General features: G+C 46.1%; 1 protein-coding gene and 1 pseudogene across 1 annotated transcript; one reads left to right on the top strand and one right to left on the bottom strand.

Moving 5' to 3' along the window:
* The first annotated feature begins 28,078 nt into the window (after nt 1-28,078).
* Nucleotides 28,079-38,981, top strand: LOC148144808 (uncharacterized; annotated as a pseudogene).
* Nucleotides 38,982-59,766: 20,785 nt separating this feature from the next.
* Nucleotides 59,767-60,819, bottom strand: LOC148144807 (uncharacterized). Its single transcript, XM_087975442.1, has one exon. The coding sequence runs from the start codon at nt 60,817-60,819 to the stop codon at nt 59,767-59,769; it is 1,053 nt and encodes a 350-aa protein (XP_087831568.1).
* Between the last annotated feature and the right edge of the window lie 11,270 nt (nt 60,820-72,089).

Below are 72,089 nucleotides of genomic sequence, written 5' to 3'. Positions count from 1 at the left end.
TCAGGTGAATTGGCCATGCTAAATTGCCCGTAGTGTTAGGTAAGGGGTAAATGGGTGGGTTGTGCTTCGGCGGGTTGGTGTGGACTTGTGTAGCCTGTTTCCACACTATAATGTAATCTGTAATCTTTCCAATAGGAAGGAGACCAGAATTGCATGCAATATTCCAACAATGGCCTAACCAATGTCCTGAACAGCTGCAACATGACCTCCCAATTCCTGTACTCAATACTCTGACCAATAAAGGAAAGCATACCAAACGCCTTCTTCACTATCCTATCTCCCTTAAGTTTTCTCGAGGATATGACTTAAAATAAGTTCTAGGATTTGCATATTAATGAACTGAAACCTGCAACCCATTCTAAAAGATGAAAGACTTAACAGCAATCTTGGTTTGTTCAGTATATCATTTCAGTTGCATGATACTGATCTTTTGCTATAAATTCTGTGTCTTATGATCCTGCTCCACAGCTACCTGATGAAGGAGCAGCGCTCCGAAAGCTAGTGCTCCCAAGGACTATATCCTGGTGTTATGTGATTTTTAACGTTGTTTCTCATGAACACAGCCACAAAACGTCCTGCTGCTGCCAGTAAACATTACAATGCTGATGAAACGATGCAGTACCTGCAGAGATGAAAATCTTAACAGTTTCTAACCATACTTGCTACTGATTCACTGCTCCTTCTGATACACTTCTTTGGTAACGTAGTGCTGGAAGCTGAGTGAGCAGCTTTAAAACAGAAACCTGTTGGATTTTAAATCTTTCAATGTCTGAGTCCGAATTTAGGTAACCTTTATTGCGACCCAACTTTGTTACAGCTTCATGATCTCCCAGCAAAAAAATTACAAAAAGTAGCTTTCCTTTTCTTCAACAGCTGAAGCTCAAAGCACACACACACACCCCTGACCTCCCCTGACACCCCAGTTGCTTTATTATTGGTAAGCACTGAGGTGTCCCTTTGTAACTGAATCCTTGATACAGTCTTAACCCGGAGGAAGTAATGCCTCACTCAGCAATTTCAACCCATATACTGTATCCAAGTAAGTTTCTACCCACTCATTTTCCGGGGGCAGGGGTGGGGACAGGGGTTTAAAGTCGACCATATTGCTGAGAGTCTGGAGTCATGTGTAGGCCAGACCGGGTAAAGGATGCATCTGGGACGACTGAGTGAATCCTTTCCCACAACAGCAGTTTCCTTCCCTAAAAAAATCATGAGTGAATCAGATGAGGATGTTTTCCCCCTGAAAATGGTTTCATCATTAGATTCTGAACTCCAGATTTCTGGCCAAATTCCAATCTGCCATGGCGGGATTCAAACCCGGGAATTCCCCAAAGTTGAGGTAGTAATCCAGTTGATAATACCACTCGGCCATTGCTCCTTCGATCCCAGTGATGGCACATGAACTCACTAGTGCCTCCGGAAGTTGTCCACCCAACTAAATCCCTTCCTGCACTCAGGGCAGGAGAACAGCCTCTCCCAGTGTGGACCCACTGGTATGTCTGCAGGGTGGATGAACTCATGAACCTCTTCCTGCAGTGATAGTAGGTGAACGGCCTCTCCCCAGTGCGGACCCAAGGAGATTTCAGCAGGCCAGGAGAATTGACGAATGTATTCCTGGACTTGGAGCAAGTGAATGGCTCCTCCCCGGTGTGAACATGCCAGTGCATCAGCTGGTTGCACAGCCAACTGAATCCCTTCCCACACACAGAGCAGGAGAATGGTCTGTTCCCTGTGTGAATGCTTCTATGAGTCTCCAGCACTGACCGGGAGAAGGGAACCCTTTCCCACAGTCCCCTCATTTCCACAGTTTCCCCATGGGGAGAGCTTTCCTTGTGTCACTCTGGGTTTGAAATTACCAACAGAATGGGTACACAGTCTCTCTCCACCATGAGGGGTGAGACTTTGATTCCCCAAACTGAGTAACTAGTTTCAAGCACTTTTCACAGTCAGTGCACTGAATCTCCCTCACTTGGGTGTCTCCGTATTCTTCCTGCCAAAGTGTCCAAAATCTCTCAAGCAAACAAAAGCAAACATTTCTTCTCAATTGGAATGGTTGCTGATATTCAAGTCCCAATGAATCAAGTGGCTCTGTCAGAAGTTGATGTATCATTTGCTTTCAGATTTCTTTCTACATGTCTTCCTGCAAAAATAAATTCACAAAATACGTGATCACAGTCAATACTGTTAAATGAACATAACATAGGTGACAATTCCTGTAGTTTGCCAGATGCCTGATCACATATTATCCAGGACACAGAAACCTGAAAACCCTCATGCAGCCAGATAGCCTTAAGTGTGTATGGAGGAAATCTTCATTTCAGTGACAATAACCTGGAACAAGCTGCCGACAAAGACACTGGAAATGGAGCTGAATCAAGGACAATGAAAATGAAATGTCAAGGCTTCTTGAGAAAAACAAACCAGTAAAGTTGCTGAATGACTTTCTGCTGTCCTATTCAATAAAAAAGATGACAAGAAATACAGAACATCACTTCAGTGCTAGATTAGAATGTGAAAAATAATAGCCACAAGGCTTTTATAATAGCAAATAATATCAGATATACACCATATGAAGCAACATATGTCTACATTTTATATCAACGTGCCAATCCCTTAGATTCTGCTCCATCCCATGAGTAACTACCCTTTTAATTCTGAAGCGATCTTTTTCCACAATGCAAATTGTATTTAAATAAACCTATCAAACTGAGGGGAAAAAAATTAATATACCGTAAAGAAGGACAGAGAGCATCTGACACCTTTGCTCCCTCCCTGGATTCACTTCAGTTGCTACAAGTGAATAGTGTTTCCTCCCTCTCTCTCTCCCTCCCAGGATGAGGAATGGAAAGGGCGAAGATATTGGCTCTCACGATTTCTCCATGATGTGGGAATCCTTGTCTCTCTCCAGCTTTGACAATTGGTTGAAAGACCACTCATGTATGGAACGTGTTCCATCTATTGCTGCTGCAAATGGGGTGTTGCTATTTCAGGCTGTGTACCCTCTTAAGGCTCTTCCCACAGTCAGTTCATTGGAACACTCTCACTCAGGTATGCATACCTCAGTCTCACTGATGTTTGAAACCTTGTGAAGCAGACAGGACAGGAGAGAAATAAAAAAATTCTACTAGATTCAAAGGCCGATGATATTCCCGTGCCAATGAATTGATTGTCTCTATCAGATCTTGTTTTGAGATTTCTGGCTGGAAATCCTCCCTTTCTCGTATCCTGTAAAAGGAGATTACAGAAGACATTGCTGTCTACACAGTATAGAAATTTAATACAGACAATTCTGGTTTCTGTGGAACATTCTTTCTTTTCTCCTTCCCTCAAAAATGTGAATCATAATGCTACAGTCTCCCTCCATTCTTACTCTACTGTGGCTATTATCACCCTCGTTCCCGTTCTCCTAAAAATGCTGAAAAATGTTGACTGACAGATCCTGTGGAACACTAGGTCTGAATATCATACATAAGCTGAAGCATTTTATCCATATCTCCCCTGTCAAGGTCCCACAGGATGCTTATAAGCCCTTCGGCCAAAATAATCCATTCACCCCATCGAATCTGCTCCACCATTTATTACCATAATGATTAATATTATAATCCAAAAATCCACATTCATGTCTTATTATTGATTCCCCTATTGATTAAAATTCTGCCCAACATCTGCCTTGACTATACTTAGTGATTGAACTTCAATAGCCCTGTCATTCATTACCCTCTGAGAGAAGATATCCACCTCATCTCCATCATAAATATGCAAACATTTAAGATTAGAAGCTATTCCTTCTGGTCTGAGACTCTCCCACAAATGAACACTACCTTTTTGGCAACTAATCTTTCAGGCCCACTAAAATTCTGATATTTATTCATTCAGATCTCCTCTCATTCTTCCAAACTCGAACGAATGCTCAGCTAAGCTACTCAACATTGCATCATTAGCAAACACGTCAATTCCCGGGATTAATTTTGTGAACGCTCTCTCACCAGCTTCCAATGTTTCTGTCATCTCCTCTACTTCGAGGGACCAGAGTGCAAAACACGCAAGTTACAGCATAATAAAAGAATGATAAATAATAGACATTTTTCTAGCAAAAATTCGAAAATGTGCAAAAATAGTCAGATGGAAAAGAGTCCAATCATGTAGTGGTAAGGAGCCTGATGGCTTGGGGGGGAAGAAACTGTTGCCTAGTCTGGTCGTGATAGATTGAATTGGGAGGTGGATGTGAGGATCTAAAGTTGGAATTTAGGCAACAAAATATGTACATTTTTATTTCAACAAAATGGCTTCTCGATTTAAAAGAATACTACAAAATGGCCTGTGAACCATACTGCTGAACATACTGCTGATTCGCAGAATTAACTTGCAGTTCAAAGATAAGAGGACAATAGAATTTTCATAAGATGAATACTGACACATTATTTGACCATTTGAACTAACCTTGAACTAATACATGGCATGACAATTTATGTAAATTAGATATCCTTCTTAAAGAAAATATCATTGGATTAACTTGCTGTCAATCATGTCACCTTATTATATGTGATTGGTCTTTCTCGTAATTAAGACTACTATTTTTTAAAAAAAACATATAAATCATGTGCAATTTTCAAATGTAATTGTGCAACTTCATCACGGAATACAGAAGCTTCAATCTCTGTGTTGCTGGATAGAATTGCGTTAAGATACCTTAATTCAATAAACTAATGAACCTTGCTTTTCGAATACACCGCATTTGTCGATTCCTTTGACCGATCTCGAACCAAGAGGCCCCTCTTGAGGAGACGCAGATCTTCATTTTGGTGCTCGGACACGTTTCGGCTCGGACAGATTGTGAACAGCAGTGTACGAGTTAAATGTCCTTCACTATTGAGTGTTGAGGAATCCGGCCTGCCAGACGTGATTATTTTTAGAACTTTTGGTTTTCCTGTCAGTCAAGTGGTGTCTGACGTGACCAGTCCAGCCCGAAAGGATCGGTCTTAGCAATGGTTGAGTCTGGAGGACTTGTTAAATGTTTAAAAAGGGGGGAAGAGATTAATTGGAGTTGAGGGTGCTTTGGTACTTACGGACAGTGGTCTTCGAAAATTGCTGAACTCTGAGGAGAGGATTGAAATCTGAATTCCCAAGCTTTATTAATTTTTGATTTTTTTTAAAAAAATTCTTTCTCCCGAGCTTCGTTGCTTTCAGAAATAAAACAAAATCAATCTCCAGAGGTTGGTTATTTTCTGGTGTTATCTTTTTAATAGAAAAAAATTCGATCGCTTAAAATTCATTTATTTTCGGTTCGGGTTGTGTTAACTTTGTTAGTTTTCGGTTTAAAAAAAAACTCCGGTTGCCTAAACTTCGTTTATTTTCGGGTTCGTTTCATTTGAACTTCGTTATTTTTCGGGTTGTAGCTTCGTTTATTTTGGGATCGCGTCATTTAAACTTCGTTACTTTTCGGTTTAAAGAAACTCCGATTGCCTTCGTTTATTTTCGGGTTCGCGTCGTTAAACTTCGTTACTTTTCGGGTTTTAAAAAAACTCCGATTGCCTTGATTTAGAGATGCCGCTGTTGGACTGCGGTGTACAAAGTTAAAACTCACACAACACCAGGTTATAGTCCAACAGGTTTAATTGGAAGCACACTAGCTTTCGGAGCAACGCTCCTTCATCAGGTGATAGTGGAGGGCTCGATCGTAACACAGAATTTATAGCAAAAATTTGCAGTGTGATGTAACTGAAATTATACATTGAAAAATTGATTGTCTGTTAAGCCTTTCATCTGTCAGAATACAGTGATAGTTTCACTTCTTTCATGTGTAAATCACAAAACCCTTTTTTTAAAAGTTGCATTCTCGGGTTAGCTGTTAAAAGTGGTGATAGCTAGACAATATTTTGAAGGAGTTAGCCCCCTGTGTTCTCTGTCTATGACCTGATGCTTAGATTGATTCTAATCTAAAAAGTGATATAACAGAGTTTCACATAAATTCATGCAGTTTTTGAGCTCAGAGTTCTACATGAATGTATGCAGTTTTTGAGCAAAGTGCAATGTAACTCTGCAAGTACAAATTCACCACACAAAATATATGTGTGCATGTGGGTCTTTGTCTGTCTGTGTGTGTGTGTCTGTCTGGGTTGGGAGTTGTGAGTTTGAGAATATGTGTGTATGTGTGTGTGTGCGTGTAATGAGTGCAGAGTGTCTTAAGTCTGTGAGGGGGTGCGTGTGGGAGTGTGTGTGTCTATAAGGGTGTGTGTGGGCGCCTGTGTGCACCTGTGTCCGTGTAGGAATATATGTGTGTGTGTGTGTGTAGTGCAATGGTGATCACCTGTAATGTGACATGAACCCAAGGTCCCGGTTGAGGCCCTCCCTTTGGGTACCGAACTTAGCTATCAGCCTCTGCTCGGCCACTTTCCTCTGCTGCCTGTCCCGAAGTCCACCTTGGAGGATGGTCACCCGAAGGTCCGAGGCTGAATGTCCTGGACCACTGAAGTGTTCCCCAACTGGGAGGGAACCCTCCTGTCTGTTGATCGTTGTGCGGTGCCCATTCATCCGTTGTCGTAGCCTTTGCTCGGTTTCCCCAATGTACCATGCCTCCGGGCATCCTTGCCTGCAACGTATCAGATAGACAACGTTTGCTGAGTCACATGAGTACCTGCCATGTACAAGGTGGGAGGTGTCCCCACACGTAATAGTGGTATCTATGTCCACAATCTGACACGTCTTGCAGATTCCACCGTGACAGGGTTGCATGGTGTTGTCCTGAGAGCCGGGCAGTTTGCTACAAACAATTATCTGTTTGAGGTTTAGCAGTTGTTTAAAGGCAAGCAGTGGAGGTGTGGGGAAGGTCTTGGTGAGGTGCTCATCCTCATTGATAATGTGTTGCAGGTCATGAAGAACATGGTGTAATTTTTCAGCCCCTGGGAAGTACAGAACAACGAAGGGTACCCTGTCAGTTGCAGCATGTGTCTGTCTCCTGAGGAGGTCATTATAGTTCCTTGCTGTGCCACAGACTCTCCGACCCTGGGAAAAGACTTTAAGTACTCACCCTATCCATGCCCCTCACAAACGTCTATAAGATCACCATGCAGCCTCCGATGCTCCAGGGTAAATATTGTCAGCCTATTCAGCCTCTCCATGAAGCTGAAACCCTCAAAATCTGGCAACAGCCTTGTCAATCTTTCGAAGTATCACACATATTTCCTACAGCAGGGAGACCAGAACTGAACACAGTATTCCACAACTTATCCTCCCAACTCCTGTACTCTCTGCTCTGACCAATAAAGGCCAGCATACCAAATGCCTTCTTCACTATCCTGCCTACCTGCGACTCCAATTTCAAGGAACTATGAACCTGCAGTCCAAGGTCTCTTTGCTCTACAACACTCGTCTTAACTGTCAGTCCTGGCTGGATTCACTTCTCCTTATCAACAGCTCAAGGCCAGGAGCCTGGAACATTTGAGGTCCTTTTCATGTATGGAGTTGTTTTTCTTATTCCTTGACTGTTGATATGGTAGTTTACTGGCCTTGTAAGTCTGCTGTTAGGTCGGTTTAACTTTACATTTTTTTTCTGCCTGTCTGCAAAGTCAGGCCCTTACTTCTTTGTTTCCCTGTGTTTTTATAGATTTCACAATAAATGTTAATTTTCCATTACATCAGCTGGGTACCTTGAAAATGCTGTAATTGTACCAGCCACCACCACTTCCTCTGGCAGCTCATTCCTTACATGCATCATCCTCTGAATATAGGAGTTGCCCCTTAGGTTAATTTTAAATCTCACCCTCACCCTGAAGCTATGACCCATCCAGGGAAAAGATCTTGTCTATTTACACTATCCATGTCCCTCCTGATTTTATAAAAGTTTGTAGGGTCACCCCTCAGCCTTTGGCGCTCGAGAGAAAACAGCCCCAGCCTGTTCAGCTCAAACCCTGACAACATCCCTGTCAATCTTTTCCGAACACTTTCAAGTTTCACAACATCCTTCCCCTAGCAGAGAGACCAGAACTGCATACAATATTCCAAAAGTGGCCTAACCAATGTCTGGTGCAGCTACAACATAAATTCAACTCCTATAATCAGAGGATTGGGAAAGTTTTCAAAACCCACAAAAGACAACTGGGAAAGAACGGAGGGGCAAACCGAACTTTTGCGGGTCAGCTTGGCCATCAGGGCGGGAAGATGGGAATAAGGGAAGGAAGCTGAATGTGCTGGAGCCAAGGCGCAGGAAAAACAGAGGATGCAAAACCGGCGTGAAGCTGCAATGAGGAATATTGCATGTGATGTACTTGCACCTGTTGCAGTTACTTGTGGGAATCAGCTGCATTTTAAAAATAAAAACAGAAAACCTAGCTACCCCTGACACAAAACTACGTGGAAGCCATTTTGTCACGAAGCAATGTTTGCAGTAAAATGTAGCCTGTTAACATAATGCTGTCTGAGCCCTGGCTAACGAATTCTGTTTTGATAGCCTGACCTTGCAGCTGCAGGCTGTCTCTGCCCCTCGGGCCATTAGACTGTGCTGCTTCATAGAATCATGGATTGGTTCTCTCTGTCCCTTATCCGTAATTCGAGCCGAGCTAAACCTGCAGGAGAAGATAACATTCAGTTTTGTAGACATTAAGAAACGTAGGTCTGGACAACGTATGTGAAACTTACGACTGCCCCTCAGTTGCATAATCAATGGAGATTGTGCTTGTGATTTACCATAAAACTTGTAACATTCTGTATTACATTAGAATACGTCAGACTTTGTTTGACTCCCCATGGCAACGAATAAAGCTAGTTAATTGCTCAAGGTCTCCTCTCCTGACTACTTTGCTTTAAATGATTTGACACACGAGTTACTTTGCCCCAACAATACTAATAGTTACATCTAGGGAGAGAGAATTCCTCAAGTAGGGCACTCTCAGAATCCTGGGACAGCCCTATTTCTGGTTTACTTCCTAATGAACAAACATTAAGCATTTATTTATTTCTGATTTTGTTTCATTTTTCTTGGTTGATTCCCTGCTCTGACTACACTCTGTGTCTGGATGGGTGACAGGCTGAGATTGTGGGTTGGCTTTCGATTGACTGAATGTTTTCTTGTTCTGGAAGCTGTAAAAGAGGGGTGAAAGCTTCAGCAGAAGTCCAGCAAAGCTGAGAACAGACCGGCATCTTACTCAGTGGGAACAGGGAGATCAGAGGACAGAGAAATCAGGCCCTGAAACCCGAGCTGACACCAGACTACTGTGTGCTCAGTGCTTTGGTGAGCAGTGCCAACCCTCTGCCTTTTCCTCGCTTCCCATCTGACTACACCTCAATATCCAGAACCCAATGCTTGCCATCCTGAAGCCATGTCTCTGTAAGGAGTCTCAGATCATAATTATTCACTTCCAATGTGTGCAGTTAATTCATTCACTTTTGTTACAATGCAGCACACATTCAGACTCACCATGTATCATTTCAATTTTTGTGACATTAGTATTCAGTTTCGATTGCTGATACATTTCCTCTCCTTGTCCCTTTCTATTGTTCTGATGTTCATTTTCCACATCACGACATTGCTCACCGGCCATGATTTGGATTGGCCATGCTAAATTGGCCAGTGTCCAGGGATGTGCAGGTTAGGTGGGTTAGCCATGGGAAATGCAGGGTTATAGTTTCGTAGTAATAGAAGCAGGAATAGGCCATTTGGCCCTTCCAGCCAGCTCTGCCATTCATTAAGATCATGGCTGATCTATCCATTGTCTGAGCTCCTCCTCCCTGCATTGTCCCAACTACCCTTAATTCCCAGACTCAACAGAGACACTCAGCCTTGCAGCTGTACTGCTACCTGATAAACAAATTCTTTCCTTCCATGGGAATATCCTTCTCTTTGCAAGGACCTATTGCACACTTATCAGCTACTGACCAACACCGTCCAGACACTACGTCGCTGGGCAATGTGACTTAGTTGCTCAATATCCTGCAATTAACAGTTTGCTAATTATTAAATGACTGTAACCTATATAATCACATAACTCTCTGTTTCTCGTCGGAGTGACTTGTGACTATTAGGTCGACTTGGCTCTCCCCGTGAGCTCCCGAATAAACAGTCAATAACTCAAGGCTTGTCTGTCATGATTACTTATCCAATAATTATTGGACTACTACGAGCAAGTCACCCACAGCATAATCCACTTCCATCCCCAACATGGATCAAGAGGCCATACTTTTTTGCCAGACAAGCTCAGGAAACAAAGCCTGTCAAACATTAACAGGCACAGATCTAAACCCACCTTTTCCAGAGTCTGTCCCTTCCCCTCGATTGACTTCCTTTTTCCCTCAGCTCCTACAAACCAACAGCTGAACCCAAGGATAAGAAAAGAAAGGGGAAAGGGGGCGAGAAAAGAGAGTGCGGTACTCCAGATGTTAAACAGAGAAAGGAAGATGCAGTATGTACTGAAACTCAATCTTCATTCAGCAAGAGAAGAGCTTCAGAAGCTCATGGTCAAACTTCCTCATTCAGACACTGGCGGGGGTTTTAATTGGCAGGAGGACCAGACTCCTTCCGATCCTCCTGGGATTCCCAAAGGTTGGTCGCACCGTCCATCAGAACGACGAGGGGCGGGGCCCCATTCCGATCTCACACATGCGCACCATGAACATTGTTCACAGCCGATAGAGCAGTATCTGGGTCGCATGGGATTGTGGGTAGGACATCAGCCATGAAAGACCTGAAATAAAGAGTCCCATATGCCTTCTTAACGGTCCTTTTTCATGTGTTCATGACGTACACGCCAGGAGCCAATCTTTAATCGATTTTCAATTGATCCACTGAGTGAAACACTACAGATGTTTAACTCGAAACTCTATTTCCAATTCAGTGTCAGTATATCGCTCTTTGTCCGTCCTCAAATAAGGACCAAATCATGCCTGCCTTGAAGAAATTTTCCTCCTCTCTCTACAAGAATCTCAGGGAGTCCCTCTCCCACTGCAACTCCCAGGTCTTTTCCTCTGCCCTGAAGCTCTTCAAACTTCCAGCTCAGCACTATCCCCATGACTTGTCCGGACGTGTCCGACCTGCCTAGCTCCTTTTCCACCTATCCACTCCACCCTCTCCTCCCTGAACTATCATCTTCGTCTCCTCCTCCACTCACACATTGTACTCTATGCTACTCTCCCCCACCCCCACCCTCCCCTAGCTTATCTCTTCACACTTCAGGCCCACTGCCTTTATTCCTGATGAAGGGCTTTTGCCCGAAACGTCGATTTCAAAGCTCCTTGGATGCTGCCTGAACTGCTGTGCTCTTCCAGCACCACTAATCCAGAATCTGGTTTCCAGCATCTGCAGTCATTGTTTTCAGCTAGTTGATTTTAACCCTACTGCGAATCCTCTTGCAAGGATGCCTGCCTTGAAGAAGTTTTCCTCCTCTCTCTACAAGAATCTCAGGGAGTCCCTCTCACACTGCAACTCCCAGGTCATTTCCTCTGCCCTGAAGCTCTTCAAACTTCCAGCTCAGCACTGTCCCCATGACTTGTCCGGACTTGTCCGACCTGCCTAGCTCCTTTTCCACCTATCCACTCCACTCTCTCCTCCCTGACCTATCACCTTCATCTCCTCCCCCACTCACCCATTGTACTTTATGCTACTCTCTCCCCACCCCCACCCTCCCCTCGCTTATCTCTTCACGCTTCAGGCTCACTGCCTTTATTCCTGATGAAGGGCTTTTGCCTGAAACGTCGATTTCAAAGCTCCTTGGATGCTGCCTGAACTGCTGTGCTCTTCCAGCACCACTGATCCAGAACCAAATCAAAGCCCAACGTCTATTCCACCTGAACATTGATTTTTTTTTTAGTTTGCAGATTCCAACCATTTATTAAAAGTTATTCATGGTACATGAGCATTGCTGGCTGGCCAGCATTTAGTTCCGCTTGAAAAGGTAATGGTGACCTGCCTTCTTCAACTGCTGTGGTCCACACGCTGTACGGTGACCCATAATGTCCTTACGGAGCGTATTCCAGGATTTAGACCAGCAACACTGAAGGAACAGCAATATATTTCCAAGTCAAGATGGTGAGTGGCTTGGAGGGGTACTTGCAAGAAGTTGTGTTCCTAAGTATCTGTTGCCTGATCCTTCTAGATGGAAGTGGTTGTTGGTTTGGAAGGCATTTTCTAAGGATCTTTGGTGAATTTCAGTGTTGTGTCTTGTAGATCATATGCACTCCTGCTTCTGAACAGTCGGGCAGAGGGATTGGATGTATGTGGAGATGGTGCCAATCAAGCAGGCGACTTTGTCCTGGATGGTATCAAGCTTATTGAATGTTGTTGAAGCTGCCCCCATCCAAGCTGCTGGGAGAGTAGTCCGTTATACTGTTGACTTCTGCCTTGTAGAAGATGGGCAGGATTTGGGGAGTTTCTTGCCACAATATTCCTGACCTGTTGCCTGCTCTTGTTGCCATTCTGTCTGTTGTTAGTCTAGTTGAGTTTCTGGTCAATGGTAAACCCCAAGGATGTTGATAGTGGGGTGTTTAGTGACAGTAACACTGTTAAATATCACGGGGCAGTGGTCAGATTATCTCTTTTGGGGATGAGTCATTGTTTGGCATTGGCGTGGCATAAATGTTACTTGTCACTCATCAGCCCATTGGATATTGTTAAGATCTTGTTGCATTTCAAACTGAACTGCTTCAGTTTGTGAGGAATTGTGAACATCGTGCAATTATTGGTGAATATCACCACCTCTGACCTTATGATGGAAGAAGGTCATTGATGAAGATGGTTGAGCCTAAGACACTACCCTATGAATTCCTGCAGAGACGGTCCTGGAACTGAGCTGACTGACCTCCAACAACCACAGCCATCTCTCTATGTGTCAGGTATACCTTAACAATTAAGATACACAACAATTATTTTAAAACAAATTGAAGGAATACATACGAGGCACCCCTCTTCTGGGAGACGCCAGTGCAAGTTTTTCTGTTCCAGAAACAATCTGATAAATGTTTACTGTCATCAACTTTTTTGATCTTGCCCAGCCACAGCTTCCCCTGTCCATTCCCCCCATCACCCACAGCTCCCACTGTCTATTCTCCCCCGCCATCCACAGCGCCCTTTGTCCATTCTCTTTCCATCCCCAGCTTCTTGCCCATTCTCCCCCTATACTTTAAACAGCCTGTCAATTCTATCTCACGCAACCCTCTGCAACCCTGTCATTTCATTCCTCACCCTCTGCCTTCTGACCAGTCCTTCTACACACCCTCTGCCCCCATCTATTCTCTCACCACACCCTCTGTCCCATTTCTATTCTTCCAGGCCTCCACCATGTCCTCTCTATCCATTCTCTCTCTCTCCCTCCCCCCACCATCTGCCACCCCCGCCCATTCTCTCTCCCCTGTTGTGGGGAAGAACACCAGGCTCGGATTCAGAATTGAGGTTCAATGACAGAGTTTATTGAACGAGGAAATTCCGGGGAGAGAAAGACACCAACAGCACAGTGTCAGCTGCGAGACTTCTCTCGACCTGGAGAACACGTCAAGAAACTTTTATACATCTTGTGATACAATCGGTCAGGGATGGGATTATTGTCTTTGTAACATGATTTGTTAATGGTAATCATTATAGAATCGTTGATAGTTTCGGTACAGTCTTTGTCAGTTCAGGCACAGCCTTTGTTAATTTCCGCACAGTCGTTGTCAGTTTCAGTGCAGACATTGTCCATTTCAATGTCTGTATGGAAATCCATTGTTGTAGTAATGGGCGCTAATTGCTCTTCCTGAGAAGGGGGATTCCTGCAGCCCTGGCTATTAGCATTTGGTATTGAGTCTGTATCAAGCTGTTCGCACTTCTATAATGGGTGTTGGCTGGAGCCAGACACTTCGGCGGGCAGTGTTCATTACTCATGTGTATTCTCTCCCCCACCCGCCTTAAACTAATCAACTGGGTTGTGATTCCATTGTGCTGGCATTCTGGTGGCCCCAGGCAGTGTCTGTATCAGCTCTGCTGTTTCTCTCCGTATTGTGATCCGGCGGCCATCTTGTGTGTCAAGTTTACCAACTGATGGCTCAGTGATCATCTTGTGTATCTGTGTGCCTAGTATCACCCTGCCCTGTGCCATCTCCCACTTCGCCGCCACGCCCACTCTCTCTCCCCCGCCCAACCTCTCTGTCAACCCCACTTATTCTCTCTCTTTTTGTTCCCCCCCCCCCCCACAGTTTCTCTCTATCCCCTCCAGTTTCTCCCTCTCTGTCCCCCATCCATTCTGTCTCTTTTCTCCCCAGCCCCCACCACACCCGTCCTTTCTCATGCCTCGAACCAGCTTTGACTGCTGTATCAGGCCCTTCAAAGGACACACACACACAGAGAAAATGGATGGTGATGACTCTACCTGGGAGTCGGGAAGGGTGAGAAATGGAGAAAGTGAGGACTGCAGATGCTGGAGATCAGAGCTGAAAATGTGTTGCTGGAAAAGCGCAGCAGGTCAGGCAGCATTCAAGGAACAGGAGAATTGACGTTTCGGGCATAAGCCCTTCTTCAGGAATTCTCCTGTTCCTTGGATGCTGATCTTCAAAATTGAGAATACCTAAAATGATATCTTCAGAAACATGTTAAAGTCAGAAAGCACATTCAAGTTTTTCAAAGAGCTGCTGAAGTCTTTCTAAAACTTTCACTGAAATAAGCACAGTCAGGCCACAGCTCAGGAGAGGCTGGGAGGTGTGAATGGGCGAAAGTGAGGACTGCAGGTGCTGGAGATTAGAGTGGTGCTGGAAAAGCACAGCAAGTCAGGCAGCATTTAAGGCTTTTGTCTGAAACGTCGATTTTCCTGCTCCCTTGGATGCTGCCTGACCTGCTGTGCATTTCCAGCATCACTCTGATCTTGACTGTAAGGGGTGAATGGCCTAATGAAGTTGTTCCAACTATCTCGAAATAGCGTCACAGAGCACAGAAACATGCCCTTCGGTCTGTGCCGACCAGATATCCTGAATTAATCTAGTGAGCCATTTGCCAGTATTTGCCCCTTATCCCTCCGAATCTGTCCTATTCTTATCCCCATCCAGATGCATTTTAAATATTATCATACGTACTAGCCTCCACCAATTTCTCTGGCTGACACGCACCACCGTCTGTGCAAAAAGGTTACCCCTCAGAAACCTTTCCCCTCTCACCCTAAACCCGTGCCCTCCAGTTCTGGACTCGCCCCCCAACGTGGTGAAAAGACATACAAAAGTTGAGCATCCAGACAGAATGCAAAAGCAATGAAGTGTCGAACCACAGCGAAAAAACAAATTGTGCCTCTACCCCTTATTTACCCATTGGCATTTGGACTCTTAAAATCTGACAGGAACACCAGCATCCCCAGTTAGCATACTGCGCATGTTATCCGGTGTCAGCAACGCAGTGCGTATGCCCACCGGTATCAGCAAAACTCTGGGCATGCTCATCACGTTCCACAAAAAAAGGCTCGCGACCTTCCTTTGATGGCCCAGTAGGGACCCCTGGAGGACCGGAAGGAGACTGGTCCTCCTGCCAATCAGAGCCACTGCATTGTCTGAATGCGGAAGTTGGCCCATGAGTTTCTGAGGAGAAAGTGAGGTCTGCAGATGCTGGAGATCAAAGTTGAAACTTTATTGCTGGAACAGCACAGCAGGTCAGGCAGCATCCAGGGAACAGGAGATTCGACGTTTCGGGCACAGGCCCTTCTTCAGGAATGAGCAGAGAGTGTTCAGCAGGAGAAGATAAAAGGTAGGGAGGAGGGACTTGGAGGAGGGGCGTTGGAAATGTGATAGGTGGAAAGAGGTCAAGGTGAGGGTGATAGGTCGGAGTAGGATGGAGGCGGAGAGGTCAAGAAGAAGACTGCAGGTCAGGAAGGCGGTGCCGGGCTGGAGGGATTTGGCTGAGACAAGGTGGGGGGAGGGGGGATGAAGAAACTGGTGAAGTCCAAGTTCATCCCCTGTGGTTGGAGGGTTCCCAGTCGGAAGATAAGACGCTCCTCCTCCGACCGTCGCGTTGTTGTGGTTTGGCGGTGGATGAGTCCAATGACCTGCATATCCTCGGTGGAGTGGGAGGGGGAGTTGAAATGCTGTGCTACAGGGTGGTTGGGTTGGTTCGTCTGGGTGGCCCAGAAGTGCTCTCTGAATTGCTCCGCAAGTAGGCGTCCTGTCTCCCCAATATAGAGGAGGCCACAGCGGATGCAGCGGATGCAGTAGATGATGTGGGTGGAGGTGCAGGTGAATCTGTGGCGGATATGGAAGTTTCCTTTGGGACCTTGGAGAGAAGTGAGGGGGGAGGTGTGGGCGCAAGTGTTGCACCTCCTGCGGTTGCAAGGGAAGGTGCCGGGAGTGGAGGTTGGGTCGGTGGGAGGTGTGGATCTGACAAGGGAGTCTCGGAGGGAGTGGTCTCTACGGAAAGCTGATAGGGGAGGGGAGGGAAATATATCCTTGGTGCTGGGGTCTGTTTGGAGGTGGCGGAAGTGACGGCGGATGATGCGCTGTACATGGAGATTGGTGGGGTGGTAGGTGAGGACCAGTGTGGTTCTGTCCTGGTGGCGGTTGGAGGGACGGGGCTCAAGGGCGGAGGAGCGGGAAGTGGAGGAGATGCGGTGGAGGGCACCATCGACTACGTCGGGGGGGAAATTGCGGTCCTTGAAGAAGGAGGCCATCTGTGTTGTACGTATTTTGAACTGGTCCTCCTGGGAGCAGATGCGGTGGAGACGAAGGAATTGGGAGAATGGGATGGCGTTTTTACAGGGGGCAGGATGGGAGGAGGTGTAGTCCAGGTAGCTGTGGGAGTCGGTTGGTTTGTAGTAGATGTCCGTGTTGATTCGGTCGCCTGAGATAGAAACAGAAAGGTCTAGGAAGGGGAGGGAGGAGTCCGAGACTGTCCAGGTGAATTTGAGGTCGGGGTGGAAGGTGTTAGTGTAGTGGATGAACTGTTCAACCTCCTCGTGGGAGCACGAGGTAGCGCCGATACAGTCATCAATGTAGCGAAGGAAAAGATGGGGGGTGGGGCCAGTGTAGTTGCGGAAGATGGATTGTTCCACATACCCTACGAAGAGGCAGGCATAGCTGGGGCCCATGCGGGTGCCCATGGCTACTCCTTTTGTTTGGAGAAAGTGGGAGGATTGGAAAGAAAAGTTGTTCAGGGTGAGGACCAGTTCGGTCAGTCGAAGGAGGGTTTCAGGGTGAGGACCAGTTCGGTCAGTCGAAGGAGGGTTTCAGGGTGAGGACCAGTTCGGTCCGTCGAAGGAGGGTTTCAGGGTGAGGACCAGTTCGGTCAGTCGAAGTAGGGTTTTCAGGGTGAGGACCAGTTCGGTCAGTCGAAGGAGGGTTTTTCAGGGTGAGGACCAGTTCAGTCAGTCGAAGGAGGGTTTTCAGGGTGAGGACCAGTTCGGTCAGTCGAAGGAGGGTTTTCAGGGTGAGGACCAGTTCGGTCAGTCGAAGGAGGGTTTCTGAAGCTGCTACTCCTGCTCCTCTCTTTCTGAATCAACATTGAGCTTCACCCAGACTGCAAATTCCTTCCTCTGTCTAAGATCTGTGAGTACGGCACTCTCTTTTCTCACCCCCTTTTCCGTTTCGTCTTCATTCTAGGATTCAATTGTTGATTTGCAGCAACTGAAAGGAAAGGGAGTGAACCCAGGGAAGGGACAGACTCTGGAAACGTGGTCGAGGTCTGTGTCTCAATTGGCAAAATAGACAGACAGGAGGCTGGAAGGACACAGCAAACCAGGAAGCATCAGGAAGTGGAGAAGTTGATGTTTCGGGTGTAATTCTTCTTCAGGACTGGGGATGGGTGCTGGGGCAGGGGGCTAAAGTGGGGATAAGTGAAGACAGGGAGAGGGTACGGCCTGATGAGTCAATGGGTGAAAGAAATCAGGTTAGTGAAAGGGAAAAGTGGAAATGAGGGGCACGGGGCTGAGAAGGGAGTCGGGGGATGGAAAGGGAGGTTATTTGAAATTGGAGAACTTGATGTTGAGTCCTACAGGCTGTAGGCTGCCAAGGCAGAAGATAGGGTGTTGTTTCCCCAATTTACGGTTTGGTCCGTTGTGGCAATAGAGGAAGCCTAAGATGTTCTTGTCAGAAAGGGAGTGGGAAGGGGAATTAAAATGAGTGGTGACTGGGAGGTCTGGTCAGCCTCTGCGGACCCAGCTGTGATGCTCGCCAAACTGTTCCCCAAGTTACACTCGGTCTTCCCGATGTAGAGAAGACCACAATTTACAAACACGTGATAAATGCTGTATCACAATGTGAAGTTATAGCCATTGCTGTGAAAAAAGAAGCAGAAAGGAGATGTATTGTTTAAATGGTGATATATTGGGATGTGGAGCAAGTGAGAACTGCAGATGCTGGAGATTAGAGTCAAAGTGTGGGGCTGGAAAAAGGTGATAGGTCAGGCAGCATCCGAGGACCAGGAAAGTCGACATTTCGTTCCCGAGCACTTCATCAGCAATGATGTGTGGATGTGTAAAGGGGCCTCAGCATCCTTCTACACCAGTCACTGCCAGTTGTCAGACAGGTGCAGGTGAAGAGCTTTTCCCTGAAATGTCGATTTTTCCTGTTCCTCAGATGCTGCCTGACCGGGGCTGTGCTTTTCCAGCATCACTCTGATCTCGACTCTGATTTCCAGCATCTACAGTCCTCACTTTTGCCTGGACAGGTGCAGCAAGCAATCAGCAAGGCAAGGGGTATATTAACAAGAGGAATTGAGTTCAGAAGTGGGGATGTCTTCCTGCGTTAGGGGGTCATTGAATGTTATTCAAGGCTGAGTTCATCTGATTTTTGAACACCAAAGAAGTGGATGTTTCTGGGGGAAGGCAAGTAAATGATTTAACACCAGTATAGAACAGTTACAGAGTCAGACACCAACAGAACCAGACCCTTTAGTCAAACTAGTCTTAGGCCGACTATATTCACAAACTAAACTAATTCCACCTACCTGTGATTGGCGCATATTCCTCCGAACCTTTCCTATTCATATACTTATCCAAATGTCTTTTAAATGTTGTTACTCAACCTCATTTACATTCATTCCACATACAAACTACTCTGTAAAAAGAAAAGTGCCCCCCCTGCCTTTTTTAAATCCTTTCTCCTCGCACCTTCAAATTTGCTGCCTAATCTTGAAACCCCCACCTTAGGGAAAGGATACCAGCGATCACCTCATCTCTGCCCCTCGTGAATTTATAAACCTCTGTCAGGTCACCTCTAAATCTCCTGTGATCCAGTGAACAAGTCCCAACCTATCCATCTCGATGGTTATGAATCTGCCGATAATCTGTTGAATGTTGGTGCAGGCTTGAAAGACCAAACAGCCTACTCCTGCTTCCAATTCAAGAACGTCTCCATCTCAATCTTAAATATCCTCAGTGACCTGGCCTGCACAGCCTTCTGTGGCAGTGAATTCCATAGATTCACCACTCTCTGGCTGAAGAAGTTTCTCCTTATCTCCATTCTGAAAGGTCTTCCCTTTACTCTAAGGCTGTGCCCACTGGTTCTAATCCCTCCAACCAATGGAAACACCTTTCCAAATTCCACTCTGTCCAGGCAGTATTCCTTGTTTCAATTAGGTCCCCACCCCCTCTCCACCCTGAATGTGAGCCTGTTAATCAGCATGAAGCAGACCCCTCAGGATGAGGTCCAGCAGGGATTAGGTTCAGCAAACTGAGAACGGAGAGAGAGTGTGTGGGGTGGAGAATTTCAACTTCAAAGGAATAAGAGAGGAAACAGAGTTCACTATGAATGAGAATTGATCAGGTGAGCTGATGGGCCAAGAAGTGGCAGTTTAGTTTAAGAGGTGTGTAGTTTCCATTTTGGTTAAGCAATCCAGGTAGGACTGACACCGTTAAGGGGGATGTTGCAGAACAAAGAGACCTTGGAGTGCAGGTTCATAGTTCCTTGAAAGTGGAGTCACCGGTAGACAGGATAGTGAAGGAGGCATTTGGTATGCTTTCCTTTATTGGTCAGAGCAGAGAGTACAGGAATTGGGAGGTCATGTTGCAGCTGTGTAAGTCCACATTTGGAAGACTGCATTCATTTCTGGTCTCCCTGTTATAGAAAAGATGTTGTGAAACTTTGAAAGGGTTCGGAAAAGATTTTTAAGGCTCCTGTCAGAGTTGGAGGGTTCGAGCTACAGGGAGAGACTCAAATGGCTGGGGATATTTTCCCTAGAGCACTGGAGGCTGAAGGGTGACCTTATAGACGTTCGTAAGGGGCATGGATAGGGTGAATACCCACGTTACTTTTGCCAAAGTAGAAAGGTCCAAAACTAGAAAGTATATGTTTGAGGTGAGGGAGAATTTTAAAAGGCATTTGGATGGGTACATGAAAAGGAAGGGTTTTGAGGGATATGAGCCACATGCAGGCAAATTGGATTAGGTTGATTTAGGATATCTGTTTGGCCGGACAAGTTGGACCAAATGGGCTGTTTCTGTGCTGTATGACTCTAATCTTTGGTGAAAGCAGAAGTGTGATTGTGAAGGCTGGAGTTTCAGAGCAGCTTTCAAAGATGTTTTGCCCTTAATGGGAGCAGAAGAAGTTACAATGAAATCTTGCATTTGTGAGACAGCAACTGAATGAGTGAGTACATCCAGGATTTTGGTGGAAAGTGGGAATTCATTGCACTGTGGGGATGAATCTCTACCTTTTGGGTAATTTCTGCTGGTGTATGAAACCAGGCCTCAAGATTAGGAGGAGTAAATTTAGGACACAGATGAGGAGGAACTGCTTTTCCTGGAGAGTAGTGAATCTTTGGAATTCTCTGCCCAAAGAAGCAGTGGAGGCAGCTTCATTAAGTATATTCAAGACACAGTTGGATGGGTTTTTGCAATGGTAGGGGAATGAAGGGTAGTTGGGATAATGCAGGGAGGAGGAGCTGAGAGAATGGATAGATCAGCCATGATCTTAATGAATGGCGGAGCGGCTGGATGGGCCAAATGGCCTATTCCTGCTTCTATTACAACGAAACTATAACCCTGCATTTCCCATGGCTAACCCACCTAACATGCACGTCCCTGGACATTATGCCTAATCCAAATCAAGGCCAGTGAGTAATGTAGTGATGTGGAAAATGAACATCAGAGAACAATTGAAAGGGACAAGGAGAGTAAATGTACGAGCAATCAAAACTAGACTCTAAAGATCACAAAAATTGAAACTAAAAATGGTGTGTCTGAATGTGTGCTGCATTGTAACAAAAGTGAATGAATTGACCACATACATTGAAGTGAATAATGCAATCTGACACTCCTACAGAGATATGGCTTCAGGATGACAAGGATTGGATCCTGAATATTGAGGTTGTCCTCAAATGGGAAGCTAGGTAAAGGTGGAGGGTTGGCACTGCTAATCAACGCATTGATCACAGGGTCGTCTGGTGTCAGCTCAGATTTCAGGTCCTGATTTCTCTGTCCTCTGTTGATCTCCCTGTTCTCTTCTGCACCTTCTGGAACAATAAAACATTCAGTCAATCAAGCCACAACCCACAATCTCCCAGCCTGTCAACCATCCAGGCACAGTGTAGTCACAGCAGGGAATCACACAAGAAAAATGATACCAAATTTGAATTAAATAGGTGCTTGTGTTTAATGTTTGTTCATTAGCAAGTAAACCAGAAATAGGGCTCTCCCAGGATTCTTATACTGCCCTATTTGAGGAATTCTCTTCCCCCTTATATCTAACTATTAGTACCCAGCTCTGATTTACAACAATACTTACACCAACAGAAGTAAGGCATCTGTTCTCAAATAGGTAGAGACATACAGGTTGGAAATAGACATTTTCTCTCTCATGCCCACGCCACACCATGTCACTTTTTGTTATAAAACTTTAAGTTCTCTTGAGAAGGTGCCTTAGAGGTAGTTCTGGGATTTGCATGTTAATGATGCCTACAACCCCATTGAAAAGATGAAAGACTGAACAATCCAGGTTTGTTCAACATGTCATTTCAATGACATGGACACTGTCATGTTTTTCCGTAAATTCTATGTCTTATGACCTTATTCTCCACAACCACCTTATGAAGGAGCAGCACTCCAAATGCTAGTGCTTCCAAACAAACCTGTTAGTCTCCAACCTGGTGTTGTGTGTTTTTTAACTTTATCCATTTTAGGGGGGATTTGCAATACAAAATTTTCCATGGTGTGTAGGGATGTGCAGGTTAGGGTGGATTGGCAGTTCTAAATTACCCATAGTGCCCATGGATGTGCAGGTTAGGTGTATTAGTCAGGAGCGTTAGTATTGTTAGAAACAAGTTTAATAAAATTTAGACGAGACCACCAAAACTGGAAACAAGACAATTTATTCTACGATCTTGCAAGAAAGGGCATCAAACGCAGAAGCAAATGAGCAAATTAGAACTTAGGTTAGTGTACAGTTATACCCTTTGAGCTGAGTGAGGTCATCTCTCCAGATTCCTAATTACCCAATCTATCTCACTATACCAGACCAGCTGCACTCCACCCTTATTACTTCCCCCTTCTCCAGGTTCCTTTCTGTAAATGCTGACACATACATTTATTTTGTCAAGATCTGGTTTAACATTTTGTATCAATTCTGCTGGTACATTCCATCCTCGGACATTTCATTAACTTGTATCGTTTTGTATAGCTCAAGCATTTCGGTTATCTCAGCTTTTTGCTGAAAGCATAATTTTACAAAAAGAACTTTTACAAATAGTTCTCTTGCTGTACCCCTTTTCTGTATGCTTTTTCTGTATCTGCAAAAACATACTTTACCCATTTCTAACAATTTCCCCATTTCTTTTCTTAACCATTTGTTGTTTTTGCAATCTTATTTTCTGCCCTCTTTTCACCCTATGGTGTTGAGGTTCACAATCTAGTCATTTCTGTCCTTCTAAGTTTGTACAATTATTGGTTGTCGTCCTCCCAAAGACATTACCAGCTTAGTCATTATCCATTTTAACACATTAAACCCTATCAGTAAACCTACAATTATTAGTAGCACATAAATGCCTAAATTCACTAGCCGTTTTCCCACCCGGTCAATCTCCAGTTACCCCATCCCAAACCTTCATGTTTTCGGAGTTCATCTTCAATTTCTCTTATATTGCTTATCTTTTTCTTTACTATTTCCACCTTATCTTCCACTATGGAAGAGCTGTCTGGGATGAAGGTGCAGCATTCTTTACCAATCAGAGCACAGGTTCCCCCTTTTTCGGCCAAAAGATAGTCTAAAGCCATTCGATTCTGTAAAGCTGTCAGTCTTGTGGCAATCATTTTAGTGGTTATGGCCGATATTTGGGATTGAGTTTCTCCCATCGCGCCGGTGGTATCATTAATTAAATTTTCAAGGGCAGCCACCATTTCTGTATTTCCACCCCTGCCCTTGTAGTGCCGTAGTTTGGGAGTAGTGTCCACAGTAGACGGTCTCCTTCTGAGACCTCTCGGGTCTTACGTCTTATTCCCCCTTCCTTTCTCAGGTTGGGCTCATGCTTTTTTATTCGGAGGCGAGGGACTATATAAGCGAGGTAACAGCAGCCACTCCAACCTTTCTGGTTTTGAGGAAGTGTTTATCACACGAACATATTTTTCCCCGGGAATAAATGGATAGGCCTTCAGACCGCATACCCAATATGTTCCGTTTAATATTCGGGGAGTGGTCGTGGCAGTGGCTTGACTGGTGTGGACACAAGATGATTTTCCTAGTTGGAAAGGTGCAGCATCATTCTGATTACAGAAACAGGTCGTATTCACTGCTCCTTTCGGTGGGGAAATTCTAAGACTATCAATAGCGCCCTGATTTTTCGGGGCTGGCCTTGGGAACCATCCCGCAAAGTTATATTTGCTCCTTTCAAATCTCCACTTTGTATTATTTGAACCCACATCAAATTATTGTACATCGTATACTTCTTTTTTTAGTGAGCGGTATTACTGAGGGGGGGATTCCAGATTCGCCATGGTGTGGGACCTCTGCACAGACCCAACAGTCGGCAAGTCCCTTTTGTTCAGCATAATTTTGGCATAGTGAAGTAAAGTGATTTTTCCCATCTCCTGGAATAGTTAGTACTACTAACGTTACAATACTTTACTAATACCTGCCATCTCTAATCCCTGTCTACAGTCCTGCCTCTCTGTCTTAATTTTTTAGTCGCCTGGGAGAGGTGAGTCCACACAGCCCTTACAATCAATAACAATATATATATATATATATATATATATATATAAGCAAACGTTTAAAGAGTCTTTTGTCTCAGTTCATTCTTTCTTTCTCAGCTTAACTTTCACAGGGTTGTCTGTAGGATGAGCGTGCCACTCCGCCTTTGGGGCGTTCACAGGACCTTTAACGCGAGTGTGATGACTCCACCCTTTCTCAGCAGTCCGAATAGCTGTCTCATTAGTCAGGAGGGTTAGGAATGGTCCCTCCCAGCTTGGGTGCAGTTTGATATCTTTTCAGGTCTTGATCAGGACCCAATCACCCGGTTATATTCGATGTACTGCAAACTCGAGTGGCAGTGTCTGTACCAACAGGCCTTTATTCCTAAGAATAGACAAAGAAGAGCCGAGCGCCACAGTATAGTTCTTTAAAAACTTATCATTGAACTCTGACCAGCCGTTAGGCAGTCTTTCAGTCTCGATAATGCTTCCCTCTATCCTGTCTACTACAGTATATTCATTGTGCTTTTTACCCTCAATCATCCGGGAGGACGCGTCGATAAACAACCGAGCCCTCGCATGCAACGGTACGTCTCTTAAGTTCATTTGCACTTTAGTCTGATATTCAGTAATATCAAGACAGTCATGTTCTGGATTGCCAGGGGCCACCCCCCTCTCTCTGCCACAGAAATGCAGCTGGATTCAAGCAACTGTCTGTGACTAACACAAGGTCATCCTGTTCTATTAAGATTGTCTCATATTTCAAGATCCTAGAGTCTGTGAGCCATTGTCCTGCATTCTGATTTACGAATTCTTTGCCTTTTACTCCAGAAACCTTGAGACCTTTGTTAGTTAATTTAACACCGCTAGGTCTAAAGCTTAGGGATGATCGTGCTGCTCCCGTATCCACTAAAAACACTGTTTCCTCTCCTTCAGGTCCCACCTTTAAATTTATCAAGGGTTCCCGGTGGGTCACAGGAGGAGGGAACCCCTGACTCCCCTAATCTTCATCAAAAATCATCAATGATACCGCTTCTCTTTGTCGTCCGAACCTTGGACATTGTCTTTTAAAATGTCCTGTTTTTTCCGCAGTAATAACATCCTGCCAGTTGCTTCCTTCCCCTACCATCTGCTCTCTGTCTCTCTTGTTCTCCTCTGTTCTCTGATTCTAACTTTCTCGTCGTCATTTCTTCAACTGCTGCAACCATTATTTTAGCTTTTTGTTTTTGTTTCTCAACTTCCCTTCTCACACACACTTTCTGTGCCTCGTATAACAGACCTTCTATCTGGTTTTCACTCCAGCCTTCTAATTTCTGTAATTTCTTTTGTATGTCCGGCCATGATTTAGTCACAAATTGGACCATTAAAAGTCCCTGTGCTACCGGATCATCGGGATTCATTCCCGAATATTTTCTATTAGCTTCTTTCAATCCCTGTAAAAAGGCTGATGGGGCTTCCTCCTTTTCCTGTCTTACTTCAAAAGCTTTAAAAAAAATTCTGAGATTTAGGTGCTGCTTCTTTAATACCCAAAATGACCATTTCTCGTAAGTCCCTCATTTTTCCTCTATCGTGTTCATCCATCCAACGGGGGTCCACATTGGGTAATTTGTTTTTGGCTGGTATCACTCCCTCACCCACCGGATCTCTCTTTTCCATTCCCTCAGAGCAGCTCTTCTAATCATGCCCCTTTCTTCTCCTGACCGTACCTGATGTGGGGTGCTGACTACTAAGGCTCCCCTAAAAGTAAGTTTCCGACTCTCCTCTACCAATAAGGCTATTGCTACCACTGCCTGCACACACTCTGGCCAGTAATGTAGTTTTCCATTCTTTAATTAACAATGAATTAATGCAGTCATGTTTTAAATTAACCATGAATCAATATGACAGGTCACTGAGAATGAATGAAGGAATCCTGCCAATTAATATTGATTCAGGCTAACACAATTGAATTATTATAAATATTAATTATTAATTATATATTTTTGCTCGAGCACATTCATTTATAAGAACCTCAACAGATTCCATAGCACCTTTTGCAGTTAATTAAATCCCCAATTTGGTGGCAATATCTCGTCATGAACGCAAAACTGATTCTTCGTGCATCTCATCACAAAACTGTCACCATAATCCAATTAACTTTTTTTTCGTTCCCACTCCTTTGGGCTTAAAATTTAAGGATGACATTGCTGCCCCCGTATTGACTAGGAAAACTACGTCCTCTTTGTAAGGTCCCACCTTTAAATTTATCAAGCCCTGGTGGCTCCCTGGTGGCTCTCCGGGGGCAGGAACTGCTGACACCCCTATTTTTCATCAAGGTTCATAAACGGCACTGCCTTTACTTCCTTTTTCAGATCTGGACACTCTCTCTTAAAGTGACCTGTCTTTCCACAGTAATAACATCCCGCCTGTGGGGATTTCCACTTTGATCCTTGATCCTTGTTCCTGTCTACCAGCCCCCTTAACATCTCCTCCCCGATCCTTTCTCCTCACTTTATTTTCAACATGCTGCCCGCCACCATTCCGGTTTCCTTCTCCTTTTAGTTTTGTCCTTTTCTTTATTACCTCATTAACCATGGCTTATCATTATTTTTGCCTTCTGTTTCTGCTTCTCATGTTACGTTGCCAGATCAATTACTGAGCCGATTTAACCACTGAACAGCTTTAGGGCCACCTCATGGCCATTCCTCATCACCCAATGTTTTGTTTAGACCTTGATTCTTTTAAAGAAATATTACAATTTTTCATGCTCCCTGTAATCTCAAATACAATTTATCAATTGATGCTTGCTTTTCTTTAAAGCCTGTTCCTAACTATACATTTTGGAATCTGACTTGTAAATATATATTTATATATTATAAATTCACTTATTCAGTGTTTAATATTCAAAATGCAAAATGCACACAGTTCCCAACTCTGAAATCCACCACAATCACCCGGTTCCAGTCCCCTGATTCAAATCCAAACCTCGTCCTCCCAAGTAGTCCTGACCAGTCATTGCTCAATTACAATGCTATAGGTCGTGACATAACCAGAGCTGCCTTAAAAGGATTTGTCTATTCAAGTTAAAACTTCAACTGTCCTCCATAAATCGCTTTTATGTAAGGATAAAAGAGGTTAGTTAGAAACTGATAGTAAGGCAGTCATGACCTGTAAAAAGAACATTTTATTTCATAATCTTGCAAAATCCTTAACCTTAAAAGAAATCATGTTAAAATTTCCATAATAGAAATCAGATTCAAAACAGTCCCGGATCTCAAGCTCCAGGGAACATTCAATCACCAACAAACAAATGTGCATTCACACTGAATCACAAAGGGTTAAACTTTCTACTAGCTGTACAGCTCTTTTCTCTCTCTCCCTCTCTCTCACACACACACACACACAGACACCATGTCTCACAGACACTTTGAGTTTCCCACAACGACTCCTCTAGCTTTTGAATATTTTTCTGGGTGTCTGGCCATAAGTTAGTTACGAAGTGCACCCTCAGTACCCCTTCAGCTACTAGCCCTTCTGACACGAAGCATGATCTGATTCCTCCTGACTATAAGGCTGTTTTTCATTGACATTTTATCATTTGTTTTTTATCCTCTCCTCGCGTCCGAGGATTGTACTACCAATCTCTTAACATTTTTCCTAAAGGACTGTCCATTGGGATGTGGTCCTCGAACGTCCCTCTCATGTCCCCTTCTACATCTAAATTGCTATTCTTATTTCCCATTTTAATACTCGGCCGTTTTCTTTATATAATTTCAATTAACCTCTCTGAAGTTTGGTGTTACCTTCTTCTACACCCACTTCAGGGTCCTAATCTCCGCGTGGGGGTTTCCCTTCTTAATAACCGGTCTAAGGCTGGGTGATCGAATCAGTTAGACACCTTACTTGTTAGATTAATCTAGCCAATTAAAGACCTTTATTCTCTATTTTTTTAAGTTGCCAAATCCCCCGTACTTCTCGTACGGAACCAACCACCAAGGTAATACTTAAAGGTCAATTTTCATACCTTGGTCTGTGCACAAATGTTACTTGGTCGAATGCGCACCCTGTCCCGCGGCAATACCAGACAGCAAAATACGTTGTCAATCGAGGTCGCCCGAAATTTATCTTTATCCGGGTCTTATGGACACAAGAGTAACCTGACTGAACCACCACGTCTTAGTACCCTTCGTACCGCGGCGAAACAGCAAGTAATGCTGCAAATCCCGGCCGCCCGCGAATGTGGGTCTTAAGTCCATAAGAGTTACCCGACCAACCCGCCGTGTCTTAGTGCGCCTCGTTCGTGGCAAAGACTGACAACAAAACAAAACCCGCTGCCTACCCCAGTCACCCGGATAATACTTATTTAAGACCTTTTTCTTACCCGGGTCTTGTGCACAAGGGTTACCCAACCGAACCCGCTGTGTCGCGTCTGCCCGTCCTGTCTCCAGGGTCTCCCAGCCCAGATCACGCTCGCCCAGAGCCGCCTCGGCAACAAGGGGAAACTAGAGATCGCCGAAATCAGCGAGGTGCGCCTTCTCCGTTTCTCCAAGAATGCCAAGCGACCGGAGCTTGGGATCCCGGAACACACCCCCAAATCTTTTAGAAACAAGTTTAATAAAATTTAGACGTGACCACCAAAACTGGAAACAAGACAATTTATTCTACGATCTTGCAAGAAAGTGCATCAAATGCAGAAGCAAATGAGCAAATTAGAACTCAGGTTAGTGTACAGTTATACCCTTTGAGCTGAGTGAGGGCATCTCTCCAGACTCCTAATTACCCAATCTCTCTTACTGTACCAGACCACTGCCCAGCTGCACTCCACCCTTATTACTTCCCCCTTCCCCAGGTTGGCAACCTTCCTATCTGTAAATGCTGACACATACATTTATTTTGTCAAGAGCTGGTTTAACATTTTGTATCAATTCTGTTGGTACATTCCATCCTCGGACATTTCATTAACTTATATCGTTTTGTATAGCTCAAGCATTTCGGTTATCTCAGCTTTTTGGTGAAAGCATAATTTTACACAAAGAATTTTTTGTTATCGTAATTACTCACCAATGTTAGTATCTAATTAACCACAATTATACACTGAAAAGTCCCTAAATACCTGCAGGGTTAATAGTTCTCTTGCTGTACCCCTTTTCTGTATGCTTTTTCTATATCTGCAAAAACAACACTTTACCCCATTTCTAACAGTATTGAGCAATATGGCTAGGGGAATGGTTGAGGGCGAGTTACCCTTTGGAGGGTCGGTGTGGACTTGTTGGGTTGAGTGGCCTGCTTCTACACTGGGGATTCTCTGAAGGGAAGGAATTTCTGCAAACTGTGTAGGGCAGCGCAGGCGCAGTGCGGGGTCCCGCTGCCGGCCGAGCCCCGCATATCGTCCCGCCCCATTCTCTTGTCCAGTCTCCCATACCCTCCCCCACCCCCGACCCATTGATGGCGTCACAATGCGTGGAAGTGGCCCTGTCAGTTTCAGAGTGAAACTCCCTCCCTCTGGACAACTGTTCATCCTGGGAAGGCGAGAGAGGGGAGGGGTGGAAATCTGTTCACTTGTAGCAGCTGGAGTGAATCCAGGGAGGGAGCAGATGCTGCAAACTCAGGTATGTGTCTTAATTACCTGGGCGAGGAGGGATGGAAGGAGAGGGTGGGGCTGTTTACCCCAGAGTCTGAAGGGTGACATTACAGACGTTTTATAGAATCCTGAGGGGCATGGATAGGGTCAATACTCAAGGTCTTTTCCTTCGGATGGGGGAGTCCAGAACGAGAGGGTAATAGATTTCAGGTGAGGCCGGGGGGGGGGGGGGGGAGGGGAGATGTAAAAGAGATCTCAGGGGCAACTTTTTTGATGGAGAAGGTGGTGCAATTATGGAATGAGCTGCCAGATGAGGTGATGGGTTCTGGTACAATTCCAGCAGTTAAAAGGCACGTGGATGGGTGTATGAATACAAAGGGTTCAGTGGATCTGGGCCAAGTGATGGCAAATGCGACTGGAGTCATAGAGATGTACAGCACGGAAACAGACCCTTTGACCCAACTCATTCTTGCCGAACAGATAGCCAACCCAATTTAGTCCCAGCTGCCAGCACCCGGCCCATATAGGGGCCAAGTGATGGCAAATGTGGCTAGATTAATTTAGGATATCTGGTCAGCTCGGACAAGTTGGGCCAAAGGGTCTGTTTCCGTGCTGTATGACTCTAATTATCTTTGGTGAAAGCAGAAGTATGATTGTGAAGACTGGACTTTCAGAGCAGCTTTCAAAGATGTTTTGCCCTGACTGGGAGCAGAAGAGTTTCACTGACGTGTGTCGGTGTTAATGCCTTGATGTCTCAATTTGCTCCCATCTTCCTGGGGACGTTAACCATTTTGTTCCACAAATAGCTGCATTGCAGGTTACCCCATGAATTGACACACTTATGTTTGCTTCCCAGAATCAGACCTGCTCACTGTCAACTGTATCCCAGTGTTGTGGAGTTATCCAAAATGCAGAGAGATGTCAGTCTTTAGATTTTTGCTTTTCTGCCCCTTTAAGATTCTGAATCAGTACCTTCAGGGAATTAATTAGAGTGGAGTGAGAACAGAGGGGGAGAGAGAGTGGGATGGTGCTTTCAATTTTGTGGAATAACAAAAGAAAAGAATATTCCACAGAAAGTAGAATTCCTTGTTAAGAATTTCTACCCTGCACTGACAGTGATGGCTTTTGTAATCTCTTTTTACAGAGTATTTGAAGATCTGAAGACGGAAGTTTCAAAATCAACAGATGAAGGCCTTATGCCCAAAACATTGACTCTCCTGCTCCTCAGATGCTGCCTGACCTGCTGTGCTTTTCCAGCACTGCACTTTTCAAATCTGACTCTCCAGTGTCTGAAGTCCTCACTTTGACAGTCACTCAATCCATCGGGACCGCAACGGTTTTCAACTATGATTCTGTGAGAAGGAGCAAAGCGTTTTGGTTCCTGTTTGAGTACGTTTTCAGCATCAGTGGGACTGGATGAGAGACCCTACCATTGCAGTGCACTGAGTGTGGAGCCTGAAACAGTTATACGGCCTGGAAAGAGGTCTTCACGGTGGGGATAGACTCTGCACACGTTTGTGTGTGGCTGAAGCTCTGGCCATGGAGAAACCAGAGGAATCCCGCCCTGTGGAGAAACCGTGGAAGTGTGGCGACTGCAAAAAAGGTTTCCATTTCCCGTCTGCCCTGGAGACTCATCGGCACAGCCAAACTGGGGAGAGGCGATTCCCCTGCCCTGTCTGTGGGAAGGGCTTCAGCGATTCCACCAACCTCCACACCCACCAGCGGGTCCACATGGGGGAGAGGCCCTTCAGCTGCCACAAGTGTGGGAAGGCCTTTTCCCAGGCCTCCAACCTCCAGACCCACCAGCGAGTCCACACAGGGGAGAGGCCCTTCAGCTGCCTCGAGTGCGGGAAGGCCTTTAGGAATTCCTCCCACTTGCTGACCCATCAGCGGGTGCACACGGGGGAGAGGTCCTTAAGCTGCCCTGAATGTGGGAAGGCCTTCAGCAATTCCTCCCACCTGCTGACCCACCAGTGGGTCCACACCGGGGAGAGGTCCTTAAGCTGCCCTGAGTGCGGGAAGGCCTTCAGTAATTCCTCTACCCTGCTGAGGCACCAGCAGGTCCACATGGGGGAGAGGCCCTTCAGCTGCCACAAGTGTGGGCAGGCCTTTTCCCAGGCCTCCAACCTCCAGACCCACCGGCGAGTCCACACGGGGGAGAGGCCCTTCAGCTGCCTCGAGTGCGGGAAGGCCTTCAGGTATTCTTCTCACTTGCTGACCCACACAGGGGAGAGGCCGTTCCCATGCCACGAGTGGGGGAAGGCCTTCAGCAATTCCTCTAACCTGTTGAGACACCAGCGGGTCCACATGGGGGAGATGCCCTTCAGCTGCCCCGAGTGCAGGAAAGCCTTCACCCGCTCCTCCTACCTGGGGAGCCAACAGCGAGTTCGTGTGCCATCGCAGGGGGATTGAAGGAATGACGGCCGAGTGCCATTATTGACTGGACTATCAACCTGGTTCCGGGAAATCCCGGGTTCGATTCCCACCGCAGCAGATGGTGGAATTGGAATTTAGTCAGAAATCTGGAGTTCAGAATCTAACGGTGAAACCATTGTCGGTGGGGTGGGGGTGGAAGAAAACTCCCACCTGCTACACTCAGTTCTTTTTTAGGGAAAGTAACTGACGTTGTGGGAGAGGATTCACTCAGTCATCCCAGCTGCATCCTTTACCCGGTCTGGCCTACACGTGACTCCAGACCCACAGCAATATGATTGACTCTGCACTGCCCATCCAACTTACTTGGAGACAGGGTATGGGTTGAAATTGCTGAGTGAGGCAATACTTTCTCCGGGTTAAGGATGTACCAAGGATCCAATTACAAAGGGCAACTTGGTGGTGACCGATAATGAAGAAAGTGAGGGGTTGGAGGAAGTGTGTGCACTTTGACTGTGAGCTGTTTTTAAAACATTGCTCCTTTTTCTATGCCTTTCTGTTGGGAGATTCTGAAGCTGTAACAAAGTTGGGTCGCAATAAAGATTACCTGAACTTCATGCCAAGCTCAGACTCTCATTGAGAGCTTTGAATTGCAACAGGTTTTTGTTTTAAACCTGCTCATTTCTTACAGGTGAAAGTGAGAACTGCTGATGCTGGAGATCAGAGTCAAAATTAGAGTGGTGCTGGCAATGCACAGCAGGTCAGGCAGCATCTAAGGAGCAGGAAAATCTACATTTTTCGGGCAATGTTGATTTTCCTGCTCCTCAAGATGCTGCCTGACCTGTTGTGCTCATTTCTGACAGTCTCCTGTACTATGTTTCCAATGTTGTGTATCGGTTGCAGCAGTGAATGAGTGGCCAGTATTGTTAGAAATTGTGAATTTTTCAGGAGTGCAGGTACTACATCATCCCATTGTCATTGTACAGTTTCCTGGCAGCACTGGGAGGTGTGGGCTATGTCCATTGGAAATGATGTGGAGGTGCCGATTTTGGACTGGGGTGGATAAAGTTAAAAATCACACAACACCAGGTTATCTTCCTTCTGGTTTATTTGGAAGCATTGGCTTTTGGAGCGCTGCTCCTTCATCAGGTAGCTGTGGAGCAGAATCATAAGACACAGAATTTATAGCAAAAGCTGACGGTGTCATGCAACTGATAAGATATTGAACAAATCTAGATTGCGGATTAGTCTTTCATCTTTTACCATGGGTTGCAGGTTTCAGTTCATTAATATGTAAACCCCAGAACTACTTTTAAATCACCTTCTCGAGACGGTTTAAGGTTTTATAAAAATAGGTGACGTCTCAGCTCAGATACTGCATAAAAGGTGTGAGGTTCGAGTCTGTATCCCAATCTTGAATCAGATTGGTTCTATTAACCAAAATAGGAATTTATAAAATATTACATGCAGTTTGTGCGCTTTTTGAGCAAAATTGAATATATCTGCAAATATAATTTTGCAAATGCAAATTCACATAGACTTATGTGTGACTGTTTGTGCATGAGAGTGTGTGTGCACGCATGCGAGTTTGTGCATATATGCTAATGAAGTGTGTGTGTGAGATGGAGTATAAGCTTGTGATATGGTGTGAGTGTTAGGCTGTGTGTGTGTCTGAGCCAGTAACAGACAAAGGCAAGGGGTTGCATTTTGCTAAAATAAGGAAGGGCAGGCCTTGTACAGTTAATGGTAGGGCCCTGCATCGTGTTCTAGAACAGATTCATGGGGGACGGGGCAGCGTGGAGGGGTTCTGGTACATAAAGTTAAAAATCTCTCAACGACACATTATCGTCCAACTGGTTTATTTGGAAGCACAAGCTTTCGGAGCGCTGCTCCTTCATGGGGTGTTTGTGGAGCAGGTACATAAGACACAACCACCTGATGAAGGAGCAGTGCTCCAAAAGCTAATGCTTGCAAATGAGCCTGTTGCAGTATCACCTGGTGTGGTGTGAATTTTAACTTCGTACACCCTAGTCCAACACCGGCATCTCCAAACCGGGGACATAGTTCTTTGGAAGTGGCATCAGTGGTAGACAGGGTTGTGAAAGAGGCGTTTAGCACACTTTCCTTCATTGTTCACACCGTTCAGTGCAGGAGTTGGGACATCACGTTGAGGTTGTACAGGATATTGGTGAGACCACGTGGAGAGGACTGAGTACAGTTCTGGTCGCCCTATCGACGACCACAAGTTGATGGGTAACCTTATTTCGATTAATAAAGTCTTGGGGCGTATAGGAAAGGTAAATATCACAGGGGGGAAAAATTATGCAGCTCCCCTTTTTTTACTTCTCTTGGCATTTAGACACTTAAATCCTTTCAGTAACAGCCTCATCGCCAAAGAGCATACTGCGCGTGCTCGCCGGCGTCAGGATGAAATTGCGCATGCTCCTCAGTGCACGCAAGGCATGCCTCGCGACTTTCTTTTGGTGGGCCAATCAGGAGCGCTGGAGGACCGGAAGGTGACTGGTCCTCCTGCCAATCAGAGCCTTCCTCTTGTCTGAATGCAGAAGCTGGAACACGAGTTTCGGAAGTTGCTGCTTTCTCTCTGAATGAAGATTGAGTTTGTTCCAGACTCCCTTCTTACTTCTGCTAATCTAATCGTTTTACCACATCTATCTGTAGCGTGCAACCCCCCCGCAGCTGGGTCTTATTACTTTTGCTGATGCAACACAGGGTCTTATTTGGTTACCTTGTTCATACTAACTCCCTATGTGCGTGACCATTGCTACTGTCATGTCAATACATCTGCTTCTACCAGTCGACCACCTCCCTTTTCAGTTAGTTATTTTTTGGAATATACCCTCATGATTCTGCCTTGCGATTTTTGCAGAAGCAAGGTGCAGCTACTTGTAACTGCTTGCAAGCATATCTAGCTTAACATATTCCCCCCAGCACGGACGAGTTGGGCCGGAAGGTCTGTTTCTGTGCTGTAACACTGGAATTGTTTTCGATGAATGCAGAAGTGTGGTTGGACTTTCAGAGCAGCTTTCCAAGATGTTGTGTCCTTACTGGGAGCAAAAGAAGTTACAATGAAGTCTTTCGTTTGTGAGACAGCAACTGAGTGAGAGTACATCTGAGAGTTTGGTGGAAAGTGGGAATTCCTTGCACTGTGGGGATGAAGCCCTACCCTAGACAGTCATTTCTGCTGATGGATGAGACCAGGCCTCAAGTTGATGGGAGTAGATTTAGAGCTGAAAATGTGTTGCTGGAAAAGCGCAGCAGGTCAGGCAGCATCCAAGGAACAGGAGAATGGACGTTTCGGGCATAAGCCCTTCTTCAGGAATGAGGAAAGTGTGTCCAGCAGACTAAGATAAAAGGTAGGGAGGAGGGACTTGGGGGAGGGGCGTTGGAAATGTGATAGGTGGAGGGAGGTCAAGGTGAGGGTGATAGGCCGGAGTGGGGTGGGGGCGCCGACGTCAAGAAGAAGATTGCAGGTTAGGAAGGCGGTGCTGAGTTTGAGGGATTTGACTGAGACAAGGTGGGGGGAGGGGAAATGAGGAAACTGGAGAAATCTGAGTTCACCCCTTATGGTTGGAGGGTTTCCAGGCAGAAGATGAGGCGCTCTTCCTCCAACTGTCGTGTTGCCATGGTCTGGCGATGGAGTCCGAGGACCTGCATGTCCTTGGTGGAGTGGGAGGGGGAGTTAAAGTGTTGGGCTACGGGGTGGTTGGATTAGTTGGTCCGGGTGTCCCAGAGGTGTTTTCTGAAACGTTCCGCAAGTAGGTGGCCTGTCTCCCCAATATAGAGGAGGCCACATCGGGTGCAGAGGATGCAATAGATGATGTGTGTGGAGGTGCAGGTGAATTTGTGGCGGACATGGAAGTGTCCCTTGGGGCCTTGGAGGGAAGTAAGGGGGAGGTGTGGGCGCAAGTTTTGCATTTCTTGCGGTTGCAGGGGAAGGTGCCGGGAGTGGAGGTTGGGTTGGTGGGGGGTGTGGACCTGACGAGGGAGTCACTGAGGGAGTGGTCTTTTCGGAACGCTGTATCTCAGTTGGCAAAATAGTTAGGCAGGAGGCATCAGATGGTGGAGAAGTCAACTTATCAAGTCTAACCCTTTTTCAGGGCTGGGGCTGGGTGCAGAAGCTGCAGATAAAAGGGGGTGGTGGTGAAGTGGGAATAGGTCGAGACAGTTAGAGGATACGACCTGGCTGGTCAATGGGAGGAATGAATCTGGTTGGTGGCAGGGAGGAGGACGGGGATGGGAATGGAGTCAGGGAATGGAGTCAGGGAATGGAGAGGGAGATTTTTTTTGAAATTGGAAAACTCAACATTGAGTCCTTTGGGCTGCAGGATGCCCGGAAGATGAGGTGTTGTTCCTCCAATTTGCAGTTAGATTCGTTGTGGTAATGGAGGAGGCCAAAGATGGTCATGTCAGAAAGGGGGTGGGAAGGGAAATTGGAATGGGTGGTTACTGAGAGGTCTGGTCCCCTCTGCAGACACAGTTGCGATACTCGGCGAATCAGCAAGGCAAGATGAATTGAGTATAGAAATGGGGATGTCTTCCTGCAGTTAGGGGGTCATTGAATATATTCAAGGCTGAGTTCATCTGATTTTTGAACAACACAGCAGTGAATTTTGTGGGGGAAGGCAAGAAAATGGTTTTAAGACCAGTTCCAGAGTCATACAGCACAGAAACAGACCCTTTAGTCCAACTAGTCATAGAGATGTACAGCATAGAAACAGACCCTTCGGTTCAACCCGTTCATGCCAAGCAGATATCCCAACCCTATCTCGTCCCACCTGCCAGCATTTGGCCCATATCCCTCCAAACCCTCCCTATTCATAATACCTGTCTAGATGTCTTTTTAAATGTTGCAATTGTACTAGCCTCCACCATTTCCTCTGGCAGCTCATTCTACACACGTAATACCCTCTGTGTGTGAAAAAGTTGCCCCTCAGATCTCTTTTGTATCTTTTCCCCTCACCCTAAACATATGCCGTCTAGTTCTGGACTCTTTTCCCCCCGACCCCCTTCCCCGGATAAGGCTTTGTCTATTTATCCTATCCATGCCCTTCATGATTTTATAGGTTACTCCTTAGCCTCCAACGCTCAGGGGAAACAGCCCTAGCCTCCCTATAGATCAAATCCTCCAACCCTGGCAACATCCTTGTAAATCTTTTCTGAACACTTTGAAGTTTCACAACATCTTCCTGATAGTAAGGAAACTAGAATTGCACACAATATTCCAAATGTGGCCTAACCAATGTCCTGTACAGCTGCAACATAACTTCCCAAATCCAATACTCAGAGGATTGGGAAAGTTTTCAAAACCTACAAAAGACAACTGGGAAAGAATGGAGGGACAAACCGAACCTTTGAGGGTCAGCTTGGAGGCATCAAGGTCTCAGGACAGGGGGTGGGGATGAACCCAGCTATGGGCCACATGCCAGCAAATGGGACTAGATTGATTTAGGATATCTGGTCAGTACAGTCGTGTTGGACAGAAGGGTCTGTTTCTGTGCTGTACATCTCTATGACTCTGGCTTTCCACTAACTTTTGCCACGTCAATAGGTTCACTTTCTCTCTAATGTCGGTGTTAATGCCTTGACGTCTCATTTTGCTCCCACCTTCCCGGGGACGTTAACCATTTTGTGTCTGGTTGTTCATCAAGAAGCTGCGTGGCAGGTTCACCCTGAATTGACACTTTCTTTTTGCTTCCCAAAATCAGACCTGCTCACTCTCAGCAGTATCCCAGTGTTGTGAAAGATATTAACTTTTCAGGTGGAGGTATTCAAAATTCAGAGAGATATCATGTCTTGACATTTTTGCTTTTCCGCCCCTGTAAGATCCTGAATCAGCACCTTCAGGAGAATTAGTTAGAGCGGAGTGAGAACAGAGGGGGAGAGAGAGTGGGATGGTGCCTTCAATTTTGTGGAATAACAAAAGAAAAGAATGTTCTGCAAAAAGTAGAATTGCTTGTTCAGAATTTCTACCCTGCACTGGCAGTGATGAGCTTTGTAATCTATTCTGACATGGTTTTTGAAGATTTGAAGAGGGAAGTTTCAAAATCAACAGATGAAGGGCTGATGCCCGAAACATTGACCCTCCTGCTCCTCAGATGCTGCCTGACTCCCCTGTACTTTTCCAGCGCCACATTTTTCGACTGACTCTCCAGCATCTCCGGTCCTCATTTTGATGTCAATGTCTGACAGTCACTCAATCCACTTGGGCCAGCAAACATTTTCGACCGTGATTTCTGTGAGAGGGATCAAAACTTTTTGGTTCCTGTCTGAGTATGTTTTCAGCATCAGTGGGACTGGACGAGAGACCCTACTGTTGCAGCGCACTGTGCGTGGAGACTGAAACAGTTATACGGCCTGGGAAGGGGATTTCATGGCAGGGAGGGGCTCTACACATGTTTGTGTGCAGCTGAAGCTTTGGCCATGGAGAAACCAGAGGAATCTCGCCCCGTGGAGAAACCGTGGAAATGTGGCGACTGTGGGAAAGGCTTCCGTTTCCCGTCTGCCCTGGAGACTCATCGGCGCAGTCACACCGGGGAGAGGCCATTCCACTGCGCCGACTGCGGGAAGGCCTTCAGACATTCCTCCACCTGCTGGCCCACCAGCAGGACCACACGGGGGAGAGGCCCTTCTGCTGCCCCAAGTGCGGGAAGGCCTTCGTGTTTTTCTCCGCCCTGTTGGCCCACCAGCGTGTCCACACAGGAGAAAGACCATTCAGCTGCCCTGAGTGCGGGAAGGCCTTCAGGTTTTCCTCCACCCTGCTGAGCCACCAGCGGGTCCACACGGGGGAGAGGCCCTTCAGCTGCCCCGAGTGCCGGAAGGCCTTTACCCACGTCTCCTCCCTGCTGACCCGCCAGCATGTCCACACTGGGGAGAGGCTATTCACCTGCTCTCAGTGCGGGAAACGCTTCACCCACTCCTCCCACCTGCGGAAGCACCAGTGAGTTCACGTGACATCGCAGGGGGATTGAAGGAGTGACGGCCGAGTGCCATTATCGATTGGACTATCAACCCAGTTCCGGGGACTCCTGGGTTTGAATCCCTCCCCGACAGATGTCAGAATTGGTATTTGGTCAGAAATGTGGAGTTCGGAATCTAACGATGAGACCATTTTAGGGAGAGGGTGGTGCAGGGGAGAAAGCCCCCATCTGATTCCCTCTCTCCCTTGTTAGAGAAGGGAACCGCCATTGTGGGAAAGGATTCACTCAGTCGTTCCAGCTGCATCCTCTACCCGGTCTGGCCTACATTTGACGCCAGACCCACAGCAGTCTGGTTGACTCTACACCGTCCCACCCCCACCCCCCACTGGCAAAGGAGCGGGGAGAAACTTACTTGGAGACAGGTTATGGGTTGAAATTGCTGAGTGAGGCAATACTTCCTCCGGGTTACGGCTGTACTAAGGATCCAATTACAAATGGACAACTTGGTGCTGGCCAATAGTCAAGACAGTGTGGTGGGTGGTGGGGAGGGGTGGAGAGGAGGGGAGGTGTGGTGTGGTGTGTGCACTTTGACCTTGAGCTGTTCAAAAAGCAACTACTTTTTCTCTGCCTTTTTGCTGGGGGATCTGAAGCTGTAACAAAGTTGGGTTGCAATAAAGGTTACCTGAACTTAACACCGGGCTCAGACTCTCATTGAAAGCTTTGAGCTCCAAGAGGTTTTTGTTTTAAAGCTGCTCATTTCTTTCTGCCTCCTGCACTAAGTTTAGAACATAGAACAATTCAGTGCAGAACAGGCCCTTTGGCCCTCGATGTTGCGCCGACCTGTGAACTATTCTCAGCTTGTCACCCTACACTATCCCAAAATCAACCATGCGCTTATGTAAGGATTGTTTACATCTCCCTAATGTGGCTGAGTGGACTACCTTAGCAGGTAGAGCATTCCACGCCCTTACCACTCTCTGCATAAAGAACTTGCCTCTGACATCTGTCTTTAGTCTATCACCCCTCAATTTGTAGTTATGCCCTCTCGTACAAGCTGACGTCACCATCCTTGGAAAAAGTCGTTCACTGTCTACCATATCTAATTCTCTGATCATCTTGTATGTCCCTTTCAAATCCCCCCTTCTTCTTTCCAATGAGAAAAGGCCCAAGTCTATCAGTCTTTCCTCATAAGACCTTCCCTCCAGACCAGGCAACATCCTGGTAAATCTCCTCTGCACCTTTTCCAATGCTTCCACAGCCTTTCTGTAATGGGGCGACCAGAACTTTACACAATATTCCAAGGGTGGCTGCACCAGCGTTTTGTATGGTTGCAGCATGATATTGCGGTTCCGGAACTCAGGCCCTCTACCAATGAAACCTAACACACCATATGCCTTCTTACCAGCACTATCCACCTCGGTTGCAACTTTCAGGGATTTATGCACATGGACTCCAAGATCCCTCTGCACATCCACACTACCAAGAATCTTTCCATTGACCAACTACTCTGCCATCCTGTTATTCTTCCCGAAGTGCATCACCTCACATTTAGCTTCATTGAACTCCATTTGCCATCTCTCAGCCCAATTCTGCAGTTTGTCCAAGTCCCCCTGCAACCTGTAACATTCTTCCAAACTGTCCAGTACTCCACCGACTTTAGTGTCGTCTGCAAATTTACTAATCCTCCCACCTATGCCTGCATCTAAGTCAGTTATAAAAATGACAAACAGCAGTGGTCTCAAAACATCCTTGTGGAACACCACTAGTAACCGGACTCCAGACTGAATATTTTCCATCAACCACCACTCGCTGCCTTCTTCCAGTTTCGAATCCAAGCTGCTAAATCACCCCCAATTCCATGCCTCAGCATTTTCTCCATCAGCCTACCACGTGGAACCTTATCGAAGGCTTTACTGAAATCCAAGTATACCACGTCAACTGTCCTACCCTCATCTACATGCTTGGTCACCTTCTCAAAAAACTCAATGAGGTTTATGAGACACGACCTGCCCTTGATGAAATCATGTTGACTTATCTGAAATTAAATTGTTGCTTGCTAGATGAGTATAAATCTTATCTCTTATAATCCTTTCCAAAATCTTTCCCACAATAGAAGTAAGGCTCACTGGTCTATAATTACCTGGGTCATCTCTGCTGCCCTTCTTGAATAAGCGCACAACATTTGCAATCCTCCAGTCCTCAGGTACTAAACCCGTAGACAATGACGACTCAAATATCAATGCCAAAGGCTCTGCTATCTCCTCCCTAGCTTCCCAGAGAATCCTCGGATAAATCCCATCCAGCCAAGGGGACTTGTCCACTTTCACTCCTTCTCGAATTACACCTGTGTGTAACTAATCTCGATCCACAAACTCCATCAACAAACACATCGACCTGGACCCAATATACCAACCACTACAGCGGACAGCTGAAACTGACAACTGGAAGCTGCAGGGACAGACCACTATAAACACCGGAGGAAACATCAAAGAAGCGCTTCGCAGGAGGCTCCCAAGCACTGATGATGTTGCCTAGCCAGGGGTCGAAACGTTTGCAACAAAAACTTCCAGCTCAGCGAACAGAACCACAACAACGAGCACCCGAGCTACAAATCTTCGCACAAACTTTGAACCCCAAAGAGTAGTGTGTGTGCCTGCATGAGAGAGTGAGTGTGCGTAGAAGTGTGTGTGTACATGCTTGGGAAAGTGAGAGTGTGATGGAGAATGAGCCTGTGAGTGTGAGAGAGTGTTGAGGGGTGTGTGTGTGTCTGTCTGAGAGGTAGAGTATGTGTTTGAGAGAGAGGCTTAATAAAAGCAAGGGGTTGCATTTTTGCTAAAACAAGGACTTGTACAGATAATGGTCGGACCATGAGTCGTGTTATAGAACAGACAGACATGGTGGGGGTGGGGGGGGGGGGAGGTGGGTGGTGTTCAGGTACATAGTTTCTTGGAAGTTGCATCACTTGGAAGTTGCTCGACAGGGTGGTTAAGGTGGCATTTCGCAACATTGCCTTCATTGTTCACACCATTGAGTATAGGGGATGGGACATTATGTTGAGGTTGTACAGGATGTTGGTGAGGCCACTTTTAGAGTACTGAGTACAGTTCTGGTGGCCCTGTAATAGGAAGAATACTATTAGAGAGGGTTTAATAAAGATTTCCCAGGATCTTGTAAGGACTGGAGGGTTTGAGTTATAAGGAGAGGCTGGGACTTTATTCACTGGAGCACAGGAAGTTGGGGGTGACCTGATTGAGATTGATAAACTCATAAGGAGTGGAGGGAAGGTGAATAGCAAATAGCTCTTCCTTAGCGTAGGGGAACTCAAAACAAGGGGGCTTTTGTTTTAATGTGAGGAGAGAGATTTAAAAGGAACCGGAGGGGCAAAAGTTTGAAAGAGGGTGATTTGCACGTGGAATGACCTTGCTGAGGATGTGGTAGATACAGGGACAGTTACAACATTGAAACAGCATTCGGATGGATAGATGAATAGAAAGGCTTAGAGGGAAATGGGCCAAATGCAGAGCTTTTCTAAGAAAAATGTCAGTCTGACTCAACATTGGGACACAGACAGAATTCACACCTATTGTCTCTACTTATAAATCGGGCAACGTCTCTTCGAAATGTAGATTCATTTAGATATAACTGCGTCACTTTACATATTGAGATATCCCTTTGAATGTGCCCACACCGCTTTGAAATGTAATCTTGTCCATTTAAACCTCTTTATTTGCAGAAATATCGTTAAAATGTCCACATCCCTTTAAAATGCAGATTGTCCCCTTTAGATATGACACCGTTCCGTTAGGTGTAGGAATATCTGTTTAAATTGAGCCGTGAGCTTTCCCAATGTAGACAGGGCTCCTGGAAACGTGGCAGTCCCCCCTGCAGCTGCAGAGCGAGACAGGAGAGTTTGTTTTTGTGAATGAGCAGTTGTAGCGCGAGGTGGCTGTTGCTTGGTGACGGTGAGGCTCCCCCGGCCCCGCCCATCCCCCCGTGCAGACGTCACGCGGGGGCGAAGGCGGTTGGGAGGAGAAGTCGCTCGAGCGGGGAAGCGGCGGGAGGGCGGCCGTTCGGAAAATGGCGCCGTGCGGCCCGGGGCAGACACCCGTCACTGGGCACCGCCGCCTTCCTGGCGCAGCTGCTGTGTCACGGCCACACCGGCCGGCTGTACAGCAGGCAGGAGCCGGTGAGCATTCTGGAAGCGGATGGGGTTTAGGGCCTGCTTGGGAACTCGTCGGCCGCCTGGGTGGTGGAGTTCTACTGGTCGTGGGGCGGCCCCTGTGTCAACTATGGGGCCACCTGGAAGGTACTGGGCCCGGGAGGTGAAAGGTGAGGCAGGTTGTGGGGGGACGGAGGGGAAGGAATGTGGGGCCTGTCCTGTCATAGTGACATTTTACACTCACTTTCCATCTGCTTTTACTGGCGCTTGTGCTGTTTACCCCTCACTGTGTTTAATCCTTGTGCTGTTTGCCCCTCACTGTTTGGTTTAATCCTTGTGCTGTTTGCCCCTCACTGTTTGGTTTAATCCTTGTGCTGTTTACCCCTCACTGTTTGTTTTAATCCTTGTGCTGTTTACCCCTCACTGTTTGTTTAATCCTTGTGCTGTTTCCCCCTCACTGTTTGTTTTAATCCTTGTGCTGTTTACCCCTCACTGTGTGTTTAATCCTTGTGCTGTTTGCCCTCAACCACACTGCTGTGGGTCTGGAGAACTCAGTGTTGAGTCCTCCGGGCTGTTGACTGCTCAGACAGAAGATGAGGTTTTGTTCCTCCAATTTGTGGTTTGGTTTGTTGTGGTAATGGAGGAAGCCAAAGATAGTCATGTCAGAAGGGGAGTGGGAAGGGGCATTAAAATGGGTGGAGACTGGGAAGTCTGCTCAGCCTCTGCGGACCTGGCTGTGATGCTCAGCAAACCGTTCCCCAAGTTTACGCTCACTTTTCCCGATGTAGAGAAGACCACAATTGGCAAAGTACAGCGGGTCAAGCAGCATCCGAGCAGTAGGACAGTCGAAGTTTTGGGCACGAGGCCTTCATCAAGAATGATACGTGGATGTTCAGAGGGGCATCAGTGTCCTTCTGTGCCAGTTGTCAGACAGGTGCAGCATGCAATGAGCAAGGCAAGTGGTGTATTAGCGAGAGGAATTAAGTTCAGAAATGGGGATGTCTTCCTGCAGTTAGGGGGTCATTGAATATATTCAAGGCTGAGTTCATCTGATTTTTATGTGAATGTTTATGGGGAAGGCAAGGAAATGGTTTTAAGACTAGTATAGGACCGAGTTACAGAGCCATGCAGCACAGAAACAGACCCTTCAGTCCAACTAGCCCATGCTGACTATGTTCTCAAACTAAACCAGTCCCACCTGCCAGTGTTTGGCCCATATCCCTCCAAACCTTTCCTATTCATGAACTTATCCAAATGTCTTTTAAACGTCATTACTGTACCTGCATCCATCACTTCCTCTAGACATTTAGTCCGCATGTGAACCACTTCGTATAAAAAAAATTGTGCCCTTCAAGTCTTTTTAAAATCTCTTTCTCCTGTTACCATCAAAATTTGCTCCCTAATCTTGAAACCCCAACCCTAGGGGAAGAGCACCTCATCTCTCCCCTCATGATTTTATAAACCTTGATAAGGTCACATCTCCTCCTATGCGCCAGTGAAAAAGCCTCAGCCCATCCACCTAGATACAGATAGATCCATATCCAGTCATGATCGGTTCAATCCTGGTCCCAATTCTCTGTGTCCAGGACAGCAAGAGACCACAAGACATAGGAGCAGAAATTAGGCCACCAGGTCTGCTCGTTCCATTCAATCATGGCTGATAAGTTTCTCAGTTACATTCTTCCGCTATAAGCAAAGTGAAAATGGAGGGAGTGAGTGTGGGATGGAGATTTTCAGCTTCCAGGGAATAAAAGAGGACAGAGTTCACTATAAATTAGAATTTATGGGATCGGCTGATGAGCCGAGGAGTGTCAGTTGGGGTTTAATTTAGAGAAATCAGAGGTTTGCATTTTGGTCAAGCAATCCAGGCAGGACTGACACAGTTAAGGGGAGTGTTGCAGAATAAAGAGACCTTGGAGTGCTGGAGTCTCAGGTGGACAGAGTAGTGAAGGCGGCGTTTGGTTTGCTTTCCTTCATTGCTCATAGCATTGAGTATAGGAGTTGTGAGATCATGTTATACACACTTCCCACTCGAATGTGTTATCTAACTGCTTAACTGTTTTTAGTGAATATAATCCACACCTCCCATTGCTGCCATAACGTGGTTTGTTTGGAAGCCCTAGCTTCCATTTGCCACTTCTCAGCCCATTGGCCCATCTGATCAAAATCCCATTGTAATCTGAGGTAATCTCCTTCGCTGTCCACTACACCTCCAATTTTGGTGTCATCAGCAAACTTACTTACTATACCACTTATGCTCACATCCAAAAAGTAGTGGACCCTTATCTATTTTCAAAGTGGAATTGACAATATATTACATGTATTGACTGCCTGCAAATTGTGCAGTCTTTCAGCAAAGTAGAATGTTTAGGGTGTAGGTTTGCATGCTGAGCTGTAGGTTTGATATCCAGACGTTTCATTACCTGGCTAGGTAACATCATCAGTGGCGACCTGCAAGTGAAGCGAAGCTGTTGTCTCCTGCTTTCTATTTATAGGTTTGTCCTGGATGGGGTTCCTAGGATTTGTGGTGATATCAAAGTCATGAAGAGAGATACATATTTTGTTTAACTAAATACAATGGCAGTGCAGAGAATTTCAGAAAAGCGCAATGAATATTTACTTTTTACCACTTATTCAACTCATTCAAGAATTTCAAATTGAATCTGAGCTAACTTGAGAGCAAATGGCAACATTCGTTTGTTAATAGACTCGCCATAAATTATGAAAGATCACTTTTATCTAAGTCACAATGTTTAATCCCAAACACAGCAATTAAGTGCAAAGTTACTTTCAACTATTTAATAAAACACTGCAAATTTTATTTCATATGAAAATACATTCATTTTATAATTTGGATAAGATCTTTACAAAGGAAATATACTAAACAAAATAGCTTTCCTGGGTATCAATATTGACAACAGTTATGCAGCTATTATTTGGCAATTGACCAACTAATTGAAATAATTTCAGAATAACTGAGCTGCTTCATTATTATACATTGAGATATTGCATATCTTGGCTCTCACCCAAGTATTCTCCGAAGGAAAAAATGCATCTGGACGGGGACATGAATAGAAAGAATTCAGAGGGATATGGGCCAAATGCTGGCAAATGGATCACTAGATTAATTTAGGATATCTGGTTGGCCTGGACTGAAGGGTTTGTTTCTGTGTGCTCATTACAGACGCCCCTCTTTTGGGATCCCCATACCAGCTGTTATTTTCATGAAATAATCTGACAATTGTTGACTTCCATCAACCTATTCCATCCAGAGAAATTTCCTCTCTCTGCAAAGTGTGGTTCACGTTGGCAAATTCAATCCTCCTTTGGTCCGCAGGAACACACTCCATAATGCGCAATGTTCTCAATACCTGTTTAACGTTCAGTGGGGAAACTATTTTCGGTCCAACAATTAAACAGAATTCCTCAGAAATGTTTTTGGCAAATGCACTGCTCCCACGAGAGCTTGTGGGACCATAGTTCAAATGCTTTTAACAGCTTTTTTTTCTAATTTCCCCGCCTTCCCAGGATGCAGAATTTCTCCCACCAGAAATTGTTTGCCCTGAAAAAAATTCAGTAGGAACATGATTATGGAGCTATCAGTAAAAAGGCTTCATATGGGTCAACCAAGGTTAGAAATGGAAGAACATCTCTGTTCAAAGTTGCTGTTCGTTTGCCCTTTCAAAATTCCTTGAATTTAAGGTGTTCCATTGTAGCATTTAATTATGATCCATTATAAGCAGTATCCAGTCTCATCTGAGTGAGGAACCGACTCAACAAGTGAAATAACTTTTCTGTCTGCTCTTTAGATGTGACATCCTCTCCCTCTCTCTGTTGATGCAACAGGATTACCAGAGCTGGAAGTACCACTCTTGGAATACAATTGCTGATCGACAGTTTACTTCTGTTGCTTAACAGAAGGATTTAAAACCTGCTAGCCTGATCTCGCACAAAGCACAAAAGCCAAACTGTTCACCCGTGCCTGCACAGAGGAGAAATTTCACTTGGAATAGATCACAAAATAAGAACTGTTACCAGTCCCACAACTCATGTGCTTCCCACGGACAAAGTTAAACATCACACAACACCAGGGTATAATCCAACAGGTTTGTTTGGAAGCACTAGCTTTCGGAGCGCCGCTCCTTCATCAGGTGGTTGTGGAGAATGAGATCATGATCACAATTTATATCCAAAGGAGTCCAGCGTCATGGAAATGTGACACATCAAACAATTTTAGATTAAATCCTTCATCTTTTAGAATAGGTTTCTGCTCTTTGGTTTGTTAATCACAGAACTTGTTTTTTGTTACCTTCTCAAGAATGTTATTCAAATGCAGAGCTTTTCTAACAATAAGTGTGAATTCTGTCTGCACCCGAATGTTGAGTCAGACTAACATTTTTCTTAGAGAAAAGCTCTGCATTTAAATTACATTTCCGAGAAGGTAATTTATAGATTAGGGTGTAGAGGTTAGGGTGGATAGGCTGTGCTAAATTACCCATAGTGACCAGAGATGTGAAACTTAGGGTGGATTGGCCATGGGAAATACAGAGTAAGCGGGTGAGTATGTGTGGGATGCTGTTCAGAGGGCCAGTGTGGAATAGATGGGCTGAATGGCCTGTTTCCACATTGTTAGGATTCTATGACTCCCACCACAAAGGAGCATTTTATTTGCATCGATCCTGTCAAGCCCCTTTCAGAATTCTACTGGTTTCAATAAGATCACTTCTGGTTCAGAGAGGTAGACAGCACAGAAATAGACCCTTTGGTCCAACTCATCAATGGCGACCAGGGTTCCCAAACTAAACTAGTCCCACTTACCTGCGTTTGGCCCATATCCCTCTAAACTTTTCTATTCATGTACCCATCCAAATGTCGTTTAGACTTTGTAAACGTACCTGCATTGTCCACATCCTCAGCAAGTTCATTCCATGTGTAAATCGCCCTCTGTCAAAATGTTGCCCCTCAGGTTCCTTTTAAATCTCTCTCCTCTCACTTTAAAGAAATATGCCCCTGAGTCTCGAGCTCCCCTACACGAAGGAAGAGCCCTTTGCTATTCACCTTACCTCCACTCCTCATGATTTTATCAATCTCAATGATATCACCTCCCAACCTCCTGTGTTCTAGTGAATAAAGTCCCAGCCTCTCCTTATAACTCCAACCCTTCCAGTCCTGGCAACATCCTGGTAAATCTTTACTGAACCCTCTCTAATAGTATTCTTTCTATTAAAGGGACACGCGAACCATACTCAGTACTCTGAAAGTGGCCTCACCAACATCTTGTACAACCTCAACATGATGCCACAACTCCTATACGCAGTGGGGGGAACAATGAAGGCAAGTATGCTAAATGCCTTCTTGACCACCCTGTCTAGCAGCTATGCAACTTTCAAAGAACTGTGTACCTGAACGCAACCATGTCTCTCTTTTACAGCATGACACAGGGCCCTACCATTAACTGTACAAGTCCTGACCGTCCTTGCTTTAGCAAAACGCAAGCCCTTGCTTTTATTCATACCTCACTCATACACACATGCTCTCTCAGACACCCACACATACACCCCCAACACACTCACAGGCATATACTCAATCACACTCTTATGTGCACTCATGCATAAACTCACGTGCACGCACTCACATATCACTTTTTGGGCAAATTTGTATTGGCAGAATTATGTTTGTAGATACATTCAATTTTGCTTAAAAAGGGCACAGTCTGCAGGCAGTCAATCCATGTAATATTTTATACATTCCTACTTTGGAAATAGAACCAGTCTGATTCAAAATTGGGACATTGACAGACTCGAACCTCACACCTTTAATGTCTGGGCTGAGTTATCAGTATTTTAAAAAAAACTTGCCATCTTGAGAACATGAATCAAAAGATGTTCTGGTATTTACAGATTAATGAACTGAAACCTGCAATGCATTCTAAAAGGTGAAAGAGGTAACAGCAATCTTGGTTTGTTCAATATATCCTATCAGTTGCATGACACTGTGATCTTTTGCTATAAAATCTGTGTCTTATGATCCTGCTCCACAGCTACCCGATGAAGGAGCGTGCTCCAAAAGCTCACATTTCCAAATAAACCTGTTGGACTATAACCTGGTGTTGTGTGATTTTTAACTTCATCCAGGCGAGTCCACCACCGGCTCCTCCACATCATTTCGAGTGAGCACAGCCCACACCTCCCAATGCTGCCAGTAAACTTTACAACGCCGATGAAATGACACACTCTGCACACCTGAAAAATTTACAATTTCTAACGAAACTGGCTGCTCATTCACTGATCCATCTGATACGTGACATTGGAAGCTTAGTGCAGGAAGCTGAAAGAAATGAGCAGCTTTAAAACAAAAACCTCGGAGCTCAAAGTTTTCAATGAGAGTCTGAGCCGGGGGTAAATTCAGGTAACTTTTATTGAGATCCAACTTTGTTACAGCTTCAAACCCCCTCAGCAAAAAGGCAGAGAAAAAGTAGCTGCTTTTTAAACAGCTCAAGGTCAAAGCGCACATGCTAACCCACCTCACTTCTTTACTATTGGTCACCACCAAGTTGTCCCTTTGTAATTGGGTCCTTGGTACAGCCTTAACCTGGAGGAAGTATTGACTCACTCAGCAATTTCAACCCATACCCTGTATAGCGCCATCTGCTGCAGTGGGATTCAAACCCGGGAGTCTCCGGAACTGGCTTGATAGTCCAGTCGATACTGGCACTCGACCATTGCGCCTTAAACTCCCCCTGCGATGGTACATGAACTCCCTGGTGCCTCCGGAGGTTGGTAGAGCTGGTGAAGCCCTTCCTGCACAGGGGGCAGCTGAAGGGCCTCTCTCCTGTGTGGATCCGCTGGTGGGTCAGCAGGTTGGAGGCCTGGGTAAATTTCTTCCCGCACTCGGGGCAGCTGAAGGGCCTCTTCCCCTGTGTGGACCCGCTGGTGCCTCAGCCGGATGGCGGAATCGCTGAAGGCCTTCCTGCACACTGGGCAGTTGAAGGGCGTCTCCCCAGTGTGGATCCGTTGGTGGGTTAGCAGGGTGGAGGAAGTGCTGAAGCCCTTCCCGCAGACGGGAGAGGGGAATTGCTCTCCGAGGTGTGACTGCACCTCCAGGACAGACGGGACATGGAGCTTTTCCCGCAGTCGCCACTTCCACCGTTTCTCCATGGGGCTGGATTCCTTGGGTTTCTCCATGGCCGAAGCTTCAGTTACACACAAATGCGTGTGGAGCCCCTCCCCACTGTGAATTCCTCTTCCCAGGCTGTATAACTGTTTCAGGCTCCACACTCAGTGCGCTGTAACAGGTAGGGTCTCTCATCCATTCCCACTGATGCTGAAAACATACCCAAACAGGAACCAAAACGCTTTGCTCCTTCTCACAGAATCATAGTTGAAAACTGTTGTGGTCACGATGGAGTGAGTGACTGTCAGACATTGACGTCAAAGTGAGGACTGCAGATGCTGGAGAGTCAGTGTCGAAAAGTGTGGCGCTGGAAAAGCACAACAGGTCAGGCAGCATCAAAGGAGCAGGAGAATCAAGGTTTCAGGCATAAGCCCTTCATCTGTTGACTTTGAAGCTTCAGTCTTCAGATCTTCAAATACACTGTTAAAAACAGATTACAAAAGTCATCACTATCAGTGCAGGGTAGAAATTCAGAACAAACAATTCTACTTTCTGTGGAATATTCTTTTCTTTTGTTGTTCCACAAAATTGAAAGCACCATCCCACTCTCTCTCCCCCTCTGTTCTCACTCCGCTCTAACTAATTCTCCTGAAGGTGCTGATTCAGGATCTTACAGGAGCAGAAAAGCAAAAACATCAAGACTGACATCTCTCTGAATTTTAGATACCTCCATCTGAAAGTTAATATCTTTCACAACACTGGGATCCTGCTGAGGAGTGAGCAGGTCTGATTTGTCAAATTAGTGGCAGAGTCTGGCCTCTCCTGGTTATGCTAATCCCTGTGGCCTTATTCCAGATGCGATCCATGTCTGCGAGCAAGACACGACTGTCTCCAGCTGAGAGTCTCTCTGGTCACTGCCTCCGTACCCCTTGGAACGATTCAGCTCCCTTCTCAGTCCACTTCCACCACATGACCGAAGCAATGATTGGTTATGTTCTTGCTCTAACGAGTGTTATGCGTGCCTTTCACTCCCAGGAGCGTGCGGCCTACAGCAATGTTCCCTCCCTTTCAGCCTCGTCAGGGGTAGAGCCTGGTTCATTGGTGCTCATCAAGAACTGGACTGGCAAAGGTCTCCAACCTCGTTGGGATGGCCCCTTCCAGGTTTTACTTCCCACCCCTACGGCGGACACAGTCGCTGGGCACTCAGCTTGGGTCCAACTGCTCCATTGTAAATTGGTGCGGTCAATCAATCAAAAGGGGGGGAAGAGGAGGAGAGAATCCTGGAATCCCAACAAAAGGAGTGGACCCTGTCCATTTGGGTTTTTGAATTTTGCTGTTGTTCTAATGTTAATCTTATTACAGATACTTGAACTAAGAGGAGGGACTTGTGGGGGATCGCCTATCTCCTCACCTTTCTGATCACGTACAACATCCTGCTGGGGAAAGCCACTAAGTATGGATGCGACCAGGATTGATCAGAGATTATCCACCACCCATGCTGAGGAGATGTCGTCCAGTGCACTGGACCAGATGCCTTTGACGTGAGGAACGTGATGAAGATTGATTATTGCAATGGACTCTTACATCAGAAAGACCAGATGGTCCATCTGGACAGTAGAAATCAGTGGAAGTTACCATGTCGTTACCGAACCTGTCTTTTTGATTTTACCTGCAGACACAAGCCTAGTGAGGATAAAAATGATCAATCCCGTTATTATGGTAAATATTTTAAGGGCGCCCAGGAACACCATCCCTTTTTGCAGGTCAGGCCGACTCAAGAAAAGGGAAGCCTGATAGGGGAAACTCCTCAATCCACAAACAACTTATTTATACAGGCCCACAGAACGCTCTTCACCCCAGAGGCAGTAGTATGTTACTCCTCTCTATCGGGAGATGACTTACTTGCCACGTCCCCAGTCCCCGATTCCAATCTATTCATCAGACTTCCTACTGCCGTCCCTGCGAAGATAAATATCACTTTCCAATAGCTCCGGTCTGTGTATACAAACAGCTGGTGAAACACCGGCTGGGGTACAGCAGGCCTTATGCGGCACATGGACCTGGAACCGAACCCTTTCCTTGTGCATTTATAGGCCTTTTCTCTTTTCAGAATCTGATACTGTCACCAAGACCATGTACAATAGAGCTAAGGGAAAGCCCAATGGGAACAGCATTCTGAGGACCATTGTCTCCCATATAGTGCGAGTGCTCGAGTCATTTTTTACAGCGCTCAAGCAACTCCTCTTGCAAAACGTCGACCCTTTACTCCTGTAGACCTGACCAGACCCCCTGCTGTAACATTTCAGTAGCTGATTTAGACAAACTCTCCCTAATATAAATCAAACCAGACTATTATTTCTTCAGCTAAGGTAAAGCTACCAATTTCCTGGTCCTTGTTGGCAAAGATGTCCCCCATAAGGTCACTATCAGAGCCCTTGTTCCCACAACAGTACCTTGTCCTGGCCAGTGGACAAGTCTATGGAACCTCCATCAGAGGAGGATGCAGCGGTTGGTCTCAGCCAACCTTGCTCCAACTGGAAGGATCCCAAGGGACTGGGTGACAATACAGGACACCCGATAGGCTGGGGAATCCAGAGTACCCTGGGGTTGGAAGGATCGGCAGGAGTGACAAGTCAAAAGAACCGCAATTCCCTCTTTTGCGGCCTGACCATTTGAGAAAATAAGAGTAAAGAGGCTCTGGAACAGAGTAAACTGGGATTATCAGACCTGTGCCTTTAGTCTGTGCAGAATCGGTATGCCTTAGACTATATACTTGCCCAGGAGGGTGAGGTCTGCACCATTGTCCAAGATAAATGCACTATGGGCATTCCCAATCTCACTGGCAATATTACTAAGATGCAAGAAGAAATCCAGGTATTCCTTGACAGAATGACTGAAGGGACCAGTTGGGGAAACTGCAGATCGGGCTGATGGTACAATTGGCTTATCAATTTAGCTATGTCTGTTTGTCGGTATTAGTGTTGTTAGGTATTTAATTGCTAGGCTTATGAGGTCCCTTAGTGATAGAGATTTGCCGCAGAAGATGCTGCTTTTGCGATCCGATGGTTCACCCACACGTGTCGATGGCGATGATAAATATGACCAGATGAGCTGCGAGGATGGTGGTGCCGCTCTGCAGGATGTTGATGGCTGGACCACCTTGAAGGGCATTTGTTTGGACTAGCCTTCTCTTTCAGTGATCGCGGTGCAATCAAAGGGAGGAATGAGGATGTGGGCATCTGGGTGAGAAAGTCTACAGCCATAAAACCTGTCTTTAAACATTTATACTAAAATGTAATGCTGAATTATTGAATAAATAAACAGGCAGGAAGGCTCAGAAAGAGGAGAGAACTTAAAGATAGGGACACCTGGGCTCACCAAGTGATAACAGGATGCTGTAAGGCAATTAAGAACGTTTGCCTCAGCATCGGTGAATCTGTGTGAACAGGACACCAAGTGATAACATTCACAGCCGTTCCCTTGTGAGACCATTTTAGTGCTGAGGCTGTTGAATCCCGTAGAAAATTAACTCTTAGTGCTTATCTGTTATGGATTGAAATGAATTGCATTTTGGGACTTTATGATAATATTGAGTAGCCATTACTGGTTATTAAATACAAACTCTGTAAAAGGAAATATTGGTAAAGCTTTACCTTACTTGCTGCAGCCGAGGCTCAGGCGGAGGAAACAGGCCGCGGCACACTTCCGGCACAGTCCTGGTCCCGCCCCCTCCTCGGCCATGGTGACACAAACCCCGCCCCTTCCGAACTCAGCTCGTAAGCCCCGCCTCTGGGAACCAAACCTCTTTCCCTCAAGCGCACCAAACCCCACCCCTTCGCCGCGGTCTCCGCGCGAGTCAAAATCGCCCCCTGCCCCCACGCACAACCACCCACAAAGCCGCGTGCCTCCAGGTTTGGCGCGACGGCCTTACCGCCTGCTGAGCCTCGCCCCGCCTACTAGCGCGCGACCCTCTCGCGACACACGCCGTGCCCATGAGCACTGCCCTCCTGCTAAACCCCGCCCCTCCTGGTAAACCCCGCCCACCCAGGTGTATTTGGAAGCACTAGCTTCTGCAGCGCTGCTCCTCCTGCGGGTAGCTGTGCTGCAGGATCATAAGACACAGAATTAATAGCAAAACATCACAGTGTCATGCAACCGATGCAATATTTGGAACAAACCTGGACCGCTGCTGAGTCCTTCATCTTTTAGAATGGGTTGCAGGTTTCAGTTCATCAATATATAAATTCCAGAACTTTAGGTCAGATTCCCTACAGTGTGGAAACAGGCCCTTCGGGCCAACAAGTCCACACCGACTCGCCGAAGAGCAAAACACCCAGCCCCATTCCCCGTCACCCAACACTACGGGGCAATTTAGCTTGGCCAATTCACCCGAACCCGCACATCTTTGGACTGTGGGAGGATACCCGCACAGACGGGGGGGGGGGTGGAATTGAACCCAGGGCTCTGGTGCTGTGCGGCAGCAGTGCTAACCACAAAAAAAAGGTGACATTTTCTGTTTTTCAACGGCAGCTGCCTCCCAGGAGTGGGGAGTCACTCATTTGAGGTTTTAAATATGAAGTCGGAGAGTAGAGGTTCCTGGGAGAGGAGGGACGACTTATTTGTATTTCCTTCTTGCTGTATCAGTCAGTGGGTACTGTTGAGGGGGGAAAATGACCTACCAGGTTTATGCACTGGGGCCCAGGTCTCTGGCACAGAACCTGTCCCTGTTGCACCAGAAGGGAAGGAGGGAAACGAGGAGAGTGTTAGTCATTGAGAACTCGATAGTTGGAGGGTCAGATAGGAGGTTTGTTGGGAATGAACAAGACTCGCGGTTAGTGTGTTGCCTCCCAGGTGCCAGGGTGCGTGATGTCTCGGATCGTATCTTTGGGGTCTTGAAGGGATAGGGTATACAACCCCAAGTCATGGTCCATGGAGGTACCAACGGCATAGGTCGACATGCGAGAAACAGAACTCACTCACAAATCAATCAGCCTGAGACAAAGCCTTGGAAACAAAAACGATTTATTACAATCTTGCAAGTACCGGACGCTTCTGCAATCAAGCAGAAAAGTGTGCCAAAACAGAGCCTGTTCGCTTTCTTATTGAGTTTACAAGTTGCGGAATCACGCCTCCCTTTTCCCATCCTATCATAAGCCGATTACCTCACTTGTCAGTTATTTTCTTATCTGGCCATCCTGCTGTCCTTGTCTGCATTCTTTGTTCCTTGTTTGTTACAGCTTGTTCTTTTATCCAGTTTCTCTTATCATACTATAAGCTTTATTGTGAAATGCCCCTGCTGCTTCTTTTTGTGGTCAACTACAACACTTTCAAGTTATTTCTTCGCTTAAAACTATTTTCTTGAAAAGACCCTCCATATTCATTAAAGTCTTAGCCTTAAGTATGCGACATGCTACAAGAATTCCGTGACCGTTTGTATAATGTTCCCCTTCCCTTCCCCCCACTACACACCCTCACCCATCTGCAAAAACATTTTTAAGCTCCCACAGAAAGAGGGATAGGGATGTAAGGCAGGATTTCAGGGAGCTCGAGTGGAAGCTGAGGGCTAGAACAAACAGAGTGGTTATCTCTGGTTTGTTACCCATGCCACGTGATAGCAAGGCAAGGAATAGGGAGATATATCAGCTGAACACCTGGCTGCAAGGATGGTGCAGGAGGGAGGGTTTCAGGTTTTTGGATAATTGGGGCTCATTCTGGGGAAGGTGGGACTTGTACAAACAGGATAGTCTTCACTTGAACCAGAGGGGTACTAATATCCTGGGTGGGAAATTTGCTGGTGCCATTCGGGTGGGTTTAAACTAGCTCAGCAGGGGGATGGGAACTGGGGGGTGTAGCTGCAATGCACAGGAGGATGAGAGCAGGAAGGACTGGGACAGGATTTCAGGGTCACAGGAATGTGCTGGCAGACAGCGAAGTGGTTTGAAGAGTATCCGCAATAAGGTAGGTGAGCTTGCAGCACGGATAGGTACCTGGGACTTGGATGTTGTGGCCATTTCAGAGACATGGAGAGAGCAGGGTGAGGAAAGGATGTTTCAGATTCCAGGGTTTTGATCTTTCATTAAGAACAGCCAAGGTGGTAAAAGAAGGAGAGGCGTGTCCTTGTTAGTCAAGGATAGTATAACGGTGGCTGACAGAACTTTTGATGAGGACTCATCTACTCAGGTAATATGGGCTGAGGTTAGAAACAGAAGAGGAGAGGTTACACTGCTTGGAGTTTTTTTTATAGGCCTCCGCAGAGTTCCAGGGAGGTGGAAGAGAGGATTAGAAAAATTATTCTGGGTAGGAGTGAAAGGAACAGGGTGGTCAGTATGGGGGACTTTAATTTCCCCAACATTGACTGGAAATGCTTTCACTGCAGTACGTCGTATGGATCAGTTTTTGTCCAGTGTGTGCAGGACGGCTTTCTGACACAACATGTCGAAGGGCCGACATGGGGGGAGGTCACTCTGGATCTGGTGCTTGGTAATGAACCAGGCCAGATGTTTGATTTAGTGGAAGGTGAGCACTTTGGAAATAATGACCATAATTCAGTTGGGTTTCATTTAGCGATGTAAAGGGATAGGAACATGCCACAGGTCAAGAGTTATCGATGGGGCAAGGGCAATTATAATGCAATTAGGCAAGATTTAGGATGCATAGAATAGGGTAGCAAAATGCAGGAGATGGGAACAATTGAAATGTGGAGCTGGTTTAAGGAACAGATATTATGTGTCCTTGATAGGTATGTCCCTGTCAGGCAGGGAGGAAGTGATAAGGTAAGGGAACCGTGGTTTACAACAGATATTGCATCTCTTGTTACAAAGAAGAAGGAGGCTTATGTGTTGATGAGGCAAGATGGTTCAGATGAGGCGATGGAGAGTTACAGATAAGCTGGGAAGGATTTAAAGAGAGAGTTAAGAGCAAAGAGAGGACATGAGCAGTCTTTAACACATAGAATAAAGGAGAACCCTAAAGCTTTCGATAGGTATGTGACGAACAAAAGGATGATTAGGGTAGGAATAGGGCCAATCAAAGACAGAAGTGGGAAGTTGAATGTGGGCCCTGTGGAGATTGGAGAGGTGTTAATGAATATCTCTCATCGGTCTTCACTCAGGAAAAGGAGAATATTGTAGAGGAGAAGAATGAGGTACGAGATATTAGACTCGAAAGGATCAAGGTTAGTTGCACACAGGTGTTATCAATTCTAGAAGGAGTGAAAGTAGACAAGTGCCCTGAGCCCGATGGGATTTATCCAAGGATTCTCTGGGAAGCGAGGGAGGAGATAGCAGAACCTTTGGCTTTGATATTTGAGTCGTCATTGTCTACAGGTTTAGTACCAGAGTGGAGGATTGCAAATGTTCCCTTGTTCAAGAAGGGCAGCAGAGATGACCCAGGTAATTATAGACCAGTGAGCCTTACTTCTGTTGAAGGAAAGCTTTTGGAAAGGAATATTAGAGATAGGATTTATAATCATCTAGCAAGCAACAATTTGATTTCAGATAGTCACCATAGTTTCATCAAGGACAGATCATGTCTCACAAACCTCATTGCGTTTGTTGAGAAGGTGACCAAGTATGGAGATGAGGGTAGGGCAGTTGACGTGGTGTACATGGACCTCAGTAAAGCCTTTGATAAGGTTCCACATGGCAGGCTGTTGGAGAAATTGCAGAGGCATGGGTTGTTGTGGTTTGGTTCGCCGAGCTGGGAGTTTGTGTTGCAAACGTTTTGTCCCCTCTCTAGGTGACATCCTCAGTGCTTGGGAGCCTGCTGTGAAGCGCTTCTGTGATGTTTCCTCCAGCATTTATAGTGATGGTGTCACCTAGACAGGGGACAAAACGTCTGCAACACAAATTCCCAGCTCGGCGAACAGAACCACAACAACGAGCACCCGAGCTACAAATCTTTTCCCGAACTTTGAAGAGGCAAGGGATTGAGGGTGATTTAGCAGTTTGGATTAGAAACTGGCTTTCTGAAAGAAGGCAGCGAGTGATGGTTTATGGAAAATATTCAGCCTGGTGTCCAGTTACTAGTGGTGTGCCACAAGGATCTGTTTTGGGACTACTGCGGTTTGTCATTTTTATAAATGACTTAGATGCAGGCATAGGTGGATGAATTAGCAGAGTTGACTGAGAGGTGGCAAATGGAGTTCAATGCAGCTAAATGTGAGGTGATTCACTTTGGGAAGAATAACAGGAAGGCAGTGATCTTGGAGTCCATGTACATAGATCCCTGAAAGTTGCCACCCAGGTAGATAGTGCTGTTAAGAAGGCATACGGAGTGTTAGGTTTCATTCGTAGAGGGATTGAGTTCTGGAACCGCAATATCATGCTGCAACTATACAAAACACAGGTGCAGCCACATTTGGAATATTGTGTATAGTTCTGGCCTCCATATTTCAGGAAGGATGTGGGAAGCATTGGAAAAGGTGCAGAGGAGATTTACCAGGATGTTGCCTGGTCTGGAGGGAGGGTCTTATGAGGAAAGGCTGAGAGACTTGGGTCTGTTCTCATTGGAAAGTAGAAGGCTAAGGGGGGATTTGATAGAGACATACAAGATGATCAGAGGATTAGATAGGGGAGACAGTGAAAGACTCTTTCCTAGGATAGTGACGTCAGCTTGTACGGGGGGGGGGGGGGGGGGCATAACTACAAATTGAGGGGTGATAGATTTAAGACAGATGTCAGAAGCAAGTTCTTTATGCAGAGAGTGGGGAGGGCGTGGAATGCCCTACCTGCTAAGGTAGTCAACTCAGCCACATTATGGAGATTTAAACAATCCTTAGATAAGCGCATGGATGATTTTGGGATAGTGTAGGGGAACGAGCTGAGAATAGTTCATAGGTCGGTGCAGCATCGAGGGCCGAAGGGCCTGTTCTGCGCTGTATTGTTCTATGTTCTTTGTTCTATGTTCTAAACTTAGTACAGGAGGCTGAAAGAAATGAGCAGCTTTAAAACAAAAACCTCCGGTGGTAAGTTCAGGTAACCTTTATTGCAACCCAACTTTGTTACAGCTTCAGATCCCCCATCAAAAAGGCAGAGAAAAAGCAGTTGCTTTTTGAACAGCTCAAGGTGAAAGCGCACACACTACACCTCACCTGTCCCACCCCCCTCACTGTCTTTACTATTGGCCAGCACCAAGTTGTCCCTTTGTAATTGGATCCTTGGAAAAGCTGTAACCCGGAGGAAGTATTGCCTCACTCAGCAATTTCAACCCATATCCTGTCTCCAAGTAAGTTTCTCCCTGCTCATTTGCCAGGAAGGGGCAGTGTAGAGTCAACCAGACTGCTGTGGGTCTGGAGTCACGTGTAAGGCAGACGTGGTAAAGGATGCAGCTGGAACGACTGAGTGAATCCTTTCCCACAAAGGCGGTTCCCTTCCCTAATAAGGGAGAGAGTGAATCAGATGGGGACTTTCTCCCCCCCCCCCACCTCCCCCTCCCTGAAACGGTCTCATAGTTCGATTCCAAACTCCACATTTCTGACCGAATACCAATTCTGCCATCTGTCGTGGCGGGATTCGAATCCAGGAGTCCCCGGAACCGGGTTGATAGTCCAATTGATAATGGCACTCGGCCGTCACTCCTTCAATCCCCCTGCGATGGCACGTGAATTCGCTGGTGCTTCCGCAAGTTGGAGGAGTAGGTGAAGTCCTTCCCGCACTGAGAGCAGGTGAATGGCCTCTCCCCTGTATGGACCCGCTGGTGGGTCAGCAGGGTGGAGGTCTGGGTAAAGGCCTTCCCACACTCGGGGCAGCTGAAGGGCCTCTCCCCTGTGTGGGTCTGTTGGTGCCTCATCAGGTTGGAGACTTGGGTAAAGGCCTTCCCGCACTCAGAGCAGTTGAAGGGCCGCTCCCCCGTGTGGATCCGCTGGTGCGTCAGCAGGGAGGAGGACGTGCTGAAGGTCTTCCCGCACTCCGGGCAGCTGAAGGGCCTCTCCCCGGTGTGGACCCGCTGGTGGGTCAGCAGGTTGGAGGAGCAGGTGAAGCCCTTCCCGCACTGAGAGCAGGTGAACGGCCTCTCCCCCGTGTGGACACGCTGGTGGATCAGCAGGGTGGAGGAACTGCTGAAGGCCTTCCCACACTCAGGACAGCTGAAGGGCCTCTCCCCCGTGTGGATCTGCCGGTGCCTCATCAGGGAGGAGGCCCGGGTAAAGGCCTTTTCGCACTCAGGGCAGCTGAAGGGCCTCTCCCCCGTGTGGATCCGCCGATGGGTCTGGAGGTTGGAGTAATTGCTGAAGGCCTTCCCGCACTCAGAGCAGCTGAAGGGCCTCTCTCCTGTGTGGAACTGCTGGTGCCTCAGCAGGTTGGAGGGATAGTTGAAGCCCTTCCCGCACTCAGAGCAGCTGAAGGGCCTCTCTCCCGTGTGGACCTGCCGGTGGGCCAACAGGCCAGAGAAAAACATGAAGACCTTCCCACAATCTGGGCAGCTGAAGGGCCTCTCCCCCGTGTGGTTCCGCCGGTGGGCCAGCAGGTGGGAGTAATGTCTGAAGGCCTTCCCACAGACAGGGCAGGGGAATGGCCTCTCCCCGGTGTGACTGCGCCGATGAGTCTCCAGGGCAGACGGGAAACGGAAGCCTTTCCCACAGTCGCCACACTTCCATTGTTTCTCCACGGGACGGGATTCCTCGGGTTTCTCCATGGATGAAGCTTCAGCCACACACAAACAAATTTCCAGCCCCTCCTTGTTGTGAATTCCTCTTTCCAGGTCGTATAGCTGCTACACGCTCCACAATTAGTGCGCTGCAACAGTAGGGTCTCTCGTCCAGTCCCACTGATGCTGAAAACATACTCAGTCAGTCAGGAACCAAAAAGCTTTGATCCCTCTCACAGAAATCAGTCGAAAATCGTTGCGGTCCTGGTGGACTGAGTGACTGTCAAACATTGACAGCGAAGCGAGGATCGCAAATGCTTGAGAGTCAGTCGAAAAATGTGGCACTGGAAAAGCACAGGGATGTCAGACAGCATCTGAGGAGCAGGAGGGTCAATGTTTTGGGCATAAGCCTTCATCTGTTGATTGAGAAACTTCCGCCATCAGATCTTCAAATACGCTGTAAAAAGAGATTACAAAAGCCATCACTGCCAGTCCCAGGGTAGAAATTCTGAACAAGCAATTCTACTTTCTGCAGAATATTCTTTTATTATTCCACAAAATTGAAAGCACCATCCCACTCTCTCTCCCCCTCTGTTCTCACTCTGCTCTAACCAATTCCCCGGAAGGTGCTGATTCAGGATCTTACAGGGGCAGAAAAGCAAAAACATCAAGACTGACATCTCTCTGAATTTTGGATACTTCCACCTGAAAGTTAATATCTTTCACAACACTGGGATCCTGCTGAGAGTGAGCAGGTCTGATTTTGGGAAGCAAATAAAATGTGTGTCAATTCAGGATGAACCTGCCACGCAGCTTCTTTAGGAACAACCAGACACAAAATGGTTAACATCCCTGGGAAGGGGAAGCAAAATGACACCAGAGAGAAATTGAATATACTGACATGGCAAACATTAGTGGAAAGCCAGAGTCATAGAGGTATACAGTACAGAAACAGACCATTCGGTCCAACTCGTCTGTACCGACCAGATATCGTAAATCAATCTGGAACCGTTTGCTCACACGTGGCCCATAGCTGGGGTCATCCCTACCCCCCTGTCCTGAGACCTTTATGCCTCCAAGCTGACCTTCAAAGGTTCGGTTTTTCCCTCCATTCTTTCCCGGTTGTCTTTTATAAGTTTTGAAAACTTTCCCAATCCTCTGAGTATTGGATTTGGGAAGTTATGTTGTCGCAGTACAGGACATTGGTTAGGCCACATTTGGAACATTGTGCACAATTCTGGTTTCCTTCCTATCAGTAAGATGTTGTGAAACTTGAAAGGGCTCAGAAACATTTACAAGGATATTGCCAGGGTTGGAGGATTTGAACTAAAGGGAGGCTAGGGCTGTTTTCCCTGGAGCGTTGGAGGCTAAGGGGTGACCTTATAGAGGTTTATAAAATCATGAAGGGCGTGGATAGGATAAATAGGCAAAATCTTTTCCCTGCGGTGGGGGGAGGGGGAGGTCCAGAACAAGAGAGCATAGGTTTAAGGTGAGGGGGGAAAAAGCAAAAGAGATCTGAGTGGCAACCTTTTCACACAGACGGTAGTAAATGTATAGAATGAGCTGCAGGAGGAAGTGGTGGAGGCTGGACCAAAAGGCAGCTGGATGGGTACGTGAATGGGTAGGGTTTAGAGGGATATGGGCCAAGTGCTGGTAAATAGGATAGATTAATTTCAGATATCTAGTCAGCATGGACGAGATGGACTGTTTCTGTACTGTACAGCTCTATGGCCATCTACTTCATTTTGAAATGTTTGCACTACCACTTGGTACACCCTGTTAGGGTTCAGAGAGTGCCAGGTCCTGACATCTCCTTCCTCACGTCTCCTGTGTATTTTAAATCAATAGTACCATTTGTATGTTACTGGGTTAGTACTTTAAACATAGACACATACAATATAATCAGAATTTCTATTCGGTACAGACAGGGATGACTTGTTTCAACTTTGCTAACAGGGTATCAGAAGGGGAGTATCTGCAGACAGAAATCTTGGAGGAAATTCCATAACAAGATCTGACATGGTCACTCAATATCATTGGTGGGGGGGGGGTTGAGTCTGGAAAGAGAAATCCATTCGACCTGCTTCAAAAGGTATTGGACATCAGTGTGAGTAGAGGAGCACTCAGAGGAACACACCAGTGAACTGAGCTTTAACTGGTTACACAGTATGAGTGTGTGTGTCCCAGTGAACTGACTTTGGAAAAGAGCTTTAACCAGTTACACAGACTGAGAGAGAGGTTGGGGCATTTATTTTACCCTGGAGCATCAGAGCCTGAGGGGTGACCGTAGAGAGGTTTATAAAATCATGAGGGGCATAGATAGGGCAAATGGCCTAGGTCTTTTCCCCCCAGGGTGGGGGAGTCAAAAACTAGAAGGCATAGGTTTAAGGTGAGAAGGGAAAGATTTGAAAGGGACCTAAGGGACAACTTTTCATGCAGAGGGTTGTGCATGTATGGAATGAACTGCCAGAGGAAGTGGTGGAGGTGGGTACAATTGCAATGTTTAAGAGGCATTTGGTTGGGTTTATGAATAGGAAGGGTTTGGAGGGATATGGGCCGGGTGCTGCCAGGGGGGATTAGATTGGGTTGTAATATCTGGTCGGCATGGATGAGTTGGGCCGAAGGGTCTGTTTCCGTGCTGTACAGCTTTATGACTCTATGACTAGCACTCGGAGCATGGCTCCTTCATCAGGTAATTGTGGAGAATAAAATCAGAAGGCACAGAATGGATGGAAAAACATTACAGTGCACTGAAATGATATGTAGAAAAACACTGGATTGTTAAGTCTTTCATCTTTTAGTATGGGCTGCTCATATCATTCATTTGTAAATCCCAGAATTTCCTGAAAGACATCTTCTTGAGATAACTCAAGGTTTGAGAACAAAACGTGACATCTCAGCTCTGACAATGCATTAAAAGTGTGAATTCAGAGTCTGTCTGTATCCCAATCTTGAGTCAGACTGGTTCTATTTCCAAAGTGGAATTTACAAAATATTACATGGATTGAACAGCCTGCAGGTTGTGAATATTTTGAGAAAAATAGAATGTTTCTGCAAATATAATTCTGCAAATACAAATTCACCCCCATGGATGTGTGTGTGTGAATGAGACAAAGAAAAGTCTATTTGTGCTGTATATCCCTCTGTCTACTTGATAACAGATGCTTTATTTCTGTTGGTGTAAATATTGTTGTAAATCATAGCGGGGTATGCATAGTTAGATGTTAGGGTGAGAGAATGCCTCAAGAGGAGCACTATAAGAATCCTGGGAGAGCCCTATTCCTGGTTTACTTCCTCATGAACAAACATTAAGCATGAGCATTTATTTATTTCTAATTTTGTTCTGTTTCTCTTGTTTGATTCCCAGCTAGGACTACACTCTGTGTCTGGATGGTTGACAGGCTGAGAGATTGTGGCTTGAGTCTTGAATAACTGAATGTTTTATTGTTCCAGACGGTGTGGGGGTGGGGATCAAGGCTTCAGCAGAAATCCAGCAGAGCAGAGAACAGACCAATATCTTACTCTGTGGGAAACTGAAATTCGAGCTGATCATGGCTGATATATCCATTGGCTCAGCTCTTCCTCCCTGCATTATCCCAACTACCCTTAATTCCCTGACCATGAAAACCCATACAATTGTGTCTTGAATATACTTAATGAAGATGCCTCTACTGATTCCTTGGGCAGAGAACTCCATAGATTGACTACTCTCCAGGAAAAGCAGTTCCTCCTCATCTGTCCTAAATGGCACGGTGGCACAGTGAGTAGCACTGCTGCCTCACAGCGCCAGAGACTCGGGTTCAATTCCTGCCTCGGGCAACTGTCTGTGTGGGTTTCCTCCGGGTGCTCTGGTTTCCTCCCACAGTCCAAAGATGTGCGGGTTAGGTGAATTGGCTATGCTAAATTGCCTGTAGTGTCAGGTGAAGGGGTAAATGTAGGGGAGTGGGTCTGGGTGGGTTGCTCTTCAGAGGGTTGGTGAGGTCTTGTTGGAGTAGTGCATCCAACACTACCTCTGGACATTCATTCCATACATGAACCACTCTCTGTTTATGAAAACCTTTTCCCGAATCGGTCCACGCCGTGCATTCATTTGCAGCAACCGAAAGGAAAGGGAAGAAAAAAGATTGAATCCAAGAATGAAAAAAAAAGGAAAAGGAGTTGAGAAGAGAATGCCGTACTCACAGATGGTTGACAGAGTAGGGAGGTTGCAGTCTGGAACAAACTCACTCTCCATTCAGAGACAGAGCAGCAGCAGCTTCCGAAGCTCGTGTTCCAACTTCTGCAATCAGACAATAGGAAGGCACTGATTGGCAGGAGGACCAGTCACCTTCCGGTCCTCCAAGACTTCCGATTGGTCCACCAAAAGAAAGTCGCGAGGCGGGCTTTGCGTGCAGTGAGGAGCATGCGCAGTTTCATCCTTGTACCGACGAGCATGCGCAGTCTCTTCTCTGGCGATGCTGTTGTTACTGACGGAATTTCAGTGTCTGAATGCCAAGAGAAGTTAAAAAGGGGAGAGCCCCCCTTTCTTCCCCCTGTGATATTTACTTTTCCTACACGCTCCATGACTTTATAAATCGAAATAAGGTCATCCGACAATAGGGCGAACAGAAGTGTACTCAGTCCTCTCCACGTGGTCTCACCAATATCCTGTACAACCACAACGTGATGTCCCAACTCCTGCACTGAACAGTGTGAACAATGAAGGAAAGTGTGCTAAACGCCTCTTTCACAACCCTGTCTACCAATGATGCAACTTCCAAAGAACTATGTCCCCGGTTTGGAGATGCTGGTGTTGGACTGGGGTGTACGAAGTTAAAATTCACACCACACCAGGTGATACTCCAACAGGCACATTTGCAAGCATTAGCCTTTGGAGCACTGCTCCTTCATCAGGTGGTTGTGTCTTATGATCCTGCTCCACAAACACCCCATGAAGGAGCAGTGCTCCAAAATCTCGTGCTTCCAAATAAACCAGTTGGACGATAACCTGGTGTTGAGAAATGTTTAACTTTATGTACCTGAACCCCTCCCCCACCATGTCTCTCTGTTCTCCAACATAAAGCAGGGTCCTACCATTAACTGGACAAGTTCTGCCCTTGTTTTAGCAAAATGCAACGTCTTCCCTTCATCTGTCACGCTCTCTCGGACACTCTCACACACACCCTAACACTCACACCGTCTCACAAGCTTATACTCCATCAAACACACACTTCATTAGCATGCACGCACAAACTCGCATGCACGCACACTCTCGTGTGCACACACAGTCTCACATAAGTCTATGCGGTGAATTTGCATTTGCAAAATTATATTTGCAGATATATTCAATTTTGCTCAAAAACCACACACACTGCATGTAATATTTTATAATCCATGTAATATTTTATAAATTCCCACTTTGGTTAATAGAACAAATCTGATTCAAGATTGGGATACAGACTCGAACCTCACACCTTTTATGCAGTATCTGAGCTGAGATGTCACCTATTTTTATTAAACCTTAAACCATCTTGACAAGGTGAATTAAAAGTAATTCTGTGGTTTACATATTAATGAACTGAAACCTGCAACCCATGGTAAAAGATGAAAGACTAATCCGCAATCTAGATTTATTCAATATCTTATCAGTTGCATGACACCGTCAGCTTTTGCGAAAAATTCTGTGTCTTATGATTCTGCTCCACAGCTACCTGATGAAGGAGCAGCGCTCCAAAAGCCAGTGCTTCCAAATAAACCATTTGGAAGATAACCTGGTGTTGTGTGATTTTTAACTTTATCCACCCCAGTCCAACACCGGCACCTCCACATCGTTTCCAGTGGACACAACCACACCTCCCAGTGCTGCCAGGAAACTGTACAATGACAATGGGATGATGTAGTACCTGCACTCCTGAAAAATTCACAAATTTCTAACAATACTGGCTACTCATTCACTGCTGCAACTGATACACAACATTGGAAACATCGTCCAGGAAGCTGTCAGAAATAAGCACAGCAGGTCAGGCAGCATCTGAGGAGCAGGAAAATCAATATTGCCCGAAATGTCGATTTTCCTGCTCCTCGGATGCTGCCTGACCTGCTGTGCTTTGCCAGCACCACTCATCTTGACTCTGATCTCCAGCATCAGCAGTTCTCACTTTCACCTGTACGAAACGTGCAGTTTTAAAACAAAAATCTGTTGCAATTCAAAGCTGTCAATGAGAGTCTGAGCTCGGCATGAAGTTCAGGTAATCTTTATTGCGACCCAACTTTGTTACAGCTTCAGAATCTCCCAGTAGAAAGGCATAGAAAAAGTAGCAATGTTTTAAAAACAGCTCACAGTCAAAGTGCACACACTCCCTCCAACCCCTCACTTGCTTCATTATTGGTCACCACCAAGTTGCCCTTTGTAATTGGATCTTTGGTACATCCTTAAACCGGAGAAAGTATTGCCTCACTCAGCATTTTCAACCCGTATCCTGTATCCAAGTAAGTTGGATGGGCAGTGCAGAGTCAATCATACTGCTGTGGGTCTGGAGTCACGTGTAGGCCAGACCGGGTAAAGGATGCAGCTGGGACGACTGAGTGAATCCTCTCCCACAACGACAGTTTATTTCCCTAAAAAAGAACTGAGTGAATCAGATGGGGGTTTTCTTCCACCCCCACCCCACCGACAATGGTTTCACCGTTAGATTCTGAACTCCAGATTTCTGACTAAATTCCAATTCCACCATCTACCGCGGTGGGAATCGAACCCGGGAGTCCCCGGAACCGAGTTGATAGTCCAGTCGATAATGGCACTCGGCCGTCATTCCTTCAATCCCCCTGCGATGGCACACGAACTCGCTGTTGGCTCCCCAGGTAGGAGGAGCGGGTGAAGGCCTTCCCGCACTCGGGGCAGCTGAAGGGTCTCTCCCCCGTGTGGACCCGCCGGTGGGTCGGGAGTTGGAGGCCTGGGAAAAGGCCTTTCCACACTCGTGTGGATCCGCTGGTGTGTGTGGAGGTTGGTGGAATCACTGAAGCCCTTCCCACAGACAGGGCAGGGGAATCGCCTCTCCCCAGTGTGTGTGTGCCGATGAGTCTCCAGGGCAGATGGGAAACGGAAGCCTTTTTTGCAGTTGCCACACTTCCACGGTTTCTCCACAGGGCGGGATTCCTCTGGTTTCTCCATGGCCGGAGCGTCAGCCACACACAAACGTGTGCAGAGCCTATCCCCACCGTGAATTCCTCTTTCCAGGCCATATAACTGCTTCAGGCTCCACACTCAGTGCACTGCAATGGTAGGGTCTCTCATCCAGTCCCACTGATGCTGAAAACGTCCCCAAACAGGAACCAAAACGCTTTGCTCCTTCTCACAGAATCATAGTTGAAAACTGTTGCAATCCCGATGGATTGAGTGACTGTCAAAGTGAGGACTGCAGACACTGGAGAGTCAGATTTGAAAAGTGCAGTGCTGGAAAAGCACAGCAGGTCAGGCAGCATCTGAGGATCAGGAGAGTCAACATTTTGGGCATAAGGCCTTCATCTGTTGATTTTGAAACTTCCGTCTTCAGATCTTCAAATACTCTGTAAAAAGATATTACAAAAGCCATCACTGTCAGTGCAGGGTAGAAATTCTGAACAAGGAATTCTACTTTCTGTGGAATATTCTTTTCTTTTGTTATTCCACAAAATTGAAAGCACCATCCCACTCTCCCTTCCCCTCTGTTCTCACTCCACTCTAATTCCCTGAAGGTGTTGATTCAGGATCTTAAAGGGGCAGAAAAGCAAAAATCTAAAGACTGACATCTCTCTGCATTTTGGATACCTCCACAACACTGGGATACAGTTGACAGTGAGCAGGTCTGATTCTGGGAAGCAAACATAAGTGTGTCAATTCATGGGGTAACCTGCAATGCAGCTATTTGTGGAACAAAATGGTTAACGTCCCCAGGAAGGTGGGAGCAAATTGAGACATCAAGGCATTAACACCGACACACGTCGGTGAAACTCTTCTGCTCCCAGTCAGGGCAAAACATCTTTGAAAGCTGCTCTAAAAGTCCAGTCTTCACAACCACACTTCTGCTTTCACCAAAGATAATTAGAGTCATACAGCACGGAAACAGACCCTTTGGCTCAACTTGTCCGAGCTGACCAGATATCCTAAATTAATCTAGCCACATTTGCCATCACTTGGCCCCTATATGGGCCGGGTGCTGGCAGCTGGGACTACATTGGGTTGGCTATCTGTTCGGCAAGAATGAGTTGGACAAAAGGGTCTGTTTCCGTGCTATACAGCTCTATGACTCCAGTCGCATTTGCCATCACTTGGTCCCGATCCACTGAACCCTTCGTACTCATACACCCATCCACATGCCTTTTAACTGTTGGAATTGTACCAGACCCCACCACCTCGTCTGGCAGCTCATTCCATAACTGCACCACCCTCTTCATCAAAAACGTTGCCCCTGAGATCTCTTTTACATCTCCCCCACGCCCACCCCCCTCCCCGGGCACTATGGGTAATTTAGAACCGCCAATCCACCCTAACCTGCACATCCCGACACACAATGGATAATTTAGCATAGCAAATCCCCCCTAAAATGGATAAAGTTAAAAATCATACAACACCAGGTTGGAGACCAATAGGTTTGTTTTAAAGCACTAGCATTTGGAGCACTGCTCCTTCATTAAGTGGTTGTGGAGAATAAGGTCATAAGACATAGAATTTATGGAAAAACATGACAGTGATCTGCCACTGAAATGACAGTGTCCATGTAATTGAAATGACATGTTGAACAAACCTGGATTGTTCAGTCTTTCATCTTTTCGATTGGGTTGCAGGCATCATTAACATGCAAATCCCAGAACTACCTGTAAGGCACCTTCTCAAGAGAACTTAAAGTTTTATAACAAAAAGTGACATTTCAGCCCAGCTCAGAAAATATAATTCTGCAAACATACACAAACAAGTCCACGGGAGTGAATGTGTGTGTATGGTGTGTGCGCGCATGAGAGAGAGAAAATGTCTATTTCCATCCTGTATGTCTCTGTCTATTTGAGAACAGATGCCTTACTTCTGTTGGGGTAAGTATTGTTGTAAATCATAGCTGGGTACTAATAGTTAGATATAAGGGGGAAGAGAATTCCTCAAATAGGGCAGTATAAGAATCCTGGGAGAGCCCTATTTCTGGTTTACTTCCTAATGAACAAACATTAAACACAAGCACCTTTTTATTTCAAATTTGGTTTCATTTTTCTTGTGTGATTCCCTGCTGTGACTTCACTATGCCTGGATGGTTGACAGGCTGGGAGATTGTGGGTTGGGGCTTGATTGACTGAATGTTTTATTGTTCCAGAAAGTTGCAGAAGGGAACAGGGAGATCAACAGAGGACAGAGAAATCAGGACCTGAAATCTGAGCTGACACCAGACTACCCTGTGATCAGTGCTTTGATTATCAGTGTCAACCCTCCACCTTTACCTCGCTTCCCATTTGAGGACACCCTCAGTATTCAGGATCCAATCCTTGTCATCCTGAAGCCATGTCTCTGTAGGAGTGTCAGATTGCAATTATTCACTTCAATGTATGTTGTCAATTCATTCACTTTTGTCACAACGCAGCACACATTCAGACACACCATTTTTAGTTTCAATTTTTGTGACATTAGTATCCAGTTTTGATTGCTGGTATATTTACTCTCCTTGTCCCTTTCTATCATTCTCTTATGTTCATTTTCCACATCACTACATTACTCACTGGCCGTGATTTCGGTTGGCCAGGCTAAATTGCCCAGAATGTCCAGGGATGTGCAGGTTAGGTGGGTTAGCCATGGGAAATGCAGGGTTATAGTTTCGGAGTAATAGAAGCAGGAGTAGGCTATTTGGCCCATCCAGCCTGCTCCACCATGCATTAAGATTATGGCTGATCTATCCATTGTCTCAGCTCCTCCTCCCTGCATTGTCCCAACTACCCTTCATTCCCCTATCATGCAAAAACCCATCCAACTGTGTCTTGAATATACTTAATGAAGCTGCCTCTACTGCTTCCTTGGACAGAGAATTCCATAGATTCACAACATTCCAGGAAAAGCAGTTCCTCCTCATCTCTGTCTTAAATTTACTCCTCCTAATCTTGAGCCTGGTTTCATTCACCAGCAGAAATGACTGGATAGGGTAAAGTTTCATCTCCACAGTGCAATGAATTCCCACTTTCTACCAAAACCTCAGATGTACTCACTCACTCAGTTGCTGTCTCACAAATGCAAGATTTCATTGTAACTTCTGCTCCCATTAAGGGCAAAACATCTTTGAAAGCTGCTCTGAAACTCCAGCCTTCACAATCACACTTCTGCTTTCATCGAAGAAGATTAGAGTCATACAGCATGGAAACAGGCCCTTTGGTGTGGCGGTGGGGGGAGGGGGGACCTAATTGAAACAAGGAATACTGAACAGCCTGGACAGAGTGGAATTTGGAAAAGGTGTTTCCATTGGTTGGCGGGATTAGAACCAGTGGGCACAGCCTTAGAGTAAAGGGAAGACTTTTCAGAATGGAGGTAAGGAGAAACTTCTTCAGCCAGAGAGTGGTGAATCTATGGAATTCACTGCCACAGAAGGCTGTGCAGGCCAGGTCACTGAGGATATTCAAGATTGAGATGGAGACGTTCTTGAGGTGACCTGACAGAGGTTTATAAAATCAAGTGGGGCAGAGATGAGGTGACCGCTGGGTATCCTTTCCCTAAGGTGGGGGTGGGGGTTTCAGGATTAGGCAGCAAATTTGAAGGTGAGTGGAGAAAAGATTTTAAAAAGGCAGGGGGGGCACTTTTCTTTTTACACAGAGTGGTTTGTACGTGGAATGAATGTGGATGCAGGTTGAGTAACAACATTTAAAAGACATTTGGATAAGTATATGAATAGGAAAGGTTCGGAGGAATATGTGCCAATCACAGGTAGGTGGAATTAGTTTAGTTTGTGAATATAGTCGGCCTTAGACTAGTTTGACTAAAGGGTCTGGTTCTGTTGGTGTCTGACTCTGTAACTGTTCTGTACTGGTGTTAAATCATTTACTTGCCTTCCCCCAGAAACATCCACTTCTTTGGTGTTCAAAAATCAGATGAACTCAGCCTTGAATAATATTCAATGACCCCCTAACGCAGGAAGACATCCCCACTTCTGAACTCAATTCCTCTTGTTAATATACCCCTTGCCTTGCTGATTGCTTGCTGCACTTGTCCAGACAAAGGTGAGGACAGCAGATGCTGGAAATCAGAGTTTAGATTAGAGTGATGCTGAAAAGCACAGCCCCGGTCAGGCAGCATCTGAGGAACAGGAAAAATCGACATTTCAGGCAAAAGCTCTTCA

This window comes from Chiloscyllium plagiosum, unplaced genomic scaffold, assembly GCF_037043375.1.
Source record: "Chiloscyllium plagiosum isolate Xiang-an unplaced genomic scaffold, Cpla_swu_hap1 HiC_scaffold_27, whole genome shotgun sequence".
NCBI lineage: Eukaryota > Metazoa > Chordata > Chondrichthyes > Orectolobiformes > Hemiscylliidae > Chiloscyllium > Chiloscyllium plagiosum.
Note: the sequence above shows the minus strand (reverse complement) of the source record. Positions and strands in the feature narration are given on the sequence as shown.

Coding starts and splice junctions, on each gene's coding strand:
- LOC148144807 (XM_087975442.1), bottom strand. CDS start 60,819: ATGGAGAAACCCGAGGAATCCCGTCCCGTGGAGAAACAATGGAAGTGT.